Here is a 72089-nt window from a genome sequence, read left to right on the forward strand (position 1 = left end):
ACATTTAACACTTTTTACAAATATAAACATCTCAATGGGAGTATTTTTAATTGATTAAATAAAGGACGTGATGGATCTCTAATATTAAGTTTCGATACAATTCTTATAAAGTGTTTTTGAATTTCATTAAAGGTTTCAAACTTGAAACATAAGTAGACCCCCAATATGCAATGCCATACTGCAATCTACTACTTACAACAGCAAAGTATAGAATTTTCAGTAACTAATTATTACACATTTTTCCTAGAAAGAAAAAGTCTTATTACATTTATCAATTTAGAATTTAATTTTTTTCATTCCAGTCCAAACAAGAAACGGCCTATCTCACTCACATTTAAATATCATCATGTTTTTTACCCACTAGACGCCATTAGCTAGTAGTTTACAAAATTAGCCCCGGATCATATACTTTACATTTGTAGAAACAAAAAGTTATATACTGTCTATTTTGTAGGCTTAATAAGATTCTTCAATCTCATTATACTGTATCATTGATTTTAACAATAAACAAAATTATTATATTAATTTTATACCGCGGATTTTCTGTTTACTTAAATGTGTTAATCATTAGTTAGCTGGAATGATACTGAATATTCTGTTATAATTTTCCGTAGTTTTTCACGAGTTTTCAAAACATTTACAATGTTGTAATAATAGATTTACAACAAAAGCAAACTTATGCGTAAAAAGTGCTATAAATAAAACTGAGTAACAGTTCGTGGCCAGCACTGCTGACACCGGAAGTGTATTCAAGATGTACTGTACAGGCATCCACCGGGAAATATGTTATTCAGGCACAACTTTACACTTTTATCGCAATATTGTAGCTTCCATTTGTGCAACGAAATTCCTTCGATGTTGTCTTATTCATGCGACGTCTCGGATTAATCCGAAATGAATTTTAAGTCTCCATTCATAACTTGTTTAAATCATGTCCCTTACTTCTTTACTTCAGCTTTATCGCTTATCAATTATATGACATAATTTATTGTAATAATTTAAAAATCATATAACTTATTTTGATATATTAAAACATTTGTTGCAGCACATGATACAATATAGTTTTGGAGTGATTTACTAGAAATAAGCGCTATTTATTGCAACATAAACAAGCAAAATATGTTTTCTCCATATCACTCTCTCCTGATGACAGTGTGTACACTAACTGACAGTAAAGCCTCAGATAATGCGATGCGCACAAACTTCGCTAACTTGATATTGAAACGCGCAAAGTTTATAAAGTAAACAACAACAGAACTCATAACGTGAGCTCGGAACAAGCAACAGGAACTATGAGACTAATGAAAACATTTTCTCCGGCGGAAACAACTAAGAAGTCAAGTGAGTTTTACGCCTTTTTACTGGTACTTTTTTTGGGAAGAAAGGCATTTAGGTTGATTGTACGTGTATATATATGTAAATTAAGTTATTAGTAATTATGATAACAATGGATGGCCCACGTGTATTAGCAGTATCAATTAAAGTCATCAGATAATATATGGATCATTACAAAACGTATTTATGAAGAACGCTGTTGATTCACGACCCAATAGTTTACAACAGCACTTTTTCTATAGCTCTTGATTAACGGTAATTTTTATTCTACTTTCATGAACTATTAAATCTGGTCATTTAACATTTTCTTAAACATTTTGACGTCATTTAAGAAGACATAATTAATCAATTTTAATAAAATTTCAATTTCAATATTTTATCAAATAAATAAATCCTTTTGTTGTAACATTCAGAGCATTTATTGTTTCTGCACTTGAACGATATTAGCGCATTCCCTGTTTATTGTATTACTTTCTCAATAACAAAAAAACAAGATAGGCATGTTTACTATTTTATGATAAAATAACAAAATGAATTAATCAATTAGCTTTATCATGTTTACTTAACTTTTTCTCTTTTCCTTTAATGAGTCATGTAAAAATATTATTAAAATGTAATTACTAATACAAACATTAATCACTTAGATCAACAATTTTCAATTTGTAGAACCCCAATTAATCAAAGGTGCAAGTTTACAGTGTTCATTTTCAATGTCCTATAAGGAAATAATGTTTCTGGCAAATAAAAGCGGTATAATCTGACAGCCACATTTTTATTATGCTTGTTTGAAAAACTTTCAAAAGTTGCTTTTTTGCACAAAACAAAATTCGTGCTATTTCGGATGTTCCTTATTAAAAAGAACATTAGAAGCGGATTAGGCTAAGGTAACAGGATTATTCCTTTATTTAACATTATGTTTTGAAATTGAACCGTTGAGAATAATCACTTTAAGGTAAAACTTGGAAGGAAGATATCATAGTAAATAGACGCCGTTTCTGAGTATTACTTGTTGAATTGTTGCAACATGATAATGCAAGGAAAGGAATAAGATATCCTGCCGTCAAGTGATCAACTTAAAGGGTTCTTAAAGAAACTTCAGATATGAAAGCGGCACGTGGTAAAGCAAAATATAAAGATGTTTCCTCTGACTTTTAAAGTAGACGCGTGAGGTAATATAATACTGCTAAAGTAATTTTTAGACCACCTCAAGGCTATTGAAAACAAGGCACAGGGTTTCTCTAACAACTGTGTTAAAAAGTATGACTGGGTGCGCGATCCATTTGCTTTGGTGGCTATATCATCAGAATAAACATGTAAACTATTTCTTGAAAATAAAGAGCGGTTTGCAGAACTTCAGATGGATCAAACATTACAACTGAACTATGAACTACCACTTATTAATTTTTTGCTGTTGGCGAACAAAAAGTATCCTTTAGTAGGACTGCAAACAATAAATATTGCATTACACTTTTCAACAAACTACGCGCGTGTGTTTGTCTTGAATTCGACCATGTATTAAACTATTGTATTAGAAACGGCAAGCTCGATTTCTTTATGAAGTTATTTCCAAATCATTTTTCTAAGATATGATAATATAACATGCTTATGGCAAACACTTGTTTCTTCTATTTTTACTCTCCATTGATCAGGAATTGCGCGTGTGTTAGTCTAGAACTCCACCACGTATTGAACTATTGTGTTAGAAACGGCAAGCTCAATTTTTCCATTAATAGTTATTTCTAAATTATTCTTATAAGAAATAATAATACAGCATGCTTATGGCAAACAAGTGTTTGTTCTATTTGTAAACTGTAACTATTGCACTATTTTTGAAAATAAATGTGCTAGAATAAAATGCTGCTACTTATATATTATATATATTTTACCAGCTAATCACTCTCCCTCCGCGGCACACCTACGCGATCTGGCGGCACCCGTTGAGAAACGATTATCGGGACGTTCGCAGCTAAAAGTAGTGATTTGTACATATGGGGTCTCCTTTAAATATCTGTGACTCATACGAGATGGTTAGAGACTTTTACTCTCCTAGGATAAATTAAAGTACCTTCTGTCTTGGACGTTCAATGGGTTTTGCCTAAACACAGGGAGCGGATGGGTTGGGTAAAGGACGTGTTTCCTGTATCCATTACTATGATAATTACGAGAAGGTAATATATATATATATATATATATATATATATATATATATATATATATATATATATATACCAATTAAAAGATGCCCGTATCCATTATTTTTAAACTTATATTTAATTTAATGCACAGTTTGTGAAGAATTTATCTAAATTTATTGAAGCAAGTTATTACAAAACACGAATTAAGTTAATTACTAGTAATTATTGTATTCAAAACGAAATATCTTTGTCGAATAGTAAGAAGGATAATAATTTATCTTCTCATTATTTATATTGTGTTGAACCGTAAATAGCGAGGCTAATGTAGGTTAACTTAGCCCTTTTAAGTTCAATTGAGTGGAACAACCTTGTTAGTCTTTGATCCTCTGACTGTGGCTTGGGCATGAAGTTAATAGCTTCCTTTGAAGTATCCTTGGTTTTTTATCTGTATGAAAAGCGAACAACGGAGCATTATTACAATTACTTAGTTAAAATACAATCTTAAAGACCGTTACACATCTTTTGCTAAGTAACTGTTGTTTTATTTGAATTTTATTGTTTACAATCTATAAACCGTAAATATATTTTATTAATAGGTAGAATTGAAAAACGTGCCCCAAAAGTTATTAAAATTCGACATTGTTATAAATTAATTTCATGTTTTAACTCTAAATTGTCTTATATAATTTTTAAGATGTTGAAACTTCAACAGTTTGATAATAATATTCTTTTTTATGCCTGTTTAAGAAAGTCTTTATACTACTAATGATGCATACGCTGGTCTTTAGATTTGTTAATGCATCTTTAATTGTTTTAGTTTCAAATAAAATTTCTGATTATTTTAAAATATATTTATTGAAAGACGATACGTCGCCCGCCTTATAATTTAAAAAGTTGTTTATACAAATATTATTCTTTGATCTTCTATCAATACGTAAAATATTGGTTTCAACCATCCGCTTTTACGAGCCATTAGAGATATTAATGTGTGACTCAATATGAGAGGCTGTTGCTGCAAACCGTTAGGTAATAATCGACTAAATGGAGCTCCATTTGAAACAAGTTCTCTACAGCAATACTTCTTTGTTATAGATTCAAAAGAAGATATCAAGGAATGCAAAAATAAATTAAAACAGTATCGATTTATCTACTAAATTACAATATTGATCATGTTTCCCATCGTGTATTAATTTAATTTATTTTTAAGAAAGTAATATTTTCAATCGTAAATAATGAAACCATAATTACTGAATACATGCTGCCTAATTAATAGGCATTCGTAAAAATACAAATTGAGGTTCGACAGTTAATATTCATGACTAGTATTATAAGTATTGGCTTGTTGCATTTTCAAGAAGTTCCCAAAATGTTTAATCATCACGTATTCAGTAATAGGTTCTTATGACATTTACTCAGAATCTATTAAATTATAAATATAACTTAACTGTGACTTTTCTATGGTAAATATTTATTGTTAGCTATAAATATACGTTAAATGTTTCTTTCTAAACTATTGAAGAGCAAGGATATTACAATGCGCTCCTCATTGACTCCGTTTGTCTTGTTTATCGATGCAGATGGATTTAATGCGAACGCGGTGTACACATAAACGTTTATTTGTGACGTACAAGTTTTATATTTTTATTCGTAAATATTAGACTATTTGAATTTGTAAATTTATATGGGAAAGAAAATATGCAGAAAAGAAGAAATATATTTCTTTACATGAATAAATACTTACAATTAAGAAAGATATCACATAAAATTCGAAAATAAAACGTTCAAACTCTTGCAGATATATATTTAATCAAACTAATATTCTCAAAAACCTGATGGCCTCTCTTTATCAGCAGTATGAGCAAAATATGAACAAATGATAAAAATATTAAGTTAATTAGTCAAAAACAGTAAAATTAGTAACCTATATTTGTCTAAAAATATAAGGTAAAAAAAGCTCTTACTTCAAATTTCTTCTTAAGCTGTTCCACGATCGTAAGAAGCACATAAAGCACATAGAACTTATATTGCAACTGAAGAATCTACGCGTGTGTGGTCGCCAAATTTCAAGGTACCAACTGCCATTCCATTGCTGGAAACCTAATTCACTATGAGAAGAGATTTATTTCTAGTTTTATCTTATCGTACTGCTACTCAAAATGTTATCAAGTAATATTAAAAGTAACGGGATTGAACCAACTCTTCCATACTAATACGACTTATTAATAGTGCTTACCAAATACAACCATAAAAACTTTTTTATAATTTTTATCTAAGTTTCTTTATTTTTTTGATAACATTGTAATGGCAAATGTTAAATAATGTATTATATGTTGTGTGGTAAATAAATTATAATAAATTACGATGATGTAATAAAAATAATACTAATACTAATAAAATAATTAAATAATACAAAACATCTTTCTAAAACATTCTCTGTTAAGCTATCTCACTACAGTAGATTTTAAATAGTTTGTAAGCAACAAATTAAAATTAAAAATACTGTATATATGCATAAAAATTATACACTTATACAACAGCTATTAATTAACTATTAAATAACAAAAGGGAGTTCCCATATATGTACTTTTAACGTACTGTTCTTACACTGATGAGTAACAACGTAGTGTTGTTTTCCACATGACACCCGCCGCCTCCCATCGCCAACCTAGGAACCGTTCATTGCCAACTTTTTCCAGTCCCGCCATAAAGCATCTGCCACAATAATAGCTATCATAAGAGCTGTACATGTTTAAAATGTAGATATTTCGAAGCAAACATTAACTGCGTTCATTTGAGATCGATACATTGTTGAGGACTGTTATTTGGAGTTGTTCTAGTTCCGTGCCATGGCGTTTACAGTAGAGCAGAAGTTAATTTGTCTCCTTTAATAATCATACGAAATGATTGGAGACATGTATTCTCCTAGGATAAATTAAGGAAACCTTTCTTGGACTTTCAGAGCTTTTGGCCTAGTCAAATGGAGGGGATGGGTTAGGGAAAGGACTCGTAGTGTATCCTATATCCATACGAGAAGCTAATATAACAATTAAAAGATGCCCGTATCTATTATGTAACAAAAAAGCCATAGTTATATATTTTCTCATGAGAAACCTTTCGTCAAGGACAAAGGTGGGTCCTAGCAGATACTTTTCTTTACCTGCTAGGTTAAGAGATCTAGACTTATGAGATTTTTCGCATAAAAATCGATATTTACAGAACTGGTAACTTCAAGCAGACTACAAAATTACAACTCAAGGAAGCTGAGAAATTAAAAAAAATTAAATGTTTAAAGGATAGCGTGAGTAGATGAATCAACTACGGGAGTTGTTGACGTGATACGTTGTACACGCTTGTTAGGACTCAGTCAATAAACAACAGGGATTGATTACAGTAGTTTGCAATCTGAGTAACAAGCGTGTTTTAAATAGTGTTTCACTACGTGAACGCGTGAACTTGTTATTCCAGTTACCTGCCATGTACTTTTATTATTTCATCCAATGTTGAACAGTACGTTCTCAAAATCAAAATAGGAAAGTTGCGAAACAGATTTACAAAACTTCTGAAGTTTCTATAAAGTGGTTTGTTAAGATTCAGAGAAAGGGACCATATACCTAAATATTGATTACAATAAGCGATGCGTTTCAGTTGTTCGGAATAGTTCTTCCCTGATCAGTTCCTTTATTATTGAAGTGCTCAGACTCCAGTAGTCTGATTTCTCAGTACTCAAACCCTTTTTCATTTAGGACATCACCCAAGGAAACGTCTGATTTCACTTAGTCACAAAACGAAGAGTACACCACTTCCGGGGAGACGTACTGGGGAGTGTTAAGATTGGGGGTAAGGGACATATCCTACAGTATCGAGATCCCATGTCACATCCAATCAGGTGGGATAGTTTTCACTCCCCCGGTCCTTTCAAATTGAAGGAAAGTAGGTTATCTCTGTTGCAGCTGCTTCCAGTTAAATTGGGCAAAGGAGGGTACTCTTCATTCATCATTAAAGAAACTACTCCACTACAAGTGTGATCCTCCAAGGTAAACTAAACCCGTTTACCCTAATATTTCGGCACTTAATGTTAATGATGTGGCGCTTCTGAACATGAGATGAGTTGCCCAGAAGCAAGTAGCACATTGGGTTGTGCTGTATCCAGTGTTGGTTCCTCTAGCATGTACGAAGGAGCCAGAAGTGAATCTCCCTCGGCTACATCACACTTATGATCATTTTTTAACTAGTCCATATTCTTGCTAAACACTAAGTTGAATATTTAAAGCTGCATGAAAACCATCAGGACCAATAGATTATTCAATGTTGCTGTCTACATTTGAATAACATGCAGGAACTAAAAAGAATAATACTTATTTATTAGCCAGTTATTAGCCAGCGTAACTTTGGCTAAGTAATGGTGATGGAGACTTAAGAGAATGTACTATTTTAGAGAGTGTATTCAACAATAACTCTAAACAGAATAAATGCGTATTATTCTTATAATTCGGTACAAGTTTAACATACTAGAGAATCGAGCTCACAGAACTATTTGCAAGCAGAGACCGATTCCGCAGCACAGTAGAGCAGAGCATATAAGACAGCTTTGACGGCACGACAAGTGAATCACGTAGTCTAATGACGTCATCATTAGTGACGTAACGTGACAGATGCAACCCCGGCCTGCCTGTCCATGTCAGTACAACCTGATTATAGCATGTCACTGTCGTGCACTAGGGGTTGTTCAGCTGTTGTTCACTGACTGGTTTCGATGATGAAAACTCTTACGTTAATTGATTTATTCATTAACGTAACATAACATATCTGAAATAATCGGCTAATAATACCTATACGATTAATTTTTCTCTGTTATGTGGTACTCTGTCAAAAATATAAAACTCAAAGCATAGATAACATTTGTTATCAGTTTAATTTAAAATAGCCAACATTCAGAAAATATCAAACGGCAATGATTATTATTGTCCACTTAAGACATGGTCGTTTAAATCTGCGAATACAATCAGTGCATCTCAGATCAGTTACGGAACGCTCCATAAAATCTCTAAGACAAAACTTCAAAAGAATTACCATTTAGTGATCCAATACCTGTACTTTATTTATAGGTATTTATTAGGGCTCTTCACTAATCGGAGGAGACGGTGAAGAAATGTAGGTTCTAAACTCTCGAAAAGTAGAAAAAACACACAACATTGAGTTAATTCACAATTTTGTAATGAATTACATACATTAGAAAAATTTCGCATTTAATCATCAATTACAGGCCTGTACGATATGAATTCACGTACTTGGCTGTGAGAGCGGAGCATGTTTTGTGCGGGTGATGGATGTGACACCACCTGCACTCGGCACCACTGTGAACCGTTCTTGTGTAGTTGTGAATGTCATCTGGCTCGGGGGAGCTAATCACATGGCTAATCACAATGTTGAAGTTTTGGTTATGATACTTTTAAACTGTGAGAGCCTCTGGCCTCATATGCGGTATAACATTATTTTTTATTTGTTGCTGATGTGTTACATGGAGTTAAAAAGGTTCACTTTTATCCATAACAGTGAAATATATTTTATCGGTGATATTTATGTCCTTTTATGTTACTTTGGTACACCAGCATTTCATAGTTATTTGGTGTAAATACAACGTGAGATACAAACTTTTTTACGCAATTGTTTCCTCTGACATATTACATTTTCATAAGTACTACTGTAAGTAAATAACTTTCTTTTGTTGCTTACTCTTTATCAGCTCAAAAAGCCAGAGTTAAAAAATGAGTAGCAGGAATAATCGTAGCAATTTGGGAATTCCTATTTTTCCTTGGATAGTTGACAACTAAACGAATATCTGAAACCATACAGTTGGTTCCAACAAATGGTTCAATTTTCGTTTTCAGAGATCACAAACTAAAGTAAGTTATGTACAATTTTTCCTGTAGAACCATTGAAATTCATAAAAAAAACTAGAAATCAGATTCTGGAATCAGATACCAGAATGATTCAAAACGACATTTTTGTTTTTCACTAGTTATTATGATTGAAGCAAACAAAAGTTTTCAGATATTAACATAATCCATAGAAACAATTTCCTACATCAAGATTACCCTTTTTAGGATTCTAAAACAATTTAAATGTGTAATAGTGTTCAGTAATGAGAAATGTATTCGTATGTTTTGCTAATTTGAAATAAGACGTATTGAAAAACAAATTAAAACTAGTTTTATTAATTATTACGGTGGAATGGAAACTAAACAGACAGTTAATGACTACACAAACACTGAACACTGCAGAACTTCCAGACGATAGAAGAAGAGACTGTCCTGGAGGTTGAAGAGTAATCACTGAAGTCGCCCGGAGGGGTGTATCCGATACGTTCGCTGTCTCTATAAATCTCAGTTGTCCACAGACAGGGAAAAATCATGTCGTACATCTTGTGGTCACACATTCTTGAGAAGGTTTTTAGGTTCGTTTTTAGGAAACATTACACTTGGTGTAAAAAATATCTACACACTTTTCTATCAAGCGTTTTACACGCGTATGAAACCAAAGAAACTGATAATGCTTAGTCAAGTTTCTTCAATTTGTTACTATAAGAAACGCATGAGCATATTAGAAAATAACTGGAATGCACTTTTAGCACGGCATTCGCCTAATTAATTGATGATTAGCCACTCGGGTTTCAGAAATATACAAGATAATGTGCATTTTGCAGAAATGGACGTTGCGATGTAAGTGTTATGTTAATTTTGTATAGATTTACTTAATATATTTTGAATATTCGGCTATAGAATTCAAAATTACGAGGAATTGCAATAAATATATTATTGCTATTATTATTACTAATATGTTTCCAAACATAGTGCGTTAAATTAATTTGACTTCTAATGTCAAAAGATACTTTTAATTCGCTGTAATCAACAGTTCTATGCCCTCCATAATAATCATATATTCCTCGGCAAATAAATTTCATTTTATCAATCACATTTTTTACAAGTATATTAGTGTTATGACAATTATTTTTTTAATCTATTATTTGAAAATGTTGACTTTAATGCAGCATAAAAAATAAGAAGTACTTATTTTTTATAGGCTATAACAATACGAACATTTTTTACTGTATAGCTGTAAGATTATTTGCTGTGCATTAGTGAAGCCTATCAACCAAGCGGCTTGAAAATGGCATTGATGTCTGAACGTATATCTGTCTTTCAAATATTCGAAAACGAACCGACCAATTTGTGACATTTATTCATGGAGTAAGAGGAAATATTACAGATATGTACTAAATTGTTTAAAATAACACATAAGAAAAGTAGTGGAAAATCCCTTGCTTTTTGTCACACTGATTAAAAAAAATGTCTATATTGTGGGTTCATGATCTTAAAAACACTAGAACGCATAAAAAGATAAAACAGATAACAATGTATGTATACTCGTATTCTTCCCGGAACTAATTCTGAGTAAGTTTGTTTTAATATGTCAGTAGCTGTTCCCCGCTCCTTCGCACGCAGTTTTCAATATCGATTTCCTTATACTGCAGTACTTGTAAAGGCACGTATATAATATGATGGAGTCATATGAATTTGTTAAATGTATTAATACGTCAGATACATATTACTGCAGTATTCACAGTTTACAGGATCGGAGCTTGAACAGACTCATATATCATGTTTTACACGTGTTGGAGTATTTCTGGATCGAATTAATTATACAGTATATCTGACGCTATAGCGGAGGTTGCCTTGTTGCCCCGATCAAAAAAATACAAATTCATTGATCTCGGAAACCTATTTCGGTTTTTTTTGTTTTTTTTTCTAATAAGAAGGAGAGGCCGATCCCCTTTTAAGCCTTATTCTGTCCGTCCTCATGGGCCACTGGCCTGTGCGAGGATCTTATCAAACAGAACAAAGGGGAGAGTCGGTACAGTACGAGGTTGATTCTACTGATAAAAAGTGCAACGGTCACAGACAGGATTTGAACCTGCGCTATCTCTAACTCAGACCCAAAGTCCAACGACCTAGACCGCTCGGCCATCGGCACTCCCAATCCATCGGAGTTTACTTCTACCCTTGTCATATACTTCTAAGCGAGAAATTTCCGGCGTTATAGTTGAGTTAGTCTTGTTTTTCGGATTTTATTCTGCGAAACCGTCTATCTTTGAGTAATGTTAGTGTTAGTTTCTCTTTTTTCACTAAGCCACGTTAAAATCTCATATCACAATGTCAAAGAAGTCCACCAGTTTCGAGTACCTTATGTGAAGAATTTCAAAGCTTTTTTCATTAAGGTTGGTTCTGTAACAGTGTTTAAATACTATTTACAATGCATTAGATGTTTTAAATTCGCAATTGGCGCAATCTAGACTAAAATGTAGATATTAACTTATTTGTTTTCCGCATTAAATTACTGATTAAGCACTGTATATTTAATATTAATAAAATTAAATGTAGACAGATTTTTAGCTTATTTGTGAAACTTTAGACGAATGTGGCAACAGCGGTTTAAAAAATCAATAAAATTTAGATTATAAAATATGAAAACTTTAATTATTTCAGGATTCTATATACATTTTTTAATCTTTCTCTACATACAAATCTTCCTCTGATTGAAATAAATATTTCACAAAAATAATAAGCAAAACTGATCCATCCATTCACAAGATTATCGCTTAGCAACACGTTTTGCTACTTATTTTTATTTAAAGGATAAGTTTTTATACTGCGCACGGGTACGACCATAATGCAAGGACTTCACTATACAGAAAAAAGCAATAAAATATATAATATCACTCTTATAACATCTTTGAATTCAAAAACAATTTTGAAATTCTAAAACACTGAACGAACATAAAAATTTGGTATTGGTTACACAGCTTCCTGCAGATTTGCTGCGATCACGTTCACGGGTAGGACGTATCTTAGAGTCGCAAACATAACTCTCACATAGGAACCTCGTATATACCTGATAGCATTAAGAGTCAGTCAAGAAAGAATTGCAAATTTACAATCACTTCCTCTGTAGCTACTAATTTCTTGAACGCCAATCTCTGAATTTTATTTGCATACCCATTTCGCCAATGGACCTGGCGAAATGGGTAGTGATGAACACCTGGAACATCTGCATCACTACCAATCGAACACTGGTCTAAATTTAAATGATAAACAAATGTTTCTGAACCTTTGAAAAAACTTCAAATAAAGTTTCAACAACCATTTAGTGTCAGTTAAATATGGCTTATGAAACGTAAACTTTACCATTTTCCCAGTTACAAAATACTTTAATTATCTTTTCAGATCTTCTTCTTCATATAACATTTTCTCGGATTTTAATGAATATTTTGCAAAAAGACGAATTACTGTAGCCATTCTCCAGATTGACGCGTAGCAACACATTTTGTGATTCATTTTTATTTATAATATTAGTCTTTTTGTAAATTGTGTGTATGTTCAATGAAGAAAACATACATTCCATGTTTGTTATTGACGATGGAAGGTTTGAAAGGATAACTGGATTTTGTAGATTTGCCATCGCTGTATGTTACAAATGGTAGAACACAACGTTTCGAGGATTGGAATCTATCCTCTTCGTCACGTGTTGATGGTAAATAATACGTACAAAAATAAAGAACAGAAAGAAAAAATAAGGGAAATTAAAGGGTTCAAACATACCCAAAAGCTGCTTGGAGTCGTTCCAGGCGTTGTCACTGCACAGGATGCAAGTCCCGAGCACAAGTCACGAGTACGAGGATCACAATCACACATCACACCGGCACAGTGATGTATGCATGTAAGCCGCTTCCTAGTATAGTATGTAAGTAATGTATGTTTGATCCTAGACTTTAGTGTCATTACCTTACGAATTTTGTTGAATGAGATTTGTATAGCTTATATAATCTTTTTAGATTTCCTAGTTAGTTCTTTTTTTTAATATTGGTACCCAGAGTGGTCTAACTTCAACCGAAGGTCGAATTAGCACTTAGTCTAATGATTTAGTCTATGTAAGAAGCCTAAAAAAGTTTGCGTTTAAAAAACCCTTTTTTATTCTTTCTTTTCTTTATTTCTGTATATATTTCACCTCCCCCACCTGACGAAGAGGATAGATTCTAGTCCTCGAGACGTTGTGTTATACCTTTTGTAATATATAAAGATCGCAAATACATAATGTAATTTAATGAAAATTCAACAATACATGATTCTGAGCCTCTTAGTTTCCAAGCCTTTCCACACATCGTTTCATATTACGTTACATGGAGGATTTTTTCACAGCGTATTAAATATTCCGCATTTTTTTATACAACACTATACACCTCATTTATAAGCTAAAATTTCTTATTATTTGCAATCCAATGTTGCATTTATGAATCGATTATCGTTTTTTAATAAATCTTTACAGTAAATACTTTTTACCATAAAACTAAAACAACAAAAATTTGATTTGATTTTTCTCGTAGAAGCTTATTGTCGTATATAAATAGCCATTTATTGATATGAGATAATACTATATTTATCCTTTTACAATGGAATTATAGCCTATACCTGTATGCGTAAATTTACGTACTATAAAATGCATATGCTGTTCCACTTTGTTGTCTATTATACAGTTTTCACATGGCGGCAGGATACACTTAATTTGACAGAGGATTGACTTAACTGATTTTCACCCACTAAACCTAGTTTAGGTCGGTATGAATGGAACATCACGATTCGTATTAATATGTCGGTTTTACTTGAACACCATTCATTGTATGGCTGAGTCACAAAAATTGTTTCTGAAATATTAGCCATTAATACAATCAATGTAACAAATGAAATATCGGTACTAAGGTTTAGACAATATTTCTTGCATTAAACAGAATGCGCTTGGTACGTTCAGACAGTATAAATTACTGTTACAGTTTTAATTGTTGCAATGTTGAACATTTTCGAAATAAACTTATTTCATTGCTTAATTACTTATTGCATATATGCTCATATATGTAGGTATGTAATACGAAGTAGAAACTCACACTACAGCCGAAATAATAATTTAATACTGAACTTACGATATGTTTAAAGAAACTCAAGAAAATTCATTGTGCAATTTCTTACTGATATATCTTTACTATAAACTATAGTATAGAGAGGACTGACCCAAACTCAAGATAATCACCTAAACGGTTTAAAAGTATAGTGTTTTGTACGTTTAAAACTAATAATACTTTTGTAAATATTGATTTCAAAGTAACCACCATCAGTTTTCTAACGTGAAGTGCTCGCTTCCCTTTTCCATCTTTTACCACTATTTGTTCTTCACAAAATTGATCTGGTGATTACTTTGTTTGTACGGTTCAGCGAAGAATATAGTTACACAAGGTGTTGTTGCGGCCCTGTTCTACCATATCGATAACGACTGTGGACTGTACATCCCCTATCTGACATTGATCTTCCCTGGCTAGGATCTTTTAGGTTGACGATTCTGGATGGTCCTGAATACCCAAATGCTGCAACTGTTTCCCGTCAAAGTAGGTCTAGAGTTGTCTTGCTGGAGGTTTAATGTTGTCCGGTGGTGTTTCCGAGACTGGATAAAGTATAGTGAGAATATATTTTTCTGGCGCACAATCACGTGGATCGGAACTAGATCTGTCAAGTTGAAACGCATAATACAGGAAGTGTCGGGTCTGATATCTCGTCTGATATGAGCGCAAGCATAGCAAGAGTTCCGATATAGCATTGTAAACTTTGGTGTATCGGCTAGGTGGTATGAGCTCTACAAACCATTTAATATACCCTTAATATATCCAGAGTTGCAAGAGTTACACAATGACAGATTACTCGTCAATCCATTCTATAATTTACTATGTACCGTTTCGGTTCACAAGGTAATACTGCGGCAGACTCGTATAACTACGACGGTAGAGCTGTAAGGTTCAACTAACTGCCCGTGTTTACCAGTTGAGTTGACGCTAGCATGAATCTTAAGGGCAAGGATAAAAGTGGGGTACATGGAAAAAGATGTCTGGCCATTCAGAGAGGATAAACCAAGCACAAAGAGAAAGTTAACTATATTTACACGCATAAAATAGATGTTTTTCTTGTTCTTTTATGAATACAGTCCATGTGTGTGTAATTTTATTTAGAATCCGTTTTTCTAATAACCATGTAGTGTATGAAGAGTTCTATATTATAACGAAAAAGCGATAACGTTATTGCTTAAAACTTTAAACCTTAAAACGTTCAGTTACATTTCCGACTTTTTAACAATTAATTTCAACGAGATGCATTATTGTTTATTTGAATATTTATACTTTTTCATGACATCATACATAAAAACCGTGAAAATTGGCTTTCTGGCTACAGGTTTTCACGCTTTACCCTTCCTTTCAAAAGCTGCCAGGCTGCGGTGTTATTAAGCTGCAAAGAGAAACACATTTTTACTAAACAGGGAATCCCTTATTTGTTATTCATACGACTGGCTTCGGGCTTCAACGTTAAGCTAGCAGCTTACAGTATTTACATAGAGATGAATTTCGCCGCCGCGCCGCGCCGCTTACTCCTCGTCATGAATTGTTCACCGTTTACAATTTAACACTGCGGTTTTTGCCTGTCGAAAAATATTTCTTTCTCATACACATAAAACCTCTTCATATTTCACTGTCACATACAATAAGGTATTTTATTTTGTTGCATTCGTTAGCATTATCAGCCTATAAAAATCACCGGGATTCATACCTAAGAACATATTATTTGTATTTGAAGGTAAAAAACATTTTAACACTTTCTTTCAATATTTACGTATATTCTGCGTTTAGAGGAAGGCTTCATAAATATTTGAATTCACCCGTTATTGCATTATGGATATAATAACATTGAGCTGTTGTGGTCAGTCAATTGCATTTATTCCTTTGTAAATTAGGATTTGATTCAATTGGGTTTATTAACTCAAACTCATGTTGATGATTTAATTTTCATAAGGTAACAAGTACCTGTAAGGTAGCAAAATCTAAAAATATATAACTAAGATTAAAATAGAGGGATAGATATTTAATACATTTGGACATTAATAGGAGATAGATATAAAGAGCTATTATGGTTTATATTTTACCTAAGTAAACCAAACATTTTATAAAGTCGATAATTATATTAATGTTTATCCTGTGTTAACATTACAATTGATCACCATCAATATTTTTGTACAAAAATTTTGTTAAAGTCGGATTTTAACGTCAAATATGTAATACGCGGCAAATAAATCCGTATTTAAAAGTTAAGCAATATGTTGTACTGGTAAATCTGTCAGGGAAATACAATGTTATCAACATCAAATACGATGTTTTTTCATATAAATTAAGCTTCAAGCAATATTGGTTGTGTATAGGTGAGTACGTTCTCGAAATATTAATATTCTAGAATAAAGTAAATAAATAATTAATGTAAAATATATTAATATATGTCAATTTTTTCTAGATATTTCACGAATAAAAAACTACAGATAATTAAAAGATAAATTATATCAGATCCCTGAGTTATAAGCTTCTCTCAGGCCAACAAGTAAATTTTAAGTTAGATTCATAATAAGATGCTAAATTAAGAGATTCTTCAGTTTTGTAATTAAAACTCGTACTTTTATTGTAAAGCAATATAATAGGTATAAAAATGGCCCAATAAACCAGTACATTGTTTCTCCGAGAATGTTTTGAAAGTTGTCCAATGTATTCGGAGAAATGCATTGAAAGTGTTTTCAATTGATAAGAACCTGTCACTGGAGTGTATTCAAAATACCACGAACCTTTGTATATTGTACAATACCTCACTCATAGCTTCATATTACTAGAAGTGAGTTGGAAAAAATTGACTTTTTATAGTTCGATCACTTCAAGCGACCATAAGTGAAAAGACACAACAAACAAGTGACTCCCTTGTCCGTTACACGATCCAACCCAGGTTCGCTATTAAGTGATCGTTCTCTATCATCACAACATATTCCTAGTGCAGTCTATACTATGTTATTCTGTTGCGATCCTTCTCCCTCTGGCCTCTGGAAGTAACTAACTTTAAGTGATGCTCAACCTTATTTTAATTATTGGCTGAGTCTTAGCGAAGCCTATCAAGCGAGGAGCCAGATTTTTGCTAGAACACTAAGTGATATCTAAGCCAAATTGTACATTTCTCGCTTATAAATCAACTAATTCTCATTATATTATCCTTATACCTAGTGTTAACTAACGTTGAGCCAAATCCCATGGAGGGAAATGCACCATTGATGACTATATCTTGTCTATATGCAGATAAACTGATATAATGGAGTATAGAGGACTCGATAGAATGTAATGGTTGCAAGTCTTAGCGTCCAATACACTAAACATCACATATTAATATGTTAAACGATTATACTCAAAGCCTGTTTACTAATTTGTTTATTCAACGATTTTCTCGTAGCCATCCTGGTTGGCAACAAGACCAATGTAAAAAGTTCGTTAACCCTAAACTAAATCCTACGGGGAGAAACGTGCAATAAATAAACTAGATGTATTTCATATAGAAATGAAGCTTCATGTACAATTTGAAGGCTTTCAGAAAGTCCGCTCTCGAGTTATCATGCGAACAGACGCAGAGAGACTGACAGAAATGAAATTTTTCCAGCCCTTCGTGAGATAGACTTGACTAAAGCTCATCCATTAGTGTGGACAGTAACTTTAATATTTATAAACTATTTCTTATTTCTCTTATTTACAGGATTTTTATTTTAAAGATCACTTATGGTTTAATTTGCAGCTTTCCGATTGGAAGGATATTCAATTTTTGTACAGCCTAATTGTTGTATAAAATTACAACACTATAACTACTAATTTAAAAATTGTTCCCCTTTAAAGATTTTTAAGATTAAACTTTAACTAAAAGTTACTTTAAAATTGTCAATAAGCATTTAAGTAAATATAAGTATAAATGTGTTGTCATTATATTTGATATTAATATAAACAAAATTAGTGAGAAAATTAACGTTTACTAACTATGCAACTATACTCAAATCACGTATTTATATTTACTCGTACTACTTTAAAGTAAGAACACAAATCTATAAAACTGTTGCTGGAGAATATTTTCTTAGTTACATCATAACACATTCTTAAGTTTTTTTCTTTATTTTAACGAAGCCTCTAATTTTTAGTACATAGTCCTAGATTGCTTTTTCAAGTATCAAAATAAAAAATAAATCCTGAGAATATTAATTTAATTCAAATATAATTAGGCGAAATATACACAATGTCAATGTATTATTTATTGGTTATGTATTATTCGTTGCTAAATACCACATCATTGGCCAAAAATACGTTCAGTACAATTTTATACTAAAATAGAATACAATTTTATATTTTTCTCCACCTAAAATATTATAAGAGAGGTAAGACATATTTAAGATGCATAACCAGAGCATTCTTTATGTACGAGACTATGTACTTCGAATAATATACAAAGCTTAAGTTAAAACTGTCAGTAAGTGTAAGTTTTGCTATAACGTGGTATTGCATTAAATTTATATTCCCCTTTAAAAAACACGAGCGTCTGAGAGAACCAATCTCCTTGAATCAAAATTCCCGATCTCTATGCATCCTAAGGTGGCGTTGGTAGGTATCCTTTCCTGAAATAATATCTACGGATAATTTACCAAAGCCATAGAACAATACCTAATGAAAGATTCGCCGTCTTTTGAGTGTTAATGTAATGGAAGCATTATTATCCACTTTAGGTACTCTTGATGTAGGCCATGATGTTCCCCATGAGGACTAATCAGTACGAGTTGATATTTTGTTGTTCACATACACATCTTGGGACATTAACTGCTTATTATAATGGTAGGGATAGTTAAACAAAATATGAATATACTTGTAGATTACATGATAACAACTCGATACTACACTAAGTTATGTGGTCGTTGTTGGGTTTTAATGTTCATACGGGAAATGTTATAGTTTAATTTTACTCGATATTTATAGTCCTTAGTCTTCGAAATAACGCACGAATTCGTCATTGTGTAATAAATTACTTTATTAAAAAACGGATAAATATTTGTTTTTTTTTATCATCAATATTAAAAATGTCATGTGAGAATACTTATATTTTGTAGGTATTAGCAGTGGTACAGAATCCCTATACTTTTTTTTATCAATATGTTTGATAGAAATCAGCAAACAATGCGTTTGACTTGAACGTAAAAGAAATAATCAGCTAGAGTTGATACAAGTTACAGTGTTAAGATAGAAGGTGAACAACCAACTCTAAGCTGAAAGGGAAACTGATCCGGACGGGATTATTCCGACCAATTGAAACCTGTCACTTCTGTTTATCACGTCAAAAGTAACATAAGTAATAAACTGTCTTTTCTTTACCATTGACTTAACACGAAATGTCTCTAATACTGGAACTAAAATTTGAACTTCGCAGTACAATTCTCTAACACTGATTTACATTTGGTTAAATTCCATTCATTCATCAGTGATTATTCCAATTTCCGAGATTCAATGATTACATGGTATCTCAGTTTATTGACGAATTCTCGTCCATATGTTTTTTTTTTATTTAAGACGTATGATGCTTACCATGTTTACAAAGTTGTAAACTCCTAGATCGTTAGGGCATTTTCTATATCATTTGGTAATCTGTTTGCCAAATGAACTCAAGCCTGCGAGTGCAAGTGATTCAAGCCTTCCTGTGTTCTCCCTGCTTCTAGTCTGGTACGAGTGTATGTCTCGGTCATTGGTAACTGCACATTGTGACATACAATATAATAATGTTTCCAGAATCATGTATCACTAATCCTGTTTACAATTTCTTTGACTATTTAACTTACACACTCGATCTTCTTACTATTTCATAGTTTACAAATATAATTTTATTAATGCCATACCTCGTATTTCTAGATCAAGAAACATAATTAACAAATATTAAAGGCGTCACATAATTACACACTTATCACTCTACTTAAGCAGCATTCAAATCAGATGCAGTGCAAAGGCGTAGAACCTGGCTTCAAAAGCGTGCCACACCGGATCAACACTATATCGTTGCCGAGGGAGCATAAGGTGGGGAAGGTCACTACGCTGCTGGTACATTGTAGAGTACTGGAGCCTCACAAGCATGTCTTGAGATACGGTGCGGCCTGGTAAGTGAAAAGAAAGCTCCAGTAACAACTCAGGATAGTATACCACAACGTTCACCAACTTCATGAGGAAGACCGAATTCTGAATTCTTCTGCGAGTATCAAGGTCCTGAAGACAGAAGTGAACCTTAAGCAGTGACTCAGGAACATCCAGGTAGCTGTATCCCAACCGGCATCCGAGATTCTGATGAAGCGGACCTGCACTCTTTCGACATCAGAGACGAGCCCAGATTGATAAGGAGCCCAGACAGTAGAGTTGTACTTCAGAATTGGACAAACCAGTGTCTTATATAATGTCATAAGAGAATCGACACACAGACCTCTGGAGAAACGGAAAATGAAACCAAGTGTGGAACTGGCTCTCTTGCAAATGTACTGCTCATGCTCTTCAGAATTTAGAGTAGATGTTTATATAACACCAAGGTCTTTCATCTTCCAGACTCTATGAAGGAGCTCATTGCCGAACTATTATTGATGACCATTGCAGTACACAATACTAGATAGAGCTTGCTAACAAACACATCAGCAAAAAACTGCAAGATAGATTACAGACATGCAGCTAATCTACGCAGACACTGATAAATAAGCCTATTTCTGCAGCTACTTAGTTATACATGTTTCAGAGTGGGGGTTAGTCGATGGCCATATAGTCTGGACTATGCATCTAATTAGGGTTATTCAATTTCAGCCTGTAATCGCAAGCACTGTTTAACAGTAATAGCCATACTGCTCTATAATATCCACTCTCTTCCTTACACTGTTTGATAAGATCCTAGCACAGGCTACAAGTTTATTTGGACGTGTAAAAAATGCGTAAAAAGTCATTGAGATTTCATTGTTTTATAAAAAAGTATTAAACTAGTTTTTAAAACTATAAAATCTACCACATTAAAATTTTTCCAATGTATCTTACATATAAGTTTCTCAAAATAAAAGTAATAGAAGATATTAAAAGTCATATTTCAATGAAACTTCCACGGTTTTCACGTCTTAGGTAAGTAAAATAGTATCAAACAATATTTTATTGTAAAGACTCATGGAAGAAAGTTATTTTTTAATCGTTTATGTTAAATTTGACTACCATCCGACAAGTATTTTCGTGCTTTTTATGAAGATTTGGAGCTCTAGCCGGAAACCGGTTTTTCTATTATTTCAGGCCACATTCTGGGGAATATTTTTAGCATGCGGAAAATCCAAACCTAAATTCGAACTGGGGTTCTGAATTGATAACATAAAAGCTAACCTCTCTGCTACGGTAAATTACTATTCGGTCACCTGCAGAGTGATGGTTGATAATAGTGAGACTGATTTATAACTATTAAAAGTAAAGGTAACTCTGCTATTTCAAGAAAAATTTTAAAATTGTAAGTTCTAAAAGTAATATTAATGTTTGTTTATTCGTAAATCATTTCAATGTGATGTAACACAATAATGAGTTAGTTTGTTGTAACAATAACAGTTTTGTTTCTTTTTTACAAAATATGTATCTGCTGTTTAAAAACATTACTCGTAAATACCTTATTTAATATATTGCTTTATATAGCCTAGTTGTTATTTAATTTCGTACAATAAGAGCTAATAAATATTCTCCACTGTTTGGATTTTACTTGTTTTCGGTATCTTTTACTGTATACAAACCCAAATGTTGACTCACTGAAATATAGCAGTAAAACAGCGTAACAGTAAAAGTCACGAGTAACTAACTTGACCTGTTGTTGTTTCCGCCAGCCAAGATGTTTTCATTATTTTCATAGTTCCTGTTGTTTGTACCAAGTTCGTGTTATGAGTTCTGTTGCTGTTTACTTTATAAACTTTGCGCGTTTCAATATCAAGTTGGTAAAGTTTGTGCGTCTACCATTATCTGGGGTTTTACGCTATCTACACTTATACTTGTTGTGTTGTTATTAAACCAGCGGTAGAGAAACAGATGTAACAGTAAAAGTCACGAGTAACTAACTTGACCTGTTGTTGTTTCCGCCAGCCAAGTTGTTTTCATTATTTTCATAGTTCCTGTTGTTTGTACCCAAGTTCGTGTTATGAGTTTCTGGTTGGCGTGTTTACTTTGGTAAAACTTTGCGCGTTTCAATATCAAAGAGTTGGTAAAAGTTTGGTGGCGTCCTACCATTATCTGGGAATTTTACTCTATCTATTCACTTATTACTTGTTGTTTTGTGTATAAAACCAGCGGTAGAGAAGCAGATGAAACAAGTAAAAGTTCACGGAGTAACTAAACTTGACATGTTCTGATGTTTCCGGCAGCCAATGTTGTTATGTCATTTATTTTCTCTTAGTTTCCTGTTGTTTGTACCAAGTTACGTAGTGTTTATGAGTTTCTGTTGCTCGGTTTAATTTTGTTAAACTTTGCGTGCGCGTTTCAACTTATCAATTTTGGTTAAAGATTGGTGCGTTTCCCATTATTTTCTGGGATTTTACTCTATCGACACTTTATACTTGTTGTGTTGTTATTAAAACCAGTGTTTGTAGAGAAGCAGATATAACAGTTAAAATGTCCACAAGTAACTAAACTTGACCTGGCTTGATGTTTTCGTCCGCCAATGACCAAGTTGTTTTCATTATTTTTCATAGTTCCTGTTGTTTGTACCAAGTTCGGCTGTTATGGAGTTATGTTGCTGTTTACTTTGTAACCTTTGGCGGTTTCTAATATCCAAGTTGGGTAAAGTTTGTGCGTCTACCATTATCTGGGAATTTTACTCTATCTACACTTATACTTGTTGTTTTTGTTTATAAAACCAGCGGTAGAGAAGCAGATGTAAACAGTAAAAGTCACGAGTAAACTTACTATGATGTGGTTCGAAATTAATTTGGGGACAAACATAAATGTTTTGATCTGGTCTTTGTTTAGTTTGTGATAACTGGTGATGTCCCCAGACCGCTTTCAAACCGGGTTATAAACTGGCATAGAAGTAGTGTGCTGGGTTGAACCTTGACTGTAAAAAAAAAACTTGTTTTGACTGGTTTTGGAGTGTCATTCCTTCAGTCTGTGAGCCTATTCTTTGTGGCCGGTCGGTTTGGTTGGTTTGGTACTGGTGTTCCGGTTTATTTACGTGCATTCTTCAAAGATGGTTATAACACCTAGGCAGCGTGCTAAAGTTGTGTTGCTCTTAATGAAAACACGGTCTATGACTGTGAGAGACTTATAGATACAGCAGTTGGTGTGGGAAAATCTCGTAGAGTTTTCCAGAAATTTTTACAAAAATCATATCAAGATTCCGGATCATTGTCTCCAAAAAGAAAAGGAAAATGTGGGCGCAAACGTAAAAACAACTCCAAGAACTTGACAAAATTCTTCTAGATAAGGAAATAGCAAAACAAATCCCAAGAAAGACACGCACAGACCTTCGAAGGGTAATTTGTTGGATTCTGGTATTTGAAAAGTGAGTACTTCCAACTGTAAGGAAAAGACTTCTGGAAGTTGGTCGTAAAGGCAAGAAAACCGAAGAAAAAAACCAATTTCTCTACTAAGAAAATGATAGCAAAAACGTTTTAGTATGGGCTAAGAAATACCGATCATGGACTGTAGAATGGAACTGTGAAATAAAGTTATGTTTCAGTGATGAAATCACAGTTTATTTGTGCATGGGATTATCTATCAAGTGTTGTAATTAGGGACGGAGTGTAGGTGAACCTTTGCGAGAAGGTCATATCCAACAGGACTGTTTGAACATACTTTTCTAAACAGATGTTTTGGGGTTTTGTTTTTTTACCACAAATGGTACTTAGGGAGCTTAGTTTCCCATCTATGGGGATTGAATGAAATTCAGCCAAAATACATCGACCATACTACGCAGTCGGATAGATCCATTTATGGAAAACATTTGATGGAACATGTTCAACATGACTTTGCGCCCTTGCGCACAATTTCAAAATTGCGTCAAGACTTTTATGCGGGAAGGAAAACAAAAGTAAAAGTGCTTGATTGGCCTAGTGGTAACTCACCCGACCTAAATCCGATTGAGAACTTATGGCATATTCTCAAGAAACGTTTAGCCTAAGATGGGATTGGCTACTACAAAAGAAAAAATGATAGACAAGTGATCATACAAGTTTAGTTTCACAGATGATGGAAGTCAATGAAACATGTGTGCTAAAACTAGTGGAGTCCAATGCCCATGACGTGTAGGGGAGGTTCATTTCTGCTTAAAAGGGAGGACATACTTCATACTAAATGTTTGATTGTTCAATCTTAAATAGGTAGTCTATTAATGATTAAAAAACTAAATGTTTTAGGAAAAAATTGGTTTTTTTTTCATTTGTCTCAATTAATTCGAACAGCATAGTAGTATACTTGACCTGTTGATTGTTTCCGGGCAGCCAAGTTGTTTTCATTCTTTTTTTCAAAGTTCCTGTTGTTTGTACCAAGTTCGTTTTATGAGTTCTAGTTGCTGTTTAATTTGTAAAATTTGCGCGTTTCAATATCAAGTTGGTAAAGTTTGTGCGTCTACCCTTTATCTGGGATTTTACTCTATCTACACTGTATACTTGTTGTATTTAGTTTATAAAATCCAAGCGGTAGAGAAGCAGATGTAACAGTAAAAGTCACGAGATTATAACTAACTTTGACCTGTTGGATGTTTCCCGCCAGCTAAGTTGGTTTTCATTATGGTTCATAGTTCCTGTTGTTTGTACCAACTAGTTTCGTATTATGAGTTCTGTTGCTTGTTTTAAATTTGTAAACTTTGCGCCGCGTTTCTCAATATCAAGTTGGTAAAAGTTTGTGCGTCTAATCCCCCTTACACCATTAATCTGGGATTTTACTCTTTTCTACACTTATACTTGTTGTTTTGGTTAATAAAACCAAGCGGTTAGAGAACGAACCAGATTGTAACAGTAAAAAGTTCAAGAGTAAACTAACTTGACCTAGTTGATGTTTCCGGCAGCCAAGTTGATTTTCATTGCTTTTCATAGTTTCCTGTTGTTTGTAACCAAGTTCGTTTTATGAGTTTCTGTTGCTATTATAATTTGTAAAACTTTGCGCGTTTCAATATCAAGTTGGTAAAGATTGTGCGTTAACCATTAATCTGGGATTTTACTCTATCTACACTTAATACTTGTTGGTGCTTGTTATTTAAATCCAGTGGTAGAGAAGCAGATGTCTAACAGTAAAAAGTCACGAAAGTAACTAACCTTGACCCTGTTGATGGTTTCCGCCAGCTCAAGTTGTATTTCATTATTTTCATAGTTCCTGTTGTTTTGTACCAAAGTTCGTTTTATGAGTTCTGTTGCTGTTTAATTTGTAAAATTTGGCGCGTTTCAAATATCAAGTTTGGTAGAAGTTTGTGCTGTCTACCATTATCTGGGGATTTTTACTCTAATTCTACACTTATACTTGAGTTGTTTTGTTATTAAAACCAGTGGTAGAGAAGCAGATGTATAACAGTAAAAGTCACGAGTAACTAACTTGACGCTGTTTGATGTTATTCCGGGCAGCCAAGTTGTTTTTCACATTTAATTTTCAATAGTTCCTGTTGTTTGTACCAAGTTCCGTGTTATGAGTTCTGTTTGCTGTTTAATAATTTGTAAAACTTTTGCGCGTTTCAATATCAAGTTTGTAAAGTTTGTGCGTCCTACCATTATCTGGGATATTTTACTCTATTTCTACACTTATACTTGTCGTTTTGTTTATAAAACGCAGCGGTAGAGAAGAAGATGTAACAGTAAAAGTCACGAGTAACTAAAACTTGACACTTGTTGATGTTTCCGCCTAAGCTTATTTGTTTTCATTATTTCATCAGTTCCTGTTGTTTGTACCAAGTTCGTCTTTATTGAGTTTCTGTTGCTGTTTAATTTGTAAACTTTGGCGCGTTTCAATATCAACGTTGGTAAAGTTTGTGACGTCTAACCATTATCTGGGGATTTTGCTCTTATCTACACTTATCACTTGTTTGTTTTGTTATAAAACCAGGCGGTAGGAGAAGCAGATGTTAACAGTAAAATGTCCAAAGAGTAACTAACTTGACCTGTTGATGTTTTCCGGCAGCAAGTTGTTTTCATCTCTTTTCATAGTTACTGTTGTTCGTTTGTAATCAAGTTCGTTTTAAATGAGTGTTTCTGTTGGCTTATTTAATTTGTAAAAATACTTTGCGCGTTTCAATATCAAGTTGGTAAAGAGTGTTGGCGTTCTACCATTATCTGGGATTTTACTCTATCTACCTTATTACATATGGATGGTGTTGTTGAGTTATTAAACCATGGTAGAGAAGCAGATGTAACAGTAAAAAGTCCAACGAGTAAACCTAACTTGACCCATGTTTGATGTTTCCGCCAGGCTTAAGTTGTTTTCATTATTTTCATAGTTTCCTGTTGTTTGTACCGAAGTTTCGTTATATGGAGTTTCTGTTGCTGTTTAATTTGTAAAACTTTGCGTGGCGCGTTTCAAGTATCAAGTTAGGTAAAAGTTTAGTGCGTCTACCATTATTCTGGGATTTTACTCTATCTACACTTATACTTGTTGTTTTTGTTATAAAACCAGCGGTTTAGAGGAAGTCAGATTGGTAAACAGTAAAAGTCAAGAGTAACTAACTTGACCTGTTGATGTTTCCGGCAGCCAAGGTTGTTTTCATATCTTTTCATAGTTCCTGTTGGGTGTTTTGTACCAAGTTCGTTTTATGAGTTATCTGTTGCTATTTAATTTGTAAACTTTGCCCGTTTCAATATCAAGTTGGAAAAGATTGTGGCGTCCCTACCATTATCTGGGATTTTACTCTAATCTACACTTATTACTTGTTGGGTTGTTATTTAAACCCAGTGTGTAGGAGTAAGCAGATGTAACAGTAAAACGTCACGAGTAACTAACTTGACCCTGTTTGATGTTTCCGGCAGCCAAGTTGTTTTCATTAGTTTCATAGTTCCTGTTGTTTTTGTACGCAAGTCCTGTGTGTGAGTTCGTGTTGCTTGTTAAATTTATAAAATTGCGCGTTTCAATATCAAGTTGGTAAAGTTTGTGCGTCTACCATTATCTGGGGATTTTACTCTTATCTACAACTGTATACTTGTTGTTTTGTTATTAAAACCCAGCGGTAGTGAAGAGAAACAGATGCTAACAGTAAAAGTCACGAGTAACTAAACTTGGACCTGGTTTGATTGTTTTTCCGGCAGCCAAGTTTGTTTTCATTATTTTTATAGTTCCTGTTGTTTGTACCCAAGTTTCGTGTTATGAGTTCTGTTGCTGTTTACTTTATAAACTTTGCGCGTTTCAATATCAAGTTGGCAAAGTTTGTGCGTCTAACATTATCTGGGGCTTTACGCTGTTTACTTGTTGTGTTGTTATTAAACAAGCTGTCGAGAAGCATATGAACTGAAAATTGTTTATCTTATAAGGAGTTAAAAATTGGATAAGTTCTTATAGTAGTAATCTGAATAAATTATATTACAAATTATAATGATAAAAATGATGGTGTTTTAAAACTAATTAAAATAGGTATTGAAATGCTAATTATAAATTGCTATTTAAAATGTTTTATACTTTTAATTACACAACTATTACAACTATAGATTTCTAATATTCCCAAGGACATGAAAACGTATAAAACGTAGCCCAAATATGCTATTTATTTATAAAAGTGTTACTAGTTTATGTTTTAAGATTAATCCAGACCAATAGTGCCAATTGATACGAATGGGGGTTTACAAATTTTATGGGAGATTTTCTCCGTACGTCCCCGTCAAAAGCGGCTGCTTTGCAAATAATAACATGCTTATTTGTCAGATAATCCATAATAACGCACGGTTTTTTAACACACATAGGAAAAAGTATATCACACTTAGAATTGAAAATTGAGCTGGTAAATCTATCTAATCAGAAAGAAATACATACTTTTATTAGAACTGAACAATAGCCGTAACGTCTTACCAGTGACATGCAGTATTGCTCCTTTTACTTTCTCACGCTTGAAATAAACAACTATATTTTCAATGTGACACCATCCAATCTTGTTTTCAAAAAGTCTTATTTTGTTATAAACCAACAGACACTGATCATTCTTTGTCATTAAAAAACAAATCGGGAAGAACCAACTAGAGATGATACCACTCCTTTAGCACATACAGCAACGGGTATTCTTGCTATTATTTACCAGGGAACGCGGCTCTCTCTTTTTCTGTTTACTTACGAAACAAGAAAGACAAATTTATGCTTCTATAATAGTTTTCTTAATATTCTGAACGTATTTTATTCGTAACAAGAAATTAACGTTTATTGATGGTGCAGAAGCTCTTTCTTTGACGAATATGCTAGTTTAGTACGGTACTCAAACTGCAATGTTTAAGAATACCACGTGGTATACTCCGAGACAATGTGGTCGCTGGCACCCTGCATTTCCACAAGGAACATAGAAACACGTCTCATTCCTACTTCAATTTCAATGGACCAGATTAATAATAATCACCCGCTTGCGGTTATCTTTACCCTTTTTTGTAACTATCCATGGGGTGGAAGTTTTTCAATCACTCCATGCTGCTTTTTATGTAAATGACTCAATAACAAGTGCTAGTTTAGTACGGTACTCAAACTGCAATTTTTAAGAATACCACGTAGTATATTCCGAGACAATGTGGTCGCTGGCACCCTGCATTTCCATAAGGAACATTTCCACGTCTCACAATAACTACGAACATAGAAACACGTCTCATTCCAACTTCAATTTCAATGGACCAGATTTAATAATAATCACCCGCTTGCGGTTATCTTTACCTTTATTACAACTATCCACAGGGTGGAAGCTTTTCAATCACTGCATGCTGCTTTTCATGTAAATGACTCTCAATAACAAGTGGGTTGACAATATCTCAGGTTCATAGTCTAACTTTACATGATAAATTAATTTCAGTTTCTATAACCTCACATGCTACAATCTTACAAATGTGATTTCTTTTTAAGTATCAGCAAACAGGAAACTATACAGTAATGAATGATAAGTTAGGAAAGTAGTTATTTTATAACAGTGAAATCTTTGTTGATATGTGATACAAAAATTAGCATCTCATTATTTGTAGCAATATATCTTAAACACATCTTCAGGAGTTAGTACGAGACGAAAATTTAATGCAAAGTATACAACCCCCTCTTGAACTGTATTACGGCCTGGTAAGCGGTTTTCAATAACGAGGTGAGATATATCTCCGTGACATTTACTGCCGCTTCAGTAAATATCCTAGTAGTAAAGACCCAGCTTGTAAATCTACTCTACTGTGGTTCTATAATTCAACAAAAACCAAGCTTAATTTAAAACTCTTATCGGTGTGTTCTTGTAAAAGTATAACGTTTGAGAAATAAGAAACTCATTTTATTTACGATCTCACACGAATTCAATTTAATTTGTACACATATATTTCTAAATTTATAAGTGTACTTATATTAGATTTATGTATTAAAGAGTACAAATTAATAATACTCACTCAGCTGGAACTGGAACCCGGAATTTTCTCACCTAATCCTAATCCTAATGAACCTAATCCACGCTTATGAAAGTATATTCATTTTGCTAGTATCCAAGTAAACCTATTTTTGCCGACCATATTTTTACCTCTCGCAAGAAGGTTCATTCAAAATACACTTTCTTGGAGTATTTATTGTCAGCAAATATACAGTAGAAACAATAAATAAAAAAATGTGCGCAGTAGGATTAAAAATGTTACGAGGCTAAAAAGGAGATGAATCTCAAATAAAGGTTATTGTCCAAAATATAAAATATCCTTGGTGATTCTCTGACACGCACAACTTTATCCACAAAAAGTTATAGTAGTATACAACCTGAACTCCAGCTAGAATGCAACAAGCCGACCCGAAACCATAGATTATGTACTTATAGCACATAGGGTAATGATGCAATATAATGTGTTAATCACATGTATTGGTCAACTCTCATTGGAAGTATTAATTTTGCAAGGGTCGAAATAATGCTAATATTGAACTTTAAAGTGATCTCATTTGGGTAAAAATAACCCAAATTTAACTCACATTAAACAACTGTAGAAACTTTCAGCTGATGTTTATCAAAGAGGCTAAAATTTGTTTACATTAAACATAAAAATAAATAAATATGCATCACTTGATCAGTAGCGAAATACAGATTGAAAATCTATAACTTTGATTTTACTACAGAATGCACCAGAAATTGAACCATCTTTTATTTCAACGCTGTTATAAAACCGACATGAATGAAATAAGTTAGAACGTTTCCACATACGGTGGGCTTCCTTGACATTGTAATATAACATTCTTTCTAAGGCTTAAACAGGAGGATGGATACTAAGAATCTCAACGATCCATTCTTGTCCAGATTAAAGTCCGAAAGACAACAGAATTCTAACACTCAAAAGTTATAAATGGTTATTTGTAATGTTTAACTTGGCTTCAAGGACTTTTTACTCTTCTCCTTATGCCAAAAGTAAACGACAAACAGCAGAAGTAGACGTTTTTTGACCTAAGTAGTCTGTAAAACCAAATTTTTATCTCAGTCCTACGTATGTGTATTTATTTTGACGCTTTTGAGCGAATTAGATTTGGAAAACCAAGCAAATGTATGAATGAATTTTCTTAGTCAGGGAAACGAGGCACACACAACTGTGGGTACGTCTTTACATTAGAGTAGAAGATAATTTATACTGTGGGATTGGACACTTTTATACTGTTTGTTGACACTTAGTTGTAGATGTAGGGATTCTTAGTGCGTACATGTATGTAGGCAACAATAAGGCAACATTATGACACTGAAACTATCTTAGAACGGAAATAAATTACCGGCACCTATAGAATATTATTTCTGACAGAAGTAGGTATCCGACACCTTTATATTTATATATTTTTTTAATCGTGGCATTAAAGTAGGAAATGTAAATTTTGACATTAGAAAAAAAAGTTTGTATTAATTACATTTAATGTAATTAATACAAACTAGAAATGTATGCTCCCACATACTAAAAATCTAAAATTAGAACCAGTTAAATTGCATTTTACTTTTAAACCTCTTGACCATAGGCACTGAAATAAAACTAATATCTGTTTACCTAGATTACACTATATTTTGTTGCATATGTGTATCTGATTTCGAAACGATGCAAAAAATTCCTTTGATCATCTTCGTCACCGATTTGTTTTGAATCTCTTCAGACGAGCATAACTCCAGATTTCAGGAGTCAAGTCCATGGCAACGTCAAATTTCAGACACTGCACTATGAGAAAGGTGAATTGGAGCTAAATTCAATATTTACACTGAATCTGCAATTACCACCTGAGTGAAAATGTTCCCCAAGAGTTGGGTAGCAAGTCTACGGCAACTTCTCACAAGATAACCTTTATGATGGTGGGCAACCAAGTGTTATCTTTCGCTACTCTGTTGTACTGTTTTACTGGCACATGAGGGTTTAGCTTTGAAATTTAAGTTTTGTGAAGGTTCAAAAAGGAATCGAAAATTTGCTGAAATTAATAAATTTCAAACTAAAATAAAAATTGTTCTTGAAAATAATCACTGGATTTAAAATTAAAATAAAACTTCTTGATGACTTTTAAGTTCAAACTTACAATATATTCGTCACTCAAAAAATGTACAAAGTTCTCACAGCTTGTCTTTTATTCAATTTTCAAAATTCAAAACTTTCACACTCTAATCTGATCTGGCAATTCTTCACTTTAATTTATCTTCAAAATTCAATTTCATTCTGATACTAATTTCTCTACTTTACTTTAAATATCAAGAATATTTGTATTATAAAAATTCTTCTGTGTTAGGAATTAAAATTACTACTTTTCAATGTTAGAGAATTAAATTGCTGAAAGCAGCTGTAACAACCACAAAACTCTTTTTGTATTTTTTTACATAAAATTTTATATACATGTGCTCACTGCACCAACAAGTTTTATATTGCACAGATCAAAAGGACAAGTTCCTAAATTCCCATTAAATTTTACTTTCACAATATTTCTTTCCCCAAGATTATCCAAAATAACTAAGAATGAATATTGACTGAACTCCAGTTAAAAAGTTCACTTACCCGCAGGTTCGATGACGATTAGCAAGACACAACTCTAAACACTTTCAAAGGCTTTAATCGTTATCACTACTACAGATCAACTGAGACGGGAGGTACGGCACGTCTACCTCACCCCACCTCTCAATTTCATTATCAAACTCTCCCATCTGCGATGCGCGCCTCGCTGATAGAAGGCTTTTTTGTACTGTCCAGTCCTTATCATTCTTCTGGGCCTACTCCTTCCACCGGTAATCCAGTTACCCCAAAATTACTATTTAATACAATCGGTACACTGTGTATTCTTATTGGCCTTCATTCAGAACCGAACTAGACATAGCGTATCCTCTACTCGAAATTCTCCATTCTTCTCGAATACAGCCTCCATTCAGGCTGATTCCACCATGCGATTGAGTCAATCCAAAACCATCCGAAGGACTATGAAATGCTCTCTCTTAGTGTGCATTCCAGCCTATTCCAGGCTCTAGTCTAATACAATCAAAATCAAGGCGTTTCAAATGTATTTAAGAAGTTTTGTATACATACAACTATAAAACAACAATGTGTAGAGATTTAAACTTATAATTCCCGATTATTGTATATGCTAACACGCCAACACGCCAGCTAAAATTACAGCATAAATTAACTTCATAACTACTGATCTTAAATGTTAATGTAATATACGCATATACGATTTGCAAACTGTGTCATAAGAATGTTTACCAACTCTTTAATAACATAGGTAGTATGTTATTAAATATTCTTGGTTCTATAAAATAGGTTTTAACTATCCTATATTTTACCATTCTATATTTCATTTGCTTAAGTTTTAACATCTTACTACCAAACTTTGATATTTACTGTTATTAAAATGTCAAGTGTAATTTTATTCAATAAGAATTGCACAGAATAATGTTTTAACTTTTTAAACATCTACGAACAGAATAAAAAGTCGTTGGTGTATTACAACTGAGGCTTGATTTATGTACTACAAAACCAGTGAGAAGTTTTGGACCCCTTAAAATTTTAGGAATATATCTGGAGGAATAATATTGTAATAGTTTACTTTAGTGAAAGGCCTGCGTGTATAACCAACGTGTAAAGAGGCGTAGTAGTGCTAGTTAACGTTCCTACCATTGAAAACTGAACATGTTTTGTGCGGGTGATGGATGTGACACCACCTGTTCTCGTCACCACTGTGAACCGTTCTTGTGTAGTTGAGCCGTCAGGTTGGTAGCTAATGTGGTGTCAGTGAAACTGTGGTAATAACTGCGGTTATGAAATTTGTCACCTCTTTGTGACACTGGCGTTCATTACGGTTTGATCATTCTCTCAGCCTCTGTTGTGTACACGAGTATATAAGTAAATATTATGCTGTGCGAAATAATATTATCCGATCAAACCTTACGTCCTCAACAACAAATCAGAGTATTGAAAAAATTATGTTGCATAATACATTTATATTGTGAAAAAACTACATACCTACTTCCGAGTAAATCTAAGCCATTACTTGAATTCAGGCAAAAAATAATAAGCATTCTAGTTGAAATAGATGCAATATATATTTCGCGAATTGATCGTTAGCGTGTCCTAAGCCACTTGCCCCTACAATATCTCGAGTACTATTTCATCTGTACAATTTACATTTTACAATAAGTATAATCTATAAATAAAGTATAATCTATAAATAAAGTATAATCTATAAATAAGTATAATCTATAAATAAAGTATAATCTATAAATAAAGTATAATCTATAAATAAGTATAATCTATAAATAAAGTACGCTCGACGATTATGACTTTCATCCGTTGGATTAAGCTGAGGCTGAAAATGTATTTTCTTCCTGACTGTCTGTCTATCTGTCTGCAGAAATTTTGAGAACTCCATTGAAAAAAATTGTAAATGTGCACTAAATACTGTAAAATTCATCTCATAAAAATCAAGTTGGGTTGTAATACGTTTATTCGATTGGAAGGGGCGGCCCTTGTATGAATACTTGTAGTGGGGAAATGTATATAAAAAATTACCAGCTAATTTAGCACAAATATTTAAAAGGGAAATAATTTTCAATGTTCTTAAATGGATTTAAAATTAATTGTATTATAACTTATACACTTAAAACATAAGCATTTGATAACAAATTTGTGAATGTGTGCGTACAGTACTGCAGAAGATACATAGCCTATATTGTCTTTATAATGGTCCAATTTTTTCAAAAAATTACCTCATAAATTTATATTTCTGTTATCATTAGTAAGTTTTTAGTAATTTAAAAGCTTTTCTTATTAAATAAAAACTTAAATTTATTCTATAGTTAAAGATGCTTATTTTCTTTGTGTTTTATAGCTATGTAATAATGGTATTGTGTGTTTTGGTTTTATTTTGGTCATCCTTTGCATTAGTTTAAATGAGTAAATGAAAATATCTTTTTAGTTGAAGTGAAATTTTTGTGGTTTGTTATATATTATATTATACAATAAGAATGAAGTGTATCAGTTTGCAGTTGCAGATCGCGATTCAATTATTTTGTATTTGGCCGTGCCTTTCACATATGTCTTTAAATAACCAAACTAACATATGATCTGAAGAAAGTACTTATTATGATTAAATGGTTATTGAAATAAAATGTGCTATTGCCATTTATACAAATTGAATTAATGTAAATATTGCTTGTTGATACAATATATTACTATGCATACGTAGTTTCTATACATAATAGTACATAATACAGTGGTACACAATATTTCCTCTCTTTCTCCACCGCTAGTTCAATAAACAACACAAATCGGGTAGCAGCTGAGACTGTGAAGCCTCAGATAACGCAGAACTTCGTGAACTTGATATTGAAACGCCTCGAGTTTATAAAGTAAACAACAACAGAACTCATAACCCGAACTCGGAACAAGCAACAGGAAGTATGAGACTAATGAAAACATCTTCACTGACGCAAAGAACTAACTAACAAGTCAAGTTACTCACCACTCTTACGCTGTTTTACTGTTATACTGCAGAAAGTAAACATTTTAGTTTTCGTTCAGTTAAATATATGAAAATCTAACATTGTTGAGATTTTTCACTTATTTTTTGTTGTTCTTTCTAACCAAATAGTGCTTAACCCTAGAATGGTAACGTGTAGTCTCTCAGACGACGCAAGCTATAAAAACCGGTCCAGGTGGCAGGTGCATGACGTGACCGACCCCCCAATACCAATACCTTCCCCCTGCCAGCCAAGGTCAATGCTGGTTAGGGTTTCATTTTGTTTCATTCACTTAGTTAATTTCAGTGAGACCATAGTAGTCTGGTAGACTACGCATTACCGTTTATGTTACTTTTTTGTTCCTGAGTAAATATATGAAAAAAGCGAATGTAGTGTTAGTTTTTGTGATAATTTTTATCGTGGATGGTCAACTAACCATGGCTGATCCACTGAACACTAGTTTTGAAATAAGATAAATACTATCTGAACTTGAACGAAGTGATTGTGATGAACAAGAAATTGATCATGATGAAAAGTTTTTTTGATCATTTTGATCAACTCATTTGTTATTTATGTCCATCAGGCATTATCAAAAAAAATTAAACCAATGACAAGAAGGGCATTTGCTAAAGAAATATGTGTTGAACTAACAACTCCGCATATTCAGGGAAGACAAAAACTGCCAAATTTATCAAGGAATCTCAAACGCAACATTGAAGATGTCGTTGGCCCATCAACATCTGAGGCTCAAAATGTTATTGAAGAAGCAGGAACAAGGAAGATTTGTGCAGTTTGCCCAGCGAAAAAATGAAGAATGACTCGATTCCAGTGCACAAAATGTTATAAGCATATTTGCTTGGAGCACCGAGGAATGCTGTGTGTAAAGTGTTCCAATAAAGACTGAAATCAACAAAAATCAGGAAACATGACCTCTAAGATGTAAATAATGTCATTTGTAAATAAATTTAAATTTAATTTAATTTTTATAAATTTGTATTAATTTTTTCCCTAAAGTAGTCTGAGAGACTACGCGTTACCATTTATGTGTGCCAAATAGGCGTTACCGTTCTAGGGTTAAGGGTTTAATAGTTTTATTTATAAAAAAGACTGAAGCAAGCTAACGATAATTTTCTAAATCTCTTTTTTGTTCAGTATTTCTGATACAGTTTATTGAATCATAAATGGTGGGAATCGAGTAAATATTGCATGTTGCAATTTCCATAAAATCATTTATATACATTTTATAAGTTCAAGTTACTTAAATTTACTTTAATTGGGAATATTTGGACTAATCACCGGAATAAAAACGTTACCTTGTGCAGAGCACGCCTGCAGAGGCTCACTACCATTTACGGACTTAGATGTCGCAGATATTGCGTTTTCTGATATGACAGGAGTAACTTAATTCCGTATATTAGCACCAACTTCGCTTTCACTTACTCTGGATCGCTATCCAATGAACCTTGGACTCTGTCTGCAGGAGACTTGGAATTCAGATCAAAGACTGAGATCTGAGATTTTAGTGATTGAGTCATTGTGAGATGGAATTTGGAGCTGTATGCAGGACATGGTGTACCTTTACCGTTTTCAGGATTTGTACAATTCTAATGTGAAGTGATAAGGTGAATTTTATGGATTTGCTAACTATTTTCTTTCTTTAATAATTATAACTATATTTTTTCGAGATCAAGTTTATTAATCCAGGCTTTAATTACAATCCCATAAACTCTTCCATGGACAATGCAATTTTATAATGTAAAATAGTACAATTTTTAAATAATTATATATTTAAGATGAAAGATTTTATATCTAATTTATATTTATATTACTATTTAAAATTATTTTTGTCTGGTTCATAAAAATTAAGAATAACAGGCTTTGTAAAATATTTAACTATGATTAAAATTAATCTGAATATTTAAGAGTAATCCACATTTTAATCATTTGATCTTAAGTATGTTCTCTGTAAATATTGCGTTTATAGGTTCTGTTATTATTAAGCTTTTGGGAATACCAAGAGTTCATAGTGATGTATTGTAGATTGATTTATTTAGTAAAAGTATTTTTTTTACAAAGTGTTATAAAGCTTGTGGCTGATTATAGAAACGGAGTTTCAAACATGTCTCATATGAAAAACCTCCATAAAGATTCAAAATAATAGAATAATAATAAACATAATTTAAACAAAATTCCTATTATCCAAACTCTGAAACAATGGTGGCAACATTATTGTTACATTATAGCCTCTCCTTAATGAACAAAAAACCGCTCCTGTCGAGATTCGAATTCGTACCTCTAACGTAATAGGCAAGCATGCTAAACTTTGCACCACAGAACATAGATTTCAATAACAACAATTAAGTTTCTACTGATCTTTGTTCAAATGTAGATTCCTAATCAAAAATAAGTGTTCACATTTGTCACAATATATTTGAACACCACTGTCTGAACTATATACTGTCACATATACTGTCTGAACTATACAAACGTTTTATGCAAAGTATACAACCCACTCTTGAACCTTATTACGGCCTGGTAAGCGGTTTTCAATAACGAGGTGAGATTTATCTCCTTGATATTTACTGCCGCTTAAGTAAATATCCTACAAGTAAACACAGCTGTGTGGGGGTAGTCGTTCAGATACTGTATTTATAATGCATCATATTAATGCATTTAGTTAAAAATTGAAGTTTAAGTTCACCCTTCTCAAATTATGTTTGTAACAGAAATATAATTGTTTGGTGTTGAATATAATGTTATATGTATACAATTTCGTCTAGATTTTGATATACTATAGTCTACAAATAACGTAGTTATGGTGGGAAGGGGTGATTCAATGTGAATATTGAATTAGGTTCTACCGGTTACTCCGGTTGAGAAACTCGATTGCTCCACCGTGCTTAGAGATCGCGTCTATTACATGGTGATTCAATGTGAATATAGAATTAGGTTCTACCGGTTACTCCGGTTGCAAACTCGATTGCTCCACCGTGCTTAGAGATCGCGTCTATTACATGGTGATTCAATGTGAATATAGAATTAGGTTCTACCGGTTACTCCGGTTGCAAACTCGGGTGGTCCACCGTGCTTAGAGATTGCGTCTATTGCATCTTAGTGCACTCAATTGAGCACCTGTTAAGACAGTGAGAATTCCTCTTCACCTACATTACATTATATTATTTGGTCTAAGTGTCTCTGATGTCGAAACGATGTAACGAGTTCGTTTTGAGCTTCTTCGTCCCCGACTTTGTCTATATCTTTAGATGAAAACGACTCCAGATTTCAGGAGTCAAGTCTCTAAAAGCGACAGATCCCAGACGCTGCACTATGAGGAAGGTGAACTGGAGTTAAATGCAATATTCACAAAATAGCCCGGTTTAACTCTCTCTTCATCCGTCATAATTTTAGCTCATTAGAGATATGTTTACAAGAAAAATGTCTTAACATTGTTTCAGTGGCACCGAGCAAGTCTCTGGACAGTTACCGGACAAAAATATAGACAAGAAATAAAGGAACGAGCGTATAGGGAATGAATTGAGTAAAGCTACTAAGAATATCGACCTCTTTTCCACGAATCATAAAACTATAATACATATTTATTATTTCAGTGGATGTTTCATGCACACTAAATCTAAACTACGACAGCTAGTACTAGGAAACGTCATCTCAAGCAGAGTAATACTGCCTTAACACGACTACCGATTTTACACTTGTAAGATTATTTTTAGAGCATAAACATTATATCAACAACTATGTCTCCATTTATGTATTAAATAATGATGCGATATTGTCCCAGAAATATTCCCTTTTCATTTTAAAATTCTACGCTTTAAAATACTTATGTATTAAATAATGATGCGATATTGTCCCAGAAATATTCCCTTTTCATTTTAACATTCTACGCTTTAAAATACATACTATATTTGCCACAATAACTGCTGTTTTCAGTAGTGTTGAGCAAAAGAGATGTGATTGACGGAAGATATGTATCTTTCTTCAGATTGTCCAAGACGGGATGTTTAATTTGTTTAAAATAATCATATTAAAGTTCTCTACACATAACGTAGAACAATGGTGGGAAGGGTTGATTCAATAAGAATGTTAAGCTCAGTTCCAGTTCACCTTCCACTTAGTGCAGCGTCTGAAGTCTAACGCTGTGAAAGATTTGATTCCTGGAATCTGGAATCAACATCCATCTGAAGAGATTCATTACCAGTCAGGGACTTTGGATGCTGCACTAAGTGGAAAGTGATCTGAAGCTAATCTTAACATTCTTATTCATATTAGAGTTTATATGAAGCATATTTAGTTCTCTAAAATATATTTAATTCATTTTATATTTTGAATCGATATTTTCAGTATAATAAGTATAATTATACGTCTTAGCTCTTAAATTTCAAAACCTTAGAGATAAATGGTATCAAATCTCAATTTCGGTTTGTCTACTTTTCGGGTAAAGTTTACTTTTGTATGCGATACGATTGTAGACAAGAAGGAATAACATATTTTAGACTCGCATATAGACAAACTTCCAATATTATAGACAGATATAAACTTGGATCCGTGCAATACATTTGAATGTTTAAAATACCGCTATTGATCAAAAGTTTATATTAACAATTTAGTTTGTTTACGCAAAGAACTTTCACGTGTAATTAACGAGTAAATAGACGATGCAGTTCTCGTAGGGAGGCTGTAAAGCAGAACATGTTTTGTGTGCGTGATGGATGTGACACCACCTGCACTCGGCACCACTGTGAACCGTTCTTGTGTAGTTGTGAATGGCGTCTGGTTGTAGCGCTAATCACGTGTCAGTGACCCTGCGGTAACAGCCCCGGCTGTGAAGTTTGGCAACTTTGCGTCACGTTCACATTGGGTTCATTACGGTTTAATTATTTCATCAACCTTTTCTAAATGTTCTCCATGTTTCAACATCAATATTACGTTATCAAAGGTAAAATGTATTTATTAGCCTTTTTAAAACAAAAGTTTAATTTATACACTTTTTGTTTTCTATATACAGTTTTGTAAATAGATTTTAGTCTAGATGTGGCTTATAGGCCGCCCATTGTTAGGCATACCTGTCTCGCTTCTTTGTTTCACTCTCTGTTCGTGGATCTTGCGATCGAAGTGAGGGGTGTGATATGTTTAGGAGATATGAATGTTGATCTCATGGTCAAAAACAAGCAACGTATCTCGATATTACTGCCAACTCTTGAAAGAATCCAATACGTCACAGATTGTCAATGAGCCCACCAGAGTGACAACAAACCTCAGCCACATTGTTAGACCACATCATTGTGGACAGGTCGGTTGATGTCAAGAGGAACGGCGTGGCGTCGTGGATGTCTCGAGTATTAAGGATCATAGGGGCGTAAGCATTACAGATCACAAGTTAACCTATTGCATTGTTGGGGTTACAAAGAACAAAATAGAACACAAATTTATTAAATATAGAGATTTTAGCAGCTGTGACCCAGAAAAAGTTGTAAGCGAGATAGCGGCTTGTGACTGGGATGGTATATTGAAACGAACAAGACGTTGATATTGTGGAGGCATGGATAACAAATAATATCAGGAAAAGTATATGACAAAAAATGCCCCCTGTAGTATGTAAGAAAGTGTCCAAGAAAAAAGCCCCATGGCGAAACGATGACATCCGAAAGACGACGAAGGTTAAAAATAAGTTGCGAAATAGATATTGGAAGTACAGGCATATAGATGACTGGGAGAGGTACAAAGAAATAAGAAACCGACTGAATAATATGATCAGAATTGCAAAAAAGAGATTTTTTTCTGATAAACCATCCTCTTCAAAAAATCCAAAGGAGTTCTGGACATGCCTTAAGAAAGATGATATTGTACAAACAAGGGATTGCTCGAACATTCCACCAGAACTTAAAGCGCATGAGATCAATGAATACTTTATAAACATGGGAGCTGGCCCGAAGATTGATAAAAGCGTATGGGAATTTTTTGCAACCAATGGCCGAGAAGAAATTAGAGATAAATTTAAGTTTTACGCTGTCGGTAAAAGAGACGTTATTTCGGCAATGAATTGAAATAAAATCTAAAGCTGTGGGCAGCGATGAAATTTCGATTGACATGATCAAGTCAGTGAGCCCCTACGCAGTCAAAGCCATTACACACCCGGTAAAACGTTTCCCTGGTTGGCAGCGGGTTTCCAAAGTCATGGAAAAACAAGTATTGTTCGGCCAATACCGAAAGGGCAAGCTGCCAATCAGGTAGACCAGCTTAGGCCAATTTCAATACTCCCAGCCATGTCTAAGATACTGGAAAAGATTGCCATTAGACAAATAGACAGTTTTATGAAAACATCGGATATTTTACCGAAGCTGCAATCGGGCTTCAGGCGCAATCATAGTACATGTACAGCCCTGACAAATCTTTTCAGTGATATGATTGACGCCAAAGACAGGGGTAAATATAACTCCATTGTTATGTTGGATTATTCTAAGGCCTTTGATTCAATGGACCATGAGATGCTTTTAGCGAAGATGAGCTATTATGGCTTTGACTTGAGCGTAGTCAATTGGATAAGGTCATACTTAGACTCCATGCTGCAGGTGACGCGTTTTAGGGAGTGAAACATCAACCCCGCTTGTGAAGTATCGAGGCATTCCTCAAGGTAGTTGCCTAGGGGCCTATTCTGTTCAATATGTACACAGCCGATATGCCAAGCTGTGTGCAAAATTGCACAGTTCATTTGTATGCTGGACGACTCGCAGCTGCACTTGTCTTATGAGCCATCGCAGATGGTGTCAGCCATTGATATGATCAATGTCGACCTTGAAAAAATATTGGGGTGGGTCAATGGCGAATGGGCTGAAACTAAACATAGGCAAGTGCACTGTGTTGCATACGGCGCCACACAAACATTGTGCAGTCCCTCAGTGAAAGAGGAGTGATGGTGAGGCTCGATGGCCAGAATTTGGCTGTATTTGATAGGGCGAGAACTCTTGGCGTTGTGCTGGACAGCGGCCTCACGTTCTCTGACCATGTCACGCATGCCTGTCAACGAGCACTCGGTAGACTGAGGGGGACTCTACAGATTTTAGAGATCTTTTACCTGAGTCTGCGAAACTACGTATCATGCAGTCACTAGTCCTGTCCGTTTTCGCCTACTGTTTCCCAGCCTACGGGAATAGCATTTCTGGAGAAGACATGCATCGCATTCAAAAGTTGCAAAACTCTGCTATCCGTTTCATTTTTTAATTTGAAAACGATTTGAGCATGTCTCTCCTTACAGAGATGCCGCTGGGATGATGTCGGTAGAGACCGTCTGCAGGGTCATGACGTGTTGCATGGTCCACAATGCTCTTGTAAATCAGGAGCCTCAGTACCTTAGTGAGAAGCTCTCATTTCGGGGATGAGGTCTCTCTCAGCGCAAAACCGCCAAGGGAATCTTCTTCACTTTCCCAAAGTTAGGCTGGAGTTGGGAAAGGAGGAGCTTCTCTTATTTCGGCCCGAAATTGTACAACGACCTCCCACCAAACGTGAAAAAATGTTCAATAGCTACATTTAAGAATAGATGAGGTAGAGAATTTGCTTAATGTATAGATTTTCTTTATTTATTTGTATTTAATTTTCATGTATATGTTGTATATGACGATAGTTGTTCTGTATGTAACTGAGAAACGCTTTATGAAAATAAAGACAACATTATTATTATTATTAGATTCTAACCCGTGAGAGGTACTCTCGTTAGATGGCACCTGACAAACAGATTTGGTCTGATGACATTTTTTTAAATTAAATTATAAATCCTTCCGTTACTTCACAAGTGCCTCACTGACTATATGACACATTCTTTTCCACAAAACACGGTATGATTCATCCATATGAATGTCTTTGGGGTGGAGGGGATTCCCACCCTGCGCGCTTTGTTAGCTGTCATCTCGACACGGGACCTACCACGTTAGTGCAGTTATTAGACGGCATCTACGCATGTAACCGATCCCGTTAGTGTTTTGTGTTAGTGTTAGTGTCAATACAAAGTTTAGTTCGATATCTTTATTTTAGATTGTGTGTTTGTAACAAACATTATCGTTGACTATTCATCATATTTAGTTCATTATTGTTTTAATTTAAATGGCAAAAATTCGTATAGCATTATTCTTAATTGAACTGAAGAGGTTGAAGATTTACGTTGTTCAAGTGTTTGTTGGCTTGTTCAAGGTCTACATGAAAGGAAAATATAACAAAAACCATGCTCCACTGCCATAATTATGCAACAGAAGAAAAATAACAACTAATTACTCTCCATTTGTCTGTGTATTTTTCGTTTCTTTAAATATTTGTTATTTAATGTTAATCTTTAATAAACAACGTTTACTTGGTAAAGAAATTAATTTTATTTATTGTCTATTGTACTTTAACAAACTAAAATGTGTAATTTACATGCCAAATATATTTAAAAATAAAAATGCATTATTCTAAAATATTTTATAAGATCATTTTATTACTTATTTACAATAAAATAATTATAAAATTATACAAAAAAGATACAATATGTGTAATAAGTGTAATATAAGATTTAGAAGTATAAAAACAAAGGTAACGTACAAAAACACAACATTAGATAGCATCTATACAGGGTACCTGATATGTATTTTGATAGTCTGGGGTCTCTCACGGGTTAAAGCTAGTACATGTGCAGCCAAATGCTTTTAAATTTTAGTTTTACTGTCTCAGTGTGCACCAAACTGCCATACAAGTAAAACGTTTACCAAAAACTTTTCGTTACAATGTGATTAGTTTTAAATTTCTTGGGTAGATTTATAGAAGAAGCGACTGTCCTGGAGGTTGAAGAGTAATCACTGAAGTCGCCCGGAGGGGTGTATCCGATACGTTCGCTGTCTCTATAAATCTCAGTTGTCCACAGACAGGGAAAAATCATGTCGTACATCTTGTGGTCACACATTCTTGAAAGTTTAAACCTTTCACCACTTTCTGTTTTACAAACCTTTACGTGCCTCCACGAGCAATGCATAGTGGTTGTTACTGTAATAAGAGTAATAAGTTGAGACAATTAATTGAGCATTTGCAATAAGTTTGAATAAGACAGTTTTACTTCTAAATAATGTACACTACATTGAGTTTTAGTCGAATTTAGATAAAAATATAGAGTAACTACTAAATTCACTAACGTAATAATTTTCTTCTCGCTGTTCATAAATGTTGCCCTTATTTAAAATAATTATTTGTTAATTTAAAATGATTCGAGTGTAGTGTTATCCATTTGAATTACTACCCATTACATAGTTAAATATAAAGTAAACATTGAATCGTATTTGTGCATTGGATAAATAGCGATGAATAAAATATGCCTGTTTAAGATCTTTAACAAGAAACTGCTCCTTTTTATCTCTAAATATTAGCACCTACAAAAAACAGAAATGATGTTATTTTTGTCTTTGTCTTTTACACTAAGTTGCTTATTGTGCTATTAAGAGTTATTTAACCTAAATCGTCAATTCAGTTCATAGAAGTCCTACTTATCTTAGATCTTTAAATAACACGAAGTGTACTCTTATGGTCATCGTCATTAGTGTGTGCACTGCTATAAAGAAATAAACATTAGTGACACAATGAAATACAGGCAACAAGTTCCACAGTACCGTACGGTACAGGCCCTCTCCTTTCTTCTTTCACCCTTAGTGTAACTTAAATTTATGGGGTTTTGTTCTTTTAACAAAGATTTTTGGATGAAACATACTTAAATTATAGTTTGAACTTTGAGTCTACACTAACAGTAACATAGGCCTAAGTGGTACGAATTTGTCAGGAATTTTTATTTAGCCTCGTTTATAATAGAGAAAATTATATTTTATTTAGAATTAATTTTATTTGATTTTTACAAGAAAGTTCCATTTAATTTTTGAAACAAGAAGTTAATCAAAGTGGGCGTGTATGGTTTTGGGAATTAAAATATAAATATCTAACAAGAACAAGAATTGTTATTTTAAGTCCAAATTAATGAATTTCTAATTAATAAACAGATTTGAAAGTAGTTAGGGAATGTATTCTCCTGCCTATCAACTCTAACGAATATAGTTCATTAATTTTAAAATTATATTATTAAGTGCAGTTAAACTAATCAAAAAATTAGGTAAAGGATTTTGTGAAACTTGCTGATCTCTCTACATTTAACTGCGCCTCTCTGCTTGTTTATATTACTACTTTACTATCTAGAAATTTAACATTTGTTTACTACAGAATATAATAATATTTTGTAGTGTGCGAGTTATTTTCAGGTAAGTGCAATATCCAGGGGTGCTCGATATACTGTAACCTATTTCAGAATTAAATAAAACCGTTTTGAAGGCAGTTATAAATTTACTTTGTACAAATTATGTTAATAAAAAAGTATGGCTTTAAAGGTGAGCTTGTTTTCAAAAGAGGAACTGTTAGATGAGTTATTGATAGGCTTTAAAAGAGTTGAAAAGTTGTGAGGACAAGGTTGTTAATTCAAGAAAAACTAGACAAGTGTTGGAAATGAGGTAAATGCAAATGTGAACAATATGAGAATTTAAACTAGGCTGTGATAAGAATAATTAGTTACATGTTATTAGTTATGAACTGTTTCTTGTTATTACTTGAGATATTTATCGTTCTTTGTTATCAGTTGATCAATACTTTATAAATGTGATATGAGAAATATGTCCTTAATTTATTTAAATATTGAAATGGATAAAAGGATTTATAGAGATATTATGAAATAATGTATATAACTTTTAATATGAAAAAAAAATGTTTTTTTTTGTCATGAATGCCATACTGGTGTAAATGTAACAAGTCAAATGCATTGAAGCTTTTATAATTTTAAATTAAGGAAAATCATCATAAACAAAGTTAAGAGTATTTATATAAATATATTGAAATTAAACTGTTTATGTCAAGGACTTTGTATGAAAATGTTTATAAATTCTATTATGAAAATTTAGCATAACAGTTTGACATATGTTGTGAACTATTTAACAATCCCAAATTAAATGATTTTAATCAACAAAGTTATAAACTTATGATGTACGATTTGTTTGAGATAAAAAGAAAATCACATACCAACTTCGACGTACTCCGGAGCTGTTACGAATGGATCGAGATTGTTGGACCGCTGCACAAGATTTTGTTCCACGACGACGACATCATGATGGCAATGGACAACTTCTTAAAATGCACTGGTTGATCGCACTCAGAAAAAATAATTCAGGTAAAATTTTACAATAATTAGTTGAGGGCAATATATTTAAAAAATGTTGGACTGTGTGAGTAATGTAACGGAGTACTAAAGTTTTAGGCATTAATTAAATTACAAACCATATAATGAATTAGTGTTAAAATGGGAACTTAATAATATTTGAAATACAAAAAACTCGGCATAAGTGAGTGTAAACAATTTGAAATAAAGAAACATGAGATGGATGTCATGAATGAAGAGGAGTATAGGGATCAAGAAAACAATGTTACAATGAAATGGATATTTGTTTAGAAATGAAAACCCTACTATGTTATAGATTACGGTATATATTTCTTACAGTGTTGATCATATTGTAATAACTAATTGAATGCAAGTTAATGTTCACAAAAAATATAAGACAACTAAACCGCTGTTTTCCATGTATTCATGTTTGTCGAATTAATGTGAATAAAAGACAAAGACATTTTGTTCTGTTTCATGTAAATAACAAAATATTGAAGAGTTTAAATTTAGTGACCGATTGGAACCCACGATAAAGTATAATGTGTTATTTCAAAGATTTTGACTTTATGAGGAAGTGTTTAATAAGTTTACATTATTTTGAAGTGAAACAAATTATTTCATAATGTTTGAGCTCTTGTCAGGCAATAAATTAAAAGAATTGTCCTGTCCAAAACTTATTCCTTTGTGATAAATGTTTCATGCACAACACGATCACTGCACTGCACTGGTGTCACGACGCGAGAGAGACCCGGCACAATACACAGCGGTACACGGCACAATGTACATCGGGACACGGCATAGACACACTGTCGGGACCTACTCGGCGGCGAGCTACAGTCGACAGGACCTGGACCTTGGCCTTATCAGCTGTTCTGGGAAAATCGATAACTAGTGGACACGAGTCAACTGATTATCGCTCCGGACATTGTAATGTTTAAGGTAGAATAAAATATTGTTATATGGCAGGGACGTGGAATTGAAACAGGTAATGGACAACAGTCTTCAACACAAACAAAAATACTCTCATTTTATTTTCTTAGTTTATGGCTAATGATTAGTTAAGGATAGGTTACTAATTTGGGTTGTCTTTCTAAATGATTTTCATAAATATCTAACTTGTAAAACAAGGGGGAGGGGAGAAATTACATAAACAATTCAAAATGTCCTTATTTAATATATATGGGAGAAATTATATGCAAAAATATTTTAGAATTTAATTAGTGATACCAAAGTGTAGGTAAATTAAATTATGTCATTTCTCAAGAATTAAGGATGATACAGTGTGATTGCAGGTTTTACTGGTGGTCTAGTTTGTTAACGTGATTACGGTAGGGGTAGTTTGAAGATAACTTTGTTCTCACTGACCTTGTGATTGGATAGTGGAGGCCAATCAAAGGCTTGTTTTACAGTTAGCTGGTTTAATGGAAGGAGAGGTAAAATGACACGCGAATCTCCGCGACATTTTGGAGTTTCTTGTGTGGTTATTTAGTATTTGGTTTTCGTATAAATAGTTTGCTGTACCCATATGTGAGGGATATTTCGGATATTGTATTAATTTTGTCACACAAAGGGAAATATTAATTAATACATATTTGAATTTACTTAATAAATTAACGCAAGTTTTCAAGAGAGTATCTGTCGTTGCAAGTATAGCTCATAGTAATGTTTCCCATTTTAATATTATTTAAACGTTACCAGTAATAACCATTTAGTATTCAAACAGCCAGAATAATATTTATACATTAAGATATAAAGCTTTATCAAATTTTTGGGTGAAACATATTTAAATTACAGTTTAAATTTATAATAACTTCAACTCTTGTTTTCCGAACGTTGTTACCTGTTGTTCCTTGTTGTACCTGTACGTTATTTTCTTCCAGGAAGTTATTCGTTTGGATTTATTTAGCCTCTTTTATAGTAACATTTTATTGTGAACTAAATTATAAATTAAATTCATAATTTATAAGTTAAATTTTTTGTTTGGTTTTATTTTTGAAACAAGAAGTTTACTTTAATTTAATTTTTTTTTATTCCAAAAAAGAAAACCTTTTCTTGAAACAACTTTTATAACAAAAGTGGTTGCGTAAGCATTTGGGACTTAAAATATAACTATCTAACAAGTACAAGAATTGTTATTTTATATTGAACTGTACGATGCTCTGGTTTAATGTAAGAAATCAACACTTTCACTCGAGTCCAGCTGCAAAAGCATTGCAGTAGGAATATTGAACTGTAATAGGCTCTCTTAACATTCCTAAACCGTAGTTTACTATAAGAGACTATAATTTTACCAGAGTCGAGGTACAAAGCATTGCAGTAGGAATATTGAACTGTAAATCTGTCTGCTGACATCTGTTGTCTTGATATCTGGGCAAACGCCAGTCTCATTTTTATCCTTCAGTATTTCTTGTTTCTTTCCATACAACAAGATTCTACACTTCTTCACACCCTCTACACTTCATTTACTTGAGTTGTCTAGTAAGAATTATCTCTTCATTAACGATCTTACATTTACACAACTTGGGAATTACCCACCGCATAATGACTATCTTATCTTTCAGTTGGAACAACTTTTTACTTCATAGAAATTGTAGAGGAAGTTTTAAAAATATATTTATTTTATTTTCCAATTTACGCTCAGATAAAACAGAATCGTTCTGTTGTGTCTCTAGCGTAAAAAGGAATCTAGAAGTTTTACTAAAAATTATTATAATATTAAAAAGAACGATTTTGGTTTTCAATCTGTAAACTAACTGGAATAATATGGGAAAACAATGCAGTATTTTAAATACGCTACACGATAAAAGGTCCTTTTCTTTCAATGAAATAAACAAGACAAAATACGACTGACATAATTCAAATCGAATACAACGGGCATAGGAAATTTGGTTAACGTCCTATCAAAAACCCTACTAATCGATTAGTTGAAATAAGTTTTGATCGGTTAAGTAATAATTTTGTCTATATACGTTTTCAAACTAATATAAGGCTTCATCCAATGATATATAATATTCTATTTAAATTTATACAAATTCCAAGAATATCTTGAAACTAAAACTTCTTATTGAAATGGATTTGTAACCGTTGCGTTGTAACTGTAACAGATTATGGCTAAAGAAAATAATGTGTGGTTTTAGTGGAAATACACTTTTAAATGGAAATTTTAGAATGTATAATATGTATTCAGTAGTAATGGTATATAGTTCTGAATGAATAGAGTATTGCCACACTTTTGCTACACATTATATCATTAATAAACTGAAATATTGTAATCGGCTACATCTATTAATTAAAATTGTTATAAAACAAACTTAAACTTTTCATCGTTTATTAATAATGCTTTAGAAATTGGATTTCTTCTCACTGTGGTACAGTTGCTGAAAGGAATAAGCAGAGTGACGGGATTGTCATGACAGGAATGTCATGACGGGATTGTCATGACGGGATTGTCATGACAGTATGTCATGTAAAGGGAGCTTGGGTCATTCTCTCCAGGTCTGGATGGCTACTAGGAGAGGAACAAGCGAGCTTTAATGAATTTGTTACAATTATAGAGTTTAAAATATAATCTACCTGTCTCGAAGTTAAATATTTTCTCGGGACTTGTATCCGAGCCATGTGCCACGGAAAAGGTATACGAAACTGATCAGATGTATTACTATAATTCTTAGACTGGGTACCAATCAAATAGAAGAATATAAAAAAAACGGACAGAAAGAAATGTTTAACTGAGAAGTTAAGTATATTTTCCAGAATAAAATGCCCTATAGTAAATAGTAGCTCATCGAGCAAGCTCATACGTTATAGTACTTTGATTACATATAATATAGCTAGACAGATATTGTACTTTGCTTAAACTGATGCATCAAAAGTTTACTTGATAATTAATTTCACAAACATTAAATTACTAAGGTATTGTTTATTAAACAATAATGTGCAAACTGTTTAAATTTTTTTCAATGATAAATCAATTTTTAATTGTTTATTGGCAAACAAAATAAATCTCCATTGAAACTAATAAATTCTGTTCAAAAGAATATTTTATGCTCTTATATCCGCACCGGGAAAGTCATTGAAAATATTTTCAGTTGATGTGACCTTTTTGCTGAAGTGCATTTCCAATACCACGAACCTTTTGATATCCAATATCGCTCTCATATCACCGCATTGCTCCACTGTGGGTTGACAGATATTGAACCGAGTCACGTAAAGTGACTGTGATTCTACAAAGAGGCGTGCAAATAATGAATCTTTCATCAAAGTACTTCTATGGTTCATTGGATTTTTTAAACAGGAATATGAACATTCGTAACCCTATTTGTTCACTTATTTAGTATTATCTCACTGACAATTAATTATAAAATCTCTTTTAGTTCACATCTTGTCAAATTTTCCCTCCATATTCTCAGACATTCCCTATTTATATAACAACAAGTTTTCCCGTGAAACAGGAATATCTACTCTACAACTTTATAGATCCTTTTCCACAACAAACTCTCAATATAAACGTTCACAAAATTTTTTTCCAGGCTTCTGATTTATTCAACGCTCAATCTTAGCCAGTTTTTAAAAATCGTATCAGTGTGTGGTTATTACAACTAGGCTTATCAGAGGCGGATATCATTATCACTGCTGGTTATAGTGACCTTGCCGGACATATCACACTGTAACTGATGGGACACACTCTTTTAACACTCTCTATTCCATAGATTTTATAGATTTTAATGTAGTCTTTTATAGTTTTAAACTACCCATTTAACCTATACTGGTACTAAATCATTTTAATAACAAAAATTAGAGTTGCTACTGCTTCAACCAGAATCATTACTTAGCGAATTCCAAGAAGCAAAAGACAGGACTTTTATTATTCTTTAGTTCTTTATCACTCTCTTTGTCAGCAACGTGGCAATGCATTATTTTATTTTTAACATCTAGAAGTAGTGCTTTTTTGTTTATTTGACACAACTGAACATCTAAGTAAACTTTGAAAATCGAGTATTCATTACTACGACCTCAGCTATATCCAACCCCATGTGTTTCGTCCATTCGGTACATACGTTCTAAAAATTAATTACTCGTACTTCAAATTTTTTTAAGATGAAAATAGACCTTGATCTAAAGATATTTTTCATTGTGTTACAGGTGTAATTAAAAAAAACGATTTGATTACACGTACTAAAAACTGGCGATATAAATCATCCAAAGTCAGGAATTGTAGCTAAAAAATTTACTCCAAACTCAATTGTATATGTTTTAAATTACTTTACTCATAGTTGAGCGTCAATACATGTGCCAACATGTTAAAATAAACATCTACTTACATAACATCTAAAATAATCAAATGATTTGCCAATCCAAACTATGGATAGATACTTAATTACTATCTGATCGAAGACATAATAAATCATATCAATCAGTGTGGTAATTTGACAACAATTTATCTAATAATTATTCTTTGTGTACGTGCAACTCTATTACAAGCAATTCTGAAAATTTTAAAAATATTCAGTTAAAAGAATAACAAAGATACAAATTTTACAATTTTTAAACAGAAATGCTAGCTACTCGTTTAATAATACAACTCATTATATTTATGGGAACTTTCAGTCTAAAGCAAAGTGAGCACAATTCGTTTTCTAACAAATTAGTGTTAAAAACTAACCTTATATTACTCCATACCAAAATTAAGGGTTTTTTATACTTGTATATAGTTGAAATGAGAATCTTTTTTACTAAGAATCTTAAATGTTTTATTCCATTAATCTAATTCAGCCGTTTAAAAACCTATTTTATTTTATTCAGAAGAAAACATGAGTAAATTTTGCAACCCGATATTACAAATACCAACTGCGCATGTTACTACAGTATTGCTATTTTCTTAAACCATCATTTACTAAAACATATAATAATATTTTATTTTCACATATTGAATTGCCTTACAAAATTCAATAAGGTGTTGCATTGATAGAAATGAAGGAAATGTATTACAAGGGCAATACATAAACTCACCAAGCCGTGGCCGGCACTGCTGACATCGAAAGTGTATCCGATATGTATTCTATCGGCATCCGCCGGGAAATATGTTATTCAGACACGCCTTTGCGCTTTTATATGCAATATTTTAGCTTTCCATTTCCGCTACAGAAATTCCTACTGGATTATCTCTTACGCGCCGTCTTGTGTTTGTGGCATAAGTTTTAATGTACTACTCTTATACATTACATTGTATCCATTTCTTAATTTATGTAACCTTTTGGTTAATTTAGTTACAGAGCCGAAAATTATACCTGTTGGCTAAAACTTGTGTTATGGTTTTTTTAAATGAAAATAACTTTGCTAGAATAATGTTCAAGCTTTCTATACATACTAAGACATCATATATGTAATTGTTTCAATACCGGGAAAGTCTATATAAACATATTTCTGAGTCATCATAATTTAACTATATTTTGAATAAAATTTTAATTTATTTTGTGACTCACTTGTTGATGTAAATATTCAAAGTCTAAAAGAGATAATGGTGTATCTATCAAAATGTTATATAGATATGTACCAAGGAAAAAACTTCGTTTTTTGTTTAAATTTTTGTGGCAATGAAAGGTTTTTGAAGGTGATCTGGTTTTCAGCACACTTTTCATTATTCATTATGCACATTTTCTCCTTTTGCAAGCATAAGTATTGTTAGCTCTGGCATTCAATTCAGTTAACTTGTGTTAGTTTTATTAATTGCATGTTTTAGAGATATTGTGTTAGAACTCACACGCAACATTGTTATGCTTCTTGTTGTATTCGCTACACAACGCATTCGTATTATTTGTTTGTGGTAAGTTGTCCAACTGAGAAAGACATCAGATTGCATATCTCGAAACTTAGTGTATGTATTTGTTGTATCACTAAACGATGGCAAATCTAAGGAAACCTCACAATCGTCGTAGTTCCCCTGCACATAGATACACGTGTGTGTAGACAATACTAAAATATAACGTAAAGCCATAAATATAATCTAAGTATTTATTCCATCACCTAATATTGGTGTTTTATATTTGTTACGTATTTTATATATGTTTACTACTTAATCGATGTATACAATACAGTATTCAATTCTCCCTGGGAAAACAATATAGGTGGCAGATGACAGTATAAAATCCCAGATAATACAGTGCACACAAAGTTTGCCAACTTGATATTGAAACGCGCCATCCAAGTTTATAAGGTAAACAAGCGCATTATTCATAACACGAGTTTGAAACAAACAACAAGAATTATCAGAGTGATGAAAACATCTTGTTTGGCGGAAACAAGCAACTAACTATTTAAGTCTGCCACAACTTTTACGCAAATTTAACTTTATATAATGTACATTGCAAAATATAGTATTATTAAGTTAACAGCAGTTCATAAAGGTTACAGGACAATTAATATATTAAAATTACTATTAATGTTCAAGGTATAATTTAAAGCATCTATATTTTACTGCAGTACCAATTCCTCACTCAATAATAACAATATATATTAGCCGCTATGAATTATCCCAATTATTGGCGTGACAAGAGAATATTTGAACAGCTCAACAGTGATTAAAATCTCAATTGAATGTAAAAAAGGTTCACATTTTATTTCTATGTTTATTATTCTTATTCCTTTCTTTAAGCAAGATAACAGTACACTTCCGTCTCTCGCTTTGGTTATGTTTCGGTCTACGAGATAGGTTTTTGCTACTTGAAACGTTTTTGTTATGGGCAATCAAGCGATAAATTCAAAGAAACAGAGGTTGTACAAATATATAGGAACACTATTAAGCATGTTACATTAAGCAAAATCTGGTAATAATAAAACACACTCATCATTTTAAATTTAAATTTCAAAAATTTGGAAATTACTATGAGATTAAAATGAACTAAAATTCTGAACAACAGAATTAGTAATGGAGCATACACAACTCCATGTGGATACAGGGTGAGATTAACTATGGTTGTCTGTTCTGAAAATAATTGACCTACAGGAGAGTACACCGATCATCGGTGAAAGGCTTAGAATATTGCGTGAGTAGATTAATTAGTCAAGGAATCTGTTGTCAAGGTAAATGGTATCTGCTTGTTGTGCTGTAAGATCAATAAACAACAGTGATTGATTACGGTTGTTTGTTATGAGATTAAATGACCTGCAGGAAAGTACACTAAACATCGGTGAAAGGCTTAGAATATTGCGTGAGTAGATTAATTAGTCAAGGAATCTGTAGAAAAGATAAGTGGTACCTGCTTGTTGTGCTGTAAGATCAATAAACAACAGTGATTGATTACGGTTGTTTGTTCTGAGATTAACTGACCTACAGGAAAGTACACTAAACATCGGTGAAAGGCTTAGAATATTGCGTGAGTAGATTAATTAGTCAAGGAATCTGTAGACAAGGTAAATGGTATCTGTTTGTTGTGCTGTAAGATCAATAAACAACAGTGATTGATTACGGTTGTTTGTTCTGAGATTAAATGACCTACAGGAAAGTACACTAAACATCGGTGAAAGGCTTAGAATATTGCGTGAGTAGATTAAATTAGTCAAGGAATCTGTAGAAAAGGTAAATGGTATCTGTTTGTTGTGCTGTAAGATCAATAAACAACAGTGATTGATTACGGTTGTTTGTTCTGAGATTAAATGACCTACAGGAAAGTACACTAAACATCGGTGAAAGGCTTAGAATATTGCGTGAGTAGATTAATTAGTCAAGGAATCTGTTGTCAAGGTAAATGGTATCTGTTTGTTGTGCTGTAAGATCAATAAACAACAGTGATTGATTACGGTTGTTTGTTCTGAGATTAACTGACCTACAGGAAAGTACACTAAACATCGGTGAAAGGCTTAGAATATTGCGTGAGTAGATTAATTAGTCAAGGAATCTGTAGAAAAGATAAGTGGTACCTGCTTGTTGTGCTGTAAGATCAATAAACAACAGTGATTGATTACGGTTGTTTGTTCTGAGATTAAATGACCTACAGGAAAGTACACTAAACATCGGTGAAAGGCTTAGAATATTGCGTGAGTAGATTAATTAGTCAAGGAATCTGTAGAAAAGATAAGTGGTACCTGCTTGTTGTGCTGTAAGATCAATAAACAACAGTGATTGATTACGGTTGTTTGTTCTGAGATTAACTGACCTACAGGAAAGTACACTAAACATCGGTGAAAGGCTTAGAATATTGCGTGAGTAGATTAATTAGTCAAGGAATCTGTAGAAAAGATAAGTGGTACCTGCTTGTTGTGCTGTAAGATCAATAAACAACAGTGATTGATTACGGTTGTTTGTTCTGAGATTAACTGACCTACAGGAAAGTACACTAAACATCGGTGAAAGGCTTAGAATATTGCGTGAGTAGATTAATTAGTCAAGGAATCTGTAGAAAAGATAAGTGGTACCTGCTTGTTGTGCTGTAAGATCAATAAACAACAGTGATTGATTACGGTTGTTTGTTCTGAGATTAACTGACCTACGGGAAAGTACACTAAACATCAGTGAAAGGCTTAGAATATTGCATGAGTAGATTAATTAGTCAAGGAATCTGTAGACTGGATAAGTGGTACCTGCTTGTTGTGCTGTAAGATCAATAAACAACATTGATTGATTACGGTTGTTTGTTCTGAGATTAACTGACCTACGGGAAAGTACACTAAACATCGGTGAAAGGCTGAGAACTTTGCATGAGTAGATTAAATTAGTCAAAGAATCTGTAGAAAAGATAAGTGGTACCTGCTTGTTGTGCTGTAAGATCAATAAACAACAGTGATTGATTACGGTTGTTTGTTCTGAGATTAACTGACCTACGGGAAAGTACACTAAACCTAGGTGAAAGGCTTAGAATATTGCGTGAGTAGATTAATTAGTCAAGGAATCTGTAGACTGGTTAAGTGGTACCTGCTTGTTGTGCTGTAAGATCAATAAACAACATTGATTGATTACGGTTGTTTGTTCTGAGATTAACTGACCTACAGGAAAGTACACTAAACATCGGTGAAAGGCTTAGAATATTGCGTGAGTAGATTAATTAGTCAAGGAATCTGTAGAAAAGATAAGTGGTACCTGCTTGTTGTGCTGTAAGATCAATAAACAACAGTGATTGATTACGGTTGTTTGTTCTGAGATTAACTGACCTACAGGAAAGTACACTAAACATCGGTGAAAGGCTTAGAATATTGCGTGAGTAGATTAAATTAGTCAAGGAATCTGTAGACAGGTTAAGTGGTACCTGCTTGTTGTGCTCTAAGATCAATAAACAACAGGTATTCATTACAGTTTTGTTATGAGAGTATCTACAGTAATAGTATGATCAATAAATATTCAGTACCATTCAGATAATCTGTAACTAGTTGATGACGTCGTATAAATGGAAATAAGTTATCTTATTCGCCACAAACTTTATAACATAAAGAATTGAGCGTAATATCTTAATTCGCACACTGCATTATAGTTTCCAAAGTTATTCTCTTAACATCATAGTTTGCATTTGAATATTTACACTAAATCACACAAAACCCATTCAAAAACTATTTTGTAAAATTAATAACGAAAATGCTCAAGTTTGAATTCAGACCGAACCATTAGTTTCTATTCAAAAACATTATTATTGTTTTAAACAACCTTATTACAATAAAGATGTTTTAACGTTTGAAAAACGTAATATTCAAAGTATTCATTGGGATCTTTATAAATAACCCTTATATTCTGAACTTGTATGAAAATGAACTCTATCTTTATTCTGTTACGATTTCATGTTCATTCTATCTTAAATTAAAATTGTGTTTTAGCTGCAGAATGAAAATGTTCGTATTTTTTTCGTTTAACCTAACTTTTTCCCCATTGTACAGAGTGTTCACCATGTATATGTATGTGTGTGAGTTCTCTTATAACAGTTTGTTCACTTTTTTACAAAACATTGGTTCTTTAAACTAAACGTATTCTTTACTGTAAATAACGTATCCGGGCATTCGTTAACTAAACTGGCAGAAAAATGAGATCTAAATCAATTTGTTGATGACACAAGAGTACACTTACTCACAGTATTCGCACTTATATATGTCCTCTCCATGTAAGTACCAACGGATATATCATCGAAATCCTAAATTGTTTGGACCATCGCAATGATTAATCTTGTATTAGTTGTGTTTGTGTATTTGTGTGGTATCGAATTAAACACATATTATGGTTACTATTTAGACTGAAAATTAGTGCAACTATCGTCTGAGACAGTTTGTAAGGTTGTGAACTGCCCCTTGTGGCCTGCCTGTCTCCTTGTAACGGAATAGCTGTAAGGTTGACTAGCGGGTGTAGGAACACGAGCTGTGAACTGCCCCTTGTGGCCTGCCTGTCTCCGTGTAACGGAATAGCTGTAAGGTTGACTAGCGGGTGTAGGAACACGAGCTGTGAACTGCCCCTTGTGGCCTGCCTGTCTCCTTGTAACGGAATGACTGTAAGGTTGACTAGCGGGTGTAGGAACACGAGCTGTGAACTGCCCCTTGGGGCCTGTCTGTCTCCTTGTAACGGAATAGCTGTAAGGTTGACTAGCGGGTGTAGGAACACGAGCTGTGAACTGCCCCTTGTGGCCTGCCTGTCTCCTTGTAACGGAATAGCTGTAAGGTTGACTAGCGGGTGTAGGAACACGAGCTGTGAACTGCCCCTTGTGGCCTGTCTGTCTCCTTGTAACGGAATAGCTGTAAGGTTGACTAGCGGGTGTAGGAACACGAGCTGTGAACTGCCCCTTGGGGCCTGTCTGTCTCCTTGTAACGGAATAGCTGTAAGGTTGACTAGCGGGTGTAGGAACACGAGCTGTGAACTGCCCCTTGTGGCCTGTCTGTCTCCTTGTAACGGAATAGCTGTAAGGTTGACTAGCGGGTGTAGGAACACGAGCTGTGAACTGCCCCTTGTGGCCTGCCTGTCTCCGTGTAACGGAATAGCTGTAAGGTTGACTAGCGGGTGTAGGAACACGAGCTGTGAACTGCCCCTTGTGGCCTGCCTGTCTCTTTGTAACGGAATAGCTGTAAGATTGTAAGGTCTTTTATAATCAGCGCTTCTTTATTATTTAAAGAACTTGAAAATTCTTTTACTATTGATAGTTATACGGCCAATGCGAATACCGAGTTTAAACAGTTTTTACCATTACAGTAGAACGAGTTTATTTTTAGGATTGAATTTGATCGTTCAACCATATTTTCAGAACTCTTACGAATAAAAATCTCTTCCTTCAGGTACACCAAATACAGTATTTACTACCCTGTGACAACACCAGGTTGAAAATGTAATTAATTTAAGCGATGCTAATAATACATGATTTGAGTAATCCAGACCATGCTGCCAGGCTTACCTGAAGTACTACGCATATTATAAAGCATATTGCTTCATTTATTGTACAGCTATGCTGTGGAGCAACAGGAAGAGAAAGAACAAATTGGAAGTTTCTTAGCTTCCTGAAAAACCGCCAAGCGCCGCTCTGCCAAATACCATGGCAGACGTATGCTATCATTGAACTTAATCTTGCCTAAGTATAAATAAAGTTTTAAGCCCAAAATAAAATGAAACGTATATTTAGGCTAAGCTAATTCCCATCTCAACCTTACAGAGCTGAGGTGGGTACTAAGCAACACCATATTTATTCTGTTGCACGATGATAATTGAGTAGAAATGAAGTCACACGCAAAATTTTAAGTACGTATCACAGATTATTTTTGTATAACTATCTGATTTACAGGTTATGCCCAAATCCAACGAAGGAACATTAACTACTGTCAAACTCGATTGTTTCAAGTATAATATTATTGCGAACTTTTAAGGTTTGTAAGTCTCATCGGTGCGGTATTGAGATGATCAGCGAAAAACAGACAGGCAGGCAGTAGAAGATATGGTGTTAATATAGTAAAATAAACCCCCTTAGTGATAGTAAAATAAACCAAATTTCTAGTGAGTGCCTACTCGATCTCGAGATATCGTACGGAAAGACAGACAGACGAGCAATTTCGCCAGCACTGAATATGATCGCAACTATCACTGACCAAAAAACAACGATTATACTAAAGAACATCTTGAAGGCCTTTGATTAAACAGTTTTAGCTCATGAATCTGGTTCGCTTTATATACTTCACAAATTCTACGTTCATCTCAAATTGATGTTTGTAAACATCCGACAAGGTTTCTTGTCACACTGCGCAATTTTCCTGCGTTTCAATTCATTATTTTCTAAATCCGTTGCAAAAGAGTTGTAGTACCTTCGTAATAAGTCAAATTTAGAAGTTCAATGGAATAATAAATGTAGTTTTAGACGGATAAATGAAAACCGATTGACCTACAATACATCAAATCTCATCCAAATAGGATACGTTTTAAAATAACATGCAACAGGTATGATTGTAAACTATGCCTGAATGAGCTTGGGACTCGTTAAAATAATTAAACACACTAGGTGTGTGAATATTATCAACATTTCATCAATTTCCCATATAATTTTCAACCTCAAACCCGATATGAGAGTGCGATAACAAAGGTCTGTGCAGAATTACCGCACCTGTGTTGTGTAGGAGCCCTCTCTAATCATCCCTGTTGTTTATTGATGTTCGTGTTCCACTGAGCACCACTTACCCTGTCTACAAACTCGCTCACTAATTCAACAAATCACGCCATTCCGCTCTCTCTCTACTACCTCCTCTTCTAGTCTGCTCGCTTTACATTCGTACATTTCAGAACAACTCAACATTTTTCTCTTGTATGGTTCTGATCTTGTAATAATACAGCAAATTTTGTGCCACACGCGTTCATTCACTCCTAGTACGTTTTTCTCAAGAGACGGATTCACTCTTTATCCTTTTTTACCGTTCTGCATGACATGTCTGGTGATGTTATGAAACAGTATAATAGGGTAAATAACAGATACCTGTCGTAGATCCTACACACTGGGACAGCAGAATCTGATCCGATTGTCAGAAATCTCGGCATCGTAACACATGCCCAGGAGTGGCACGTCACTAACCACAAATGTCGGGATATTGGAGTGGATCAATAGGTCTAGTCTACTGCAGGGATGACTGTTGGAGTTGCTGGGGCTCCCTTAGTGTTAATGGCTGTTGCGAACTTAGACATAAAAACGTGCCACCCCTGCCTGCTTTGACTGGAGAGGCAGGTACAGAGCTGGCTTCCCCTTCTTCAAGGAAATTTAACTAAGAATATTGCCCCAAATCCTACCTCATAGACCTTGACAGGAGGCGGCCCCTACCTCCAACCTTTCCATCCCAGAATATGCTGTCGCTCCGTAAGCAGCGCAAAGGTACTTTTAAGACTAGTACAATTTTTCTGCTTCTTATCCTAAGAGAACAACACAAGATAACCCATAACCCTCACTCAAGGATCTCGACAGGAAGCGGTGCTACCCCCGACCTCTGCAATTTAATCACTTTGCACCTTTGTATTAAAAAGTGTATTTATCATAAATTAATTAGTAATTGGAGATATTGGTGTAAAATGAATATTGATTCAACGCCACACAGATTGTGACGCTATCACCAACCGTTGGGTAATCATCAATTAACATTCCATATTACTCGTAATTTTTCAATTTATACATTTATATGTTCATTTAAATCTATGTTCGGTAGCCTATAGTATATTTATATTTATCCTAACATATTTGTTTATGTTGAGAGTTTCTTAACTCTTAGCATCGACAAGTATAGCTAGTGAGGAGTGATATAACATGACATGATCGAAAATTAGAAACCTGTAATGTTATATGACTTCAAGAATTGTAGATAGGATAATTACGTAATGTACCATAACATTGACAACTCTAGCTAGTCAAGTAGTACAGTTTAGTTTTCTTCGAGAACTCTGTAAGTATATGAAATCAACTTTTTGTAAATTTTGAGATCCCAAAACTTTAATTTTGTTCTTAAAATCTGAAGCATAGTATGTAAATTAATGGTGAGCATCTCATTATCTAAATAATATTAAGTAAAATATTTAATAAGACATCGCTTAACAATGTGAGAGTCATATCAGGTAAAAGACCACATTTTTGCGATCCAAATAGTCTTATTAAATGTTTCTTCTAGAGTTGCAGTAATAAGTCCAGACCAAACATTCACATTTATTTGAGTAGATTTTTCTTTTTGCGACCTAATTTTACACATAAATAATCATTTTATAGTATATAAAGTTAATGTGACTATAAGGATCTGTAGATCTTAACAGCAATATTTAATTCATGGCGGAACCCATACAAAACTGTTTAACGTGTATATATACTTTTAAGTTGTATTTACTATAAAGAATAATATAATGGGAAACTGACATAATTGATAAACCACATAATCTGGTACAACTGCTTATTAAATTTCATAACATGTGGGTTTGATGTATTTTGTTTTGTTTAATATGTTTTCCAGGTTAAAATTTAACTTATTTCTTTATAAACTAGTATTTAAAAAGTATTATTAGAAAATTTCTTTAAATTAAAAAAACTTTTAATGTGTATTTCTCAATTTAAAAATGTCTTTATTTAATAAAGAAATGTAAAGGATTCTTTGCGTTTTTCCAGAACATGTCTTATCCCAAGCGTTATGTTCCAAAACTTACCTTATCCAAAGTCAATTCCAAAATGGGTCTTATCCAACTTTTACATAAATAATACAAATGAACTAATGAATCTAGTTAAAAAGTATTCCTTAATAGTAAATCTATAATTCTTAATAATTAAAATGGTATAATACAGTGTATAAGTAAACTATTAAAACATAGTGTAACAGTTTTTTGCATTTCCCCAGCAATTGTGAAAAGTGGACAAGGAACGTTTTGGAAATACAGGACTCAATATACAAGGTTATAAATAAATAGCCTAGTGCTTGAATACACATTAGTCCAAAAACCATAATTATTGACTCAGACAAAGACTCCCCATCTCTCAACCGGCAATAGAGCAGCTTCACTAGGAGTAGAGGTTGAAGTTCCGTCTTCACCCACATCCCCAACATGCATCTACTGATTAGTTCTCTAATGGGAGGTACCCATTCACCTAATGACATCCTAATAACCTCAGAGTCAGGCCGAACTGATAGATTACAACAATTCTTTATAAAGGGATTCCGCATTACACTGGTGTGTAATACATATGCGTATTTCTTAAGTGTTTATTTCTGCTATTCAGTAGTAGAATACGGTTAGTTAATTTTGAAAAGCCTCAGTGCGCAGGAATAGATAAAGGGATCAACAACAGGATATTTAAAACTTTTGATCAATGCATATAAATCAAAACGAGTTTTATGCGTAAAATAAAAAAAAATCAATTAAGAATAACTAACTAAAATATGGACATAATAAAATATGAATGATAAGTAGGCTATATAAAAAATGTACAGACATCATACTCTGTTGAGATCCATGACCCATGAAGTGTTATAGATCCTTATCTTTAACCTCCTGTTGAACGAACACATTCCACTGATGATAACCGCAGTTATACTAGATGCTTGTATAACTATATAACTATATTTTTGTATAATATAATATCGAAACTACTTAATACTTAAGAATTTAACAATAATTCCCTACTATTATTACGAAATATTCTATATCCAAGAAGAAGAAAATGAGTGTGAACATGGCACTATGATAACTATTCATTACAAATAGGTTGCCTAGCGGGTGTAGGAACACGAGCTGTGAACTGCCCCTTGTGGCCTGCCTGTCTCCTTGTAACGGAATAGCTGTAAGGTTGACTAGCGGGTGTATAAACACGAGCTGTGAACTGCCCCTTAGGGCTTGTCTGTCTCCTTGTAACGGAATAGCTGTAAGGTTGACTAGCGGGTGTAGGAACACGAGCTGTGAAACTGCCCCTTGGGGCCTGTCTGTCTCCTTGTAACGGAATAGCTGTAAGGTTGACTAGCGGATGTAGGAACACGAGCTGTGAAACTGCCCCTTGGGGCCTGTCTGTCTCCTTGCAACAGAATAGCTGTAAGGTTGACTAGCGGATGTAGGAACACGAGCTGTGAACTGCCTCTTGGGGCCTGTCTGTCTCCTTGTAACGGAATAGCTGTAAGGTTGACTAGCGGGTGTAGGAACACGAGCTGTGAACTGCCCCTTGTGGCCTGTCTGTCTCCTTGTAACGGAATAGCTGTAAGGTTGACTAGCGGGTGTAGGAACACGAGCTGTGAACTGCCCCTTGGGGCCTGTCTGTCTCCTTGTAACGGAATAGCTGTAAGGTTGACTAGCGGGTGTAGGAACACGAGCTTGTGAAACTGCCCCTTGTGGCCTGTCTGTCTCCTTGTAACGGAATAGCTGTAAGGTTGACTAGCGGGTGTAGGAACACGAGCTGTGAACTGCCCCTTGTGGCCTGCCTGTCTCCTTGTAACGGAATAGCTGTAAGATTGTAAGGTCTTTTATAATCAGCGCTTCTTTATTATTTAAAGAACTTGAAAATTCTTTTACTATTGATTAGTTATACGGCCAATGCGAATACCGAGTTTAAACAGTTTTTTACCATTACAGTAGAACTAGTTTATTTTTAGGATTGAATTTGATCGTTCAACCATATTTTCAGAACTCTTACGAATAAAAAATCTCTTCCTTCAGGTACACCAAATACAGTATTTACTACCCTGTGACAACACCAGGTTGAAAATGTAATTAATTTAAGCGATGCTAATAATACATGATTTGAGTAATCCAGACCATGCTGCCAGACTTACCTGAAGTACTACGCATATTATAAAGCATATTGCTTCATTTATTGTACAGCTATGCTGTGGAGCAACAGGAAGAGAAAGAACAAATTGGAAGTTTCTTAGCTTCCTGAAAAACCGCCAAGCGCCGCTCTGCCAAATACCATGGCAGACGTATGCTATCATTGAACTTAATCTTGCCTAAGTATAAATAAAGTTTTAAGCCCAAAATAAAATGAAACGTATATTTAGGCTAAGCTAATTCCCATCTCAACCTTACAGAGCTGAGGTGGGTACTAAGCAACACCATATTTATTTCTGTTGCACGATGATAATTGAGTAGAAATGAAGTCACACGCAAAATTTTAAGTACGTATCACAGATTATTTTTGTATAACTATCTGATTTACAGGTTATGCCCAAATCCAACGAAGGAACATTAACTACTGTCAAACTTGATTGTTTCATGTATAATATTATTACGAACTTTTAAGGTTTGTAAGTCTCTTCGGTGCGGTATTGAGATGATCAGCGAAAAAACAGACAGGCAGGCAGTAGAAGATATGGTGTTAATATAGTAAAATAAAACCCCTTAGTGATAGTAAAATAAACCAAATTTCTAGTGAGTGCCTACTCGATCTCGAGATATCGTACGGAAAGACAGACAGACGAGCAATTTCGCCAGCACTGAATATGATCGCAACTATCACTGACCAAAAAAACAACGATTATACTAAAGAACATCTTGAAGGCCTTTGATTAAACAGTTTTAGCTCATGAATCTGGTTCGCTTTATATACTTCACAAATTCTACGTTCATCTCAAATTGATGTTTGTAAACATCCGACAAGGTTTCTTGTCACACTGCGCAATTTTCCTGCGTTTCAATTCATTATTTCTAAAATCCGTTGCAAAAGAGTTGTAGTACCTTCGTAATAAGTCAAATTTAGAAGTTCAATGGAATAATAAATGTAGTTTTAGACGGATACATGAAACCGATGGACCTACAATACATCAAATCTTATACAAATAGGATACGTTTTAAAATAACATGCAACAGGTATGATTGTAAAACTATGCCTGAATGAGCTTGGGACTCGTTAAAATAATTAAACACACTAGGTGTGTGTATATTATCAACATTTCATCAATTTCCCATATAATTTTTCAACCTCTCAAACCCGATATTGAGAGTGCGATAACAAAGGTCTGTGCAGAATTACCGCACCTGTGTTGTGTAGGAGCTCTCTCTAATCATCCCTGTTGTTGTTTATTGATGTTCGTGTTCCACTGAGCACCACTTACCCTGTCTACAAACTCGCTCACTAATTCAACAAATCACGCCATTCCGCTCTCTCTCTACTAACCTCCTCTTCTAGTCTGCTCGCTTTACATTCGTACATTTCAGAACAACTCAACATTTTTCTCTTGTATGGTTCTGATCTTGTAATAATACAGCAAATTTTGTGCCACACGCGTTCATTCACTCCTAGTACGTTTTTCTCAAGAGACGGATTCACTCTTTATCCTTTTTTACCGTTCTGCATGACATGTCTGGTGATGTTATGAAACAGTATAATAGGGTAAATAACAGATACCTGTCGTAGATCCTACACACTGGGACAGCAGAAATCTGATCCGATTGTCAGAAATCTCGGCATCGTAACACATGCCCAGGAGTGGCACGTCACTAAACCACAAATGTCGGGATATTGGAGTGGATCAATAGGTCTAGTCTACTGCAGGGATGACTGTTGGAGTTGCTGGGGCTCCCTTAGTGTTAATGGCTGTTGCGAACTTAGACATAAAAACGTGCCAAACCTGCCTGCTTTGATGGAGAGGCAGGTACAGAGCTGGCTTCCCCTTCTTCAAGGAAATTTAACTAAGAATATTGCCCCAAATCCTACTCATAGACCTTGGACAGGAGGCGGCCCCTACCTCCAACCTTTCCATCCCAGAATATGCTGTCGCTCCGTAAGCAGCGCAAAGGTACTTTTAAGACTAGTACAATTTTTTCTGCTTCTTATCCTAAGAGAACAACACAAGATAACCCATAACCCTCACTCAAGGATCTCGACAGGAAGCGGTGCTACCCCCGACCTCTGCAATTTAATCACTTTGCACCTTTGTATTAAAAAGTGTATTTATCATAAATTAATTAGTAATTGGAGATATTGGTGTAAAATGAATATTGATTCAACGCCACACAGATTGTGACGCTATCACCAACCGTTGGGTAATCATCAATTAACATTCCATATTACTCGTAATTTTTCCAATTTATACATTTATATGTTCATTTAAATCTATGTTCGGTAGCCTATAGTATATTTATATTTATCCTAACATATTTGTTTATGTTGAGAGTTTCTTAACTCTTAGCATCGACAAGTATAGCTAGTGAGGAGTGATATAACATGACATGATCGAAAATTAGAAACCTGTAATGTGTATATGACTTCAAGAATTGTAGATAGGATAATTACGTAATGTACCATAACATTGACAACTCTAGCTAGTCAAGTAGTACAGTTTAGTTTTCTTCGAGAACTCTGTAAGTATATGAAATCAACTTTTTGTAAATTTTGAGATCCCAAAACTTTAATTTTGTTCTTAAAATCTGAAGCATAGTATGTAAATTAATGGTGAGCATCTCATTATCTAAATAATATTAAGTAAAATATTTAATAAGACATCGCTTAACAATGTGAGAGTCATATCAGGTAAAAAGACCACATTTTTGCGATCCAAATAGTCTTAAATGTTTCTTCTAGAGTTGCAGTAATAAGTCCAGACCAAACATTCACATTTATTTGAGTAGATTTTTCTTTTTGCGACCTAATTTTACACATAAATAATCATTTTATAGTATATAAAGTTAATGTGACTATAAGGATCTGTAGATCTTAACAGCAATATTTAATTCATGGCGGAACCCATACAAAACTGTTTAACGTGTATATATATACTTTTAAGTTGTATTTACTATAAAGAATAATTATAATGGGAAACTGACATAATTGATAAACCACATAATCTGGTACAAACTGCTTATTAAATTTCATAACATGTGGGTTTGATGTATTTTGTTTTTGTTTAATATGTTTTCCAGGTTAAAATTTAACTTATTTTCTTTATAAACTAGTATTTAAAAAGTATTATTAGAAAATTTCTTTAAATTAAAAAAACTTTTAAATGTGTATTTCTCAATTTAAAAATGTCTTTATTTAATAAAGAAATGTAAAGGATTCTTTGCGTTTTTCCAGAACATGTCTTATCCCAAGCGTTATGTTCCAAAACTTACCTTATCCAAAGTCAATTCCAAAATGGGTCTTATCCAACTTTTACATAAATAATACAAATGAAACTAATGAAATCTAGTTAAAAAGTATTCCTTAATAGTAAATCTATAAATTCTTAATAATTAAAATGGTATAATACAGTGTATAAGTAAACTATTAAAACATAGTGTAACAGTTTTTTGCATTTCCCCAGCAATTGTGAAAAGTGGACAATGAACGTTTGGAAATACAGGACTCAATATACAAGGTTATAAATAAATAGCCTAGTGCTTGAATACACATTAGTCCAAAAACCATAATTATTGACTCAGACAAAGACTCCCCATCTCTCAACCGGCAATAGAGCAGCTTCACTAGGAGTAGAGGTTGAAGTTCCGTCTTCACCCACATCCCCAACATGCATCTACTGATTAGTTCTCTAATGGGAGGTACCCATTCACCTAATGACATCCTAATAACCTCAGAGTCAGGCCGAACTGATAGATTACAACAATTCTTTATAAAGGGATTCCGCATTACACTGGTGTGTAATACATATGCGTATTTCTTAAGTGTTTATTTCTGCTATTCAGTAGTAGAATACGGTTAGTTAATTTTGAAAAAGCCTCAGTGCGCAGGAATAGATAAAGGGATCAAACAACAGGATATTTAAAACTTTTGATCAATGCATATAAATCAAAACGAGTTTTATGCGTAAAATAAAAAAAAATCAATTAAGAATAACTAACTAAAAATATGGACATAATAAAATATGAATGATAAGTAGGCTATATAAAAAATGTACAGACATCATATCATACTGTTGAGATCCATGACCCAATGAAGTGTTATAGATCCCTTATCTTTAACCTCCTGTTGAACGAACACATTCCACTGATGATAACCGCAGTTATACTAGATGCTTGTATAACTATATAACTATATTTTTGTATAATATAATATCGAAACTACTTAATACTTAAGAATTTAACAATAATTCCCTACTATTATTACGAAATATTCTATATCCAAGAAGAAGAAAATGAGTGTGAACATTGGCACTATGATAACTATTCATTACAAATAGGTTGCCTAGCGGGTGTAGGAACACGAGCTGTGAACTGCCCCTTGTGGGCCTGCCTGTCTCCTTGTAACGGAATAGCTGTAAGGTTGACTAGCGGGTGTAGGAAACACGAGCTGTGAAACTGCCCCTTAGGGCTTGTCTGTCTCCTTGTAACGGAATAGCTGTAAGCGTTGACTAGCGGGTGTATAAACACGAGCTGTGAACTGCCCCTTAGGGCTTGTCTGTCTCCTTGTAACGGAATAGCTGTAAGGTTGACTAGCGGGTGTAGGAACACGAGCTGTGAACTGCCCCTTGGGGCCTGTCTGTCTCCTTGTAACGGAATAGCTGTAAGGTTGACTAGCGGATGTAGGAACACGAGCTGTGAACTGCCCCTTGGGGCCTGTCTGTCTCCTTGCAACAGAATAGCTGTAAGGTTGACTAGCGGATGTAGGAACACGAGCTGTGAACTGCCTCTTGGGGCCTGTCTGTCTCCTTGTAACGGAATAGCTGTAAGGTTGACTAGCGGGTGTAGGGAACACGAGCTGTGAACTGCCCCCTTGTGGCCTGTCTGTCTCCTTGTAACGGAATAGCTGTAAGGTTGACTAGCGGGTGTAGGAACACGAGCTGTGAACTGCCCCTTGGGGCCTGTCTGTCTCCTTGTAACGGAATAGCTGTAAGGTTGACTAGCGGGTGTAGGAACACGAGCTGTGAACTGCCCCTTGTGGCCTGTCTGTCTCCTTGTAACGGAATAGCTGTAAGGTTGACTAGCGGGTGTAGGAACACGAGCTGTGAACTGCCCCTTGTGGGCCTGCCTGTCTCCTTGTAACGGAATAGCTGTAAGATTGTAAGGTCTTTTATAATCAGCGCTTCTTTATTATTTAAAGAACTTGAAAATTCTTTTACTATTGATAGTTATACGGCCAATGCGAATACCGAGTTTAAACAGTTTTTACCATTACAGTAGAACTAGTTTATTTTTAGGATTGAATTTGATCGTTCAACCATATTTTCAGAACTCTTACGAATAAAAATCTCTTCCTTCAGGTACACCAAATACAGTATTTACTACCCTGTGACAACACCAGGTTGAAAATGTAATTAATTTAAGCGATGCTAATAATACATGATTTGAGTAATCCAGACCATGCTGCCAGACTTACCTGAAGTACTACGCATATTATAAAGCATATTGCCTTCATTTATTGTACAGCTATGCTGTGGAGCAACAGGAAGAGAAAAGAACAAATTGGAAGTTTCTTAGCTTCCTGAAAAAACCGCCAAGCGCCGCTCTGCCAAATACCATGGCAGACGTATGCTATCATTGAACTTAATCTTGCCTAAGTATAAATAAAGTTTTAAGCCCAAAATAAAATGAAACGTATATTTAGGCTAAGCTAATTCCCATCTCAACCTTACAGAGCTGAGGTGGGTACTAAGCAACACCATATTTATTCTGTTGCACGATGATAATTGAGTAGAAAATGAAGTCACACGCAAAATTTTAAGTACGTATCACAGATTATTTTTGTATAACTATCTGATTTACAGGTTATGCCCAAATCCAACGAAGGAACATTAACTACTGTCAAACTTGATTGTTTCATGTATAATTATTATTACGAACTTTTAAGGTTTGTAAGTCTCTTCGGTGCGGTATTGAGATGATCAGCGAAAAACAGACAGGCAGGCAGTAGAAGATATGGTGTTAATATAGTAAAATAAACCCCCTTAGTGATAGTAAAATAAACCAAATTTCTAGTGAGTGCCTACTCGATCTCGAGATATCGTACGGAAAGACAGACAGACGAGCAATTTCGCCAGCACTGAATATGATCGCAACTATCACTGACCAAAAAAACAACGATTATACTAAAGAACATCTTGAAGGCCTTTGATTAAACAGTTTTAGCTCATGAATCTGGTTCGCTTTATATACTTCACAAATTCTACGTTCATCTCAAATTGATGTTTGTAAACATCCGACAAGGTTTCTTGTCACACTGCGCAATTTTCCTGCGTTTCAATTCATTATTTCTAAATCCGTTGCAAAAGAGTTGTAGTACCTTCGTAATAAGTCAAATTTAGAAGTTCAATGGAATAATAAATGTAGTTTTAGACGGATACATGAAACCCGATGGACCTACAATACATCAAATCTTATACAAATAGGATACGTTTTAAAATAACATGCAACAGGTATGATTGTAAACTATGCCTGAATGAGCTTGGGACTCGTTAAAATAATTAAACACACTAGGTGTGTGAATATTATCAACATTTCATCAATTTCCCATATAATTTTCAACCTCAAACCCGATATGAGAGTGCGATAACAAAGGTCTGTGCAGAATTACCGCACCTGTGTTGTGTAGGAGCTCTCTCTAATCATCCCTGTTGTTTATTGATGTTCGTGTTCCACTGAGCACCACTTACCCTGTCTACAAACTCGCTCACTAATTCAACAAATCACGCCATTCCGCTCTCTCTCTACTACCTCCTCTTCTAGTCTGCTCGCTTTACATTCGTACATTTCAGAACAACTCAACATTTTTCTCTTGTATGGTTCTGATCTTGTAATAATACAGCAAATTTTGTGCCACACGCGTTCATTCACTCCTAGTACGTTTTTCTCAAGAGACGGATTCACTCTTTATCCTTTTTTACCGTTCTGCATGACATGTCTGGTGATGTTATGAAACAGTATAATAGGGTAAATAACAGATACCTGTCGGAGATCCTACACACTGGGACAGCAGAATCTGATCCGATTGTCAGAAATCTCGGCATCGTAACACATGCCCAGGAGTGGCACGTCACTAACCACAAATGTCGGGATATTGGAGTGGATCAATAGGTCTAGTCTACTGCAGGGATGACTGTTGGAGTTGCTGGGGCTCCCTTAGTGTTAATGGCTGTTGCGAACTTAGACATAAAAACGTGCCACCCCTGCCTGCTTTGACTGGAGAGGCAGGTACAGAGCTGGCTTCCCCTTCTTCAAGGAAATTTAACTAAGAATATTGCCTCAAATCCTACCTCATAGACCTTGACAGGAGGCGGCCCCTACCTCCAACCTTTCCATCCCAGAATATGCTGTCGCTCCGTAAGCAGCGCAAAGGTACTTTTAAGACTAGTACAATTTTTCTGCTTCTTATCCTAAGAGAACAACACAAGATAACCCATAACCCTCACTCAAGGATCTCGACAGGAAGCGGTGCTACCCCCGACCTCTGCAATTTAATCACTTTGCACCTTTGTATTAAAAAGTGTATTTATCATAAA

At 34.0% G+C, this 72089-nt stretch overlaps 1 protein-coding gene across 1 annotated transcript; it reads right to left on the reverse strand.

Annotated features, from left to right (window-relative positions):
- Positions 1-7545: 7545 nt before the first annotated feature.
- LOC124356522 lies at positions 7546-59144 on the reverse strand. The gene is made up of 4 exons (XM_046807576.1): positions 59129-59144; positions 57978-58802; positions 8759-8872; positions 7546-7670 (listed from the first exon to the last, which is right to left on the reverse strand). Exons 1-4 carry the CDS (start codon positions 59142-59144, stop codon positions 7546-7548), a joined length of 1080 nt encoding a protein of 359 aa, XP_046663532.1.
- Between the last annotated feature and the right edge of the window lie 12945 nt (positions 59145-72089).

This window comes from Homalodisca vitripennis, chromosome 3 (assembly GCF_021130785.1).
Source record: "Homalodisca vitripennis isolate AUS2020 chromosome 3, UT_GWSS_2.1, whole genome shotgun sequence".
Taxonomy (NCBI): Eukaryota; Metazoa; Arthropoda; class Insecta; order Hemiptera; family Cicadellidae; genus Homalodisca; species Homalodisca vitripennis.

Excerpts from the sequence above, each read along its gene's own strand:
- LOC124356522 (XM_046807576.1), bottom strand. Across the intron at positions 8,873-57,977 it reads ACTAATTTTCAGTCTAAATA|CTCCCCCGAGCCAGATGACA; the intron begins GTAACCATAATA and ends CCATGTGATTAG. Across the intron at positions 7,671-8,758 it reads TGCTCCGCTCTCACAGCCAA|CCGAGGGAGATTCACTTCTG; the intron begins GTACGTGAATTC and ends AGTGTGATGTAG.